Here is a 72,089-nt window from a genome sequence, read left to right on the forward strand (position 1 = left end):
CATACATGTGCCATTATTTACATGAATTAGTTCTGTTTTAAAAAATGTTCACTTCATCCTTTCCTTCTGCTGCTTGAAAGTGTATTTGTCACTGTCTTGCCAGGCTGTGCTTAAACGAGGCTGAAAGCCTATCCTTTAACAGATGTTTACCACTAAGGCCAAAGAGCATGCTGTGTTTACATCAGTGGCTTTGGAATGGCCTTGTTTAGAATTAGGAATGCTGCTGTAGGCAGAGACTTTAATTAAATTACATTTTTCCTCTCCCCGTCTGCTCTCTGTCACTTTACTGCAGCTCTTAAGAACTTTCTTTTTGTCTTACAAGATTCAAAACAACTGCTTTCCAGCATCTTGTGTATGTCACTTCCTGCCTTAGGGTGAGTGTGGCCTCCCTACTTCCTCCCTTATACATTCCAGAGGTGGGTGCTGAAATTCTGCTCCATTTGAGTGAGCAGAGGGCCTTGGGGCTCTCTAAAAGGCATGCCGTTTGTGATTTGAAAAAAGATATGTAAATCTTGAATGGCCTCTAGTATGTTTCTGTGGGGAAAGTTACTTAGCAGCTGCTTTTTGTAACTGTGTCTAAAGTCCTGCCTTTTAATTCTTGGCAAGAGATACAAAGCGGAGCTGAGAGGAGAGAAGGGAGAGGCATGGCTTTTGGGAAATGGAATGATAGCTCAGACCAAAACAAATTGTTTCTGGTTTCACTTGAGCCTGACCCTATTATCAGCCTGTGTCAGATCAGACAACTGCTGGAGCAAAGACAATCCAGATGGACGAGTGAAAAAAGTCCCTTTTAAAACTGAGCATGATTCAGTATTCTTTTTAAAGAAAAGTAAAACAACAACAATGGGGAACTTAGAAATGTACAGTCTTCATGTGTTTGTGATCATTTGTGTGTACTGTGGAGGGCCAGTAGGTTGAAGGTCAGATCTAAGGCCATGGTCTGTGTGTGTGTGTGGGGGGGGGTGGGGGGTGGGGGGGGGGGTGAAGTTGGGTGGCCATTAGCTCTGATTTGCAGACATGAGGGAAAAGTGAAACACGCTCTCACATCCTAATGATGTTTTCTTTTGCAGTAAGACACCTAAACATGTCCACTGCTCAGTAATGTGACCCAATGTGGGGTCACAGCTTGGTCACCTCAGGAAAGGCTTGTGTTTTTAATTGGTGAAGCTGGAAAGAACAGAAAAGCAAACTTTAGACCCCGACAGAAGCCGGTTTGGATTAAAACTCTGGCAGTCGGATAAACAAAGAGATCATTTAAAGACTCCAATCATCTTTTGATCTAAGGTGTTCCCAGTGGTCTTTTAATTTTGATTATGTTGTTTTTACCCCAAATCCAAAAACTTGTGTCATTTTCTAGGATACAGTTTCTGCATAGCGGTGGTAGTTCATCAGAAATTCGCCTATGCGTTGCGGGCGGGACTGATGGCGTGGAGTAAACCCGCCCCCTTCCCATCATCCATTTGTTTACACGCTGTACCGCTAGCTTACAGCCTATCAGCCCAACCTAACTTTTACCGGTGCAACAAAAGTCACATGATTTTCATTGGAGTAAGTCTTTAATTTGAGAAATCACATGGTTTGCTTGATCAATTATGCTCATTGATCTCTTGGGTTCTTGATCAAATGAAATACTTTGAGTGATACAAAATATTTTCTGAATTTACAGTGAAAAAAAGTGCACCTTAAAGTGCGAAGCAATGAAGCCTCTTGATGAAACCCCAAAATTCTTTGCGATGACGCTGTCCAGCCATAGAGACATCGGACATGTGGTACCAGTGTGTTTGGTGCAAATTAAAAGAGCACTTGTCATTACTGAGTTGGGTGAGGCACACAAACGATAAGTCATGCTATGTAATAGCCAATGACAGTTATTTATAGCCGTTTCATTGGGGCTGGAAGGGTGGGTGGGATCTCCAAAAAACCCTGTGGTTGTAATTAAGTGATAGTTAGGCAACAGTTGAGGATCTTTTTTTCTTCTTCTTATTCTCTTGCTTTACTGCTGTATTGGCACACTCACACCAACTCTTTACTTCCTCTTTTTCTTGTGACACCTCCGCTTGACTCATGTGGTGTTATTATGGCTACTGAGCGGAGCATTTGGGTGAGGCCCTCTCTTTGTTGTTGACAGGATAGTGGTGATTAACGTGCTTTCTTCTGACCCCAGCTGCAGTCTGCTCCCCTGGCTCTCTTTCCTCAGTCCCCGGTGATCCCGAATACTCAACCTGCGGCGCTGGAGACTTCCTCTCGCCGCCGCCGCCGCCGCTGTGTTTGTGCGCACATGTGCTGTGGGCGGTACATATCCTCAATTGGGGAGTTTGTTTAAGTTGCTTAATTATAAGTTAATGACTTCCTATAACTTTATAGTGCGCTTCAGAAAGAATAGCATAAGCAGCTACTGTTTTTTTTCTTTCACATGGAATTTGCCTAAGTGGTGTGATGTCACTCTTTCCCATCCCTTTCCAACCTGGCTTCAGGGCACCTCAGACAGGGAAAATTAGAGGGAAACTTTCACATAAAAGAGGAGGGCTGGGCTGGTTTTCAACAGAGTCAGGTGATGCAAAGGAAAACAGGTACTCACAAGCCGGGTTCAGGTTTTTTTTTTTTCTTTCGCTTTTGCAGTGACAAAAAAGTTCATTTTTAATGACAGAAAAGAAAGAAGTTATTTGATTCCCCAGCTTTGTGGTTTGTCCTCCGCTTGGCCCGTTGGAACCGCAGGTTACCACAAAGCAAGTTGCTTTGTTGAAATCTGGATAAAAGAGGAATACTAAAGATGATGTCCCTGAAACCAACCCTCTTTTTTCTTGGATGAGGGTGGAGGAGTCTATGTGAGGTGTGTGTGTTTGTGTGCATGGGTTCATTCAGAGTCTGAAAAACACCAACTGCCTCCAGCTCGCCACAACCGGTTGCAAGTCATCTCGCTTTTTCCCGCTTCGTGTTTGCCTGAACCCACCCAACCTGCGCTTTATTTCAGAGCAGAAAACAAATATTAAGTGCTTTCTGCTTTACCTTTGCTGCTGGGTATCTGTTTGGCCCTCGCTTGCTTCTGTTTCTTCACGTCCCAGATATAATTATAGCTGTCCGAAGGATGATTATATGTTTACTCTGGAAGCTGGCCGACTGCCTGTCCCTAGTCCCTGAGGAGCTGCCTCTCAAAGGGGTTCCTCTTAAAAAGCACCACGAAAGCGACTTCAGCCGTCAGAGTCTGGCTGGAGCAGAGAGAGCGACCCCAGACAAAGAGGGAGCTACAAGTAACGCAGCTGTGTTTTTAGGTTTAAATGCATCACACCAGCTCCTCTGCTCCTTCTGACTCCCAGCAACACCCAAATAACACACGCTCTTGGACGTACCATTAACGAGAATGTGAATCAGCTAATTCCAAGAGGACCTGGCTGTAGACATCAATGTCCAAAACTGGAAGCCCTTGAACAGAACCAGAAATATCCCCATAATCGCTTGAAATGGAAACCCTTTTTTCCCATTTCAAGCTTCATGAAAAGTTTTTGTGTAATTCTGAACACTTTTGGGTTATAGTTAGGGCAAGTTGTATAATTTCTGCTTCCAGCCAATGATGTCATGCGCCATCTTGATTCTGACGTGGAGAAAAGCGGCTGTTCATATCGGCTGTACGTCAATTTGCAACTCATTACTAACGCAAAGTGTTGCATAAGGGTGCAAAGCTGCTTTTCTCCGTGACAGAATCCGCTGAAACTACGTTGATTGTGTACATAGCTGAAGAGTTAAGGTTGTTGAAAGAATGGCAACAATGGAGCTAAAGCGTGGATGTTAAAGGGTTAAAAAGGTTTTGTTTTGGAGTCTGACCTTCAAACTCTAAATGAAGATTGGTAGGGTGATTTTTGAAATCTCATTATGATAAATGAGTGGCCTCATGAGTTTACAATACACTTTTAAAAGCATTTAACAGAAATTGTCTGTTCTGTAGCTGCTTTTTTACATTAAGCTGAGGCAAACATTACAATAACATTGGTCTGTAATAGTTCAGATTTTTTTAAGAGCTTCAAATAAAACATAAACAATTGAAATACTGTTTAGAAAATAACATTGACTAATCAAAATGACATCAATTCCTGTCTTAATACAGCACATCATTAGAAAAAAAATGAAAAATATACTAGGCACTTATACATAAAAAGGATTTCAGTGCAACTCTACAATAATAAAATATTATTCATAGACTAATGTAGTTTAATGCAACAACCAAATATGGCAGAAATTATTAAACTAGATGTAAAAAAAAACTGCTTAAGAAATACAAGGGAGAGAGCCCGATGGCCTGCATTAGATTATATTTTTAACCAACTTGTAAAATCAATTTGTTATTATTTATCCTCACGGTTTACCAAACAAGTTTTAGTTTTGTGAAATCTCCTTTATTAAGGTTTTGCCAGAGGTCTTTGAGAAACTGACTGAAAACTGAAAAACTTTCATAGTTAAATAGTTTAAAAAAATATGATATGAAAAACATTTTTTCTACATTTTCTAATATGGTTTTAAAAGAGTCATAAAGTATTATACTCAGATTTGGATGAACATATGAGAGGCCTGTCAATTCTAAAAACAGAATTTTTTGTCTTTTCACTTTTGTTGCTTGGCAAATCTTATTAATATTTAAATGTCTGCAATCCAAAAGGGTCCTTTTAGGCCTGATGAGGGTCATCATTCCACAACTAATTAACACTCCCTGCCTTGAAATGCACACACTCGGGCTTTATTTACATTGCAGGCACTTTGTTTGTTCCTACGCACGGGTGCAGTAGAATCATGTTTGCAACAAAGAATGACGAAAATATGTGCTTACAGTTTATCATGCTTTGACTTGTTTACAGTTTGGTATTTCTGACAGAAGGCAGGACTCATTTTTAACCAAAGCTGATGGGTAATCCTTGGGATTTGGCGACAACCGACCGCCTCAGCTCCTGAGCTTGCTCCAAACTGAAGGCTAGAAATACTGAAATCAAAATTCACACACAGAGAAGCAACAGCAGGAAGTTCAGAGCCTGCAATCAAATAATTTCTAGCAATTTTAAAACAAATAAATAGTTTGTTGCTGAGACGGAAGGACAAGCCAGCCACTGACTGTTATTGTTGAGAGGGACTCATCATCATCATCATCATCATTATGCTCGCCTGAGGGGTCTTTGGAGTACACGTTGGCCTCGGTAAGGTTAAAAGAACAGCTTGTATATTTGTAGATGTTTAGTTGTAAACTGTGTGCAGTTTCTAGTTTCTCAATTTCCTGAATAAGAACAAATAAATAAATACACACTTGTGTAAAGAGACCTGGGGCAGCATGCTCTGGGTTTATCACACGTCAGAGTACGGACAGGCATGCGTGCAGGCGCCTCTTTTTGCCGCAGAAACGCTAAAGAGTGTGCATCTTAGCTCGCCTTCAGGGCTGTCCTTGTAATGGGTGGTATCAGCACTCCCAGAGCCTAGGAATAGCGATAAAAGCCAGACTACCTGGGTTTTATCTATTCTGCTGAAAGTCAGCCATTGACACTATGCACTTTAGAGGAAGTATCACTCAGTTGAAGGACCCATCCATCCTCTCATCTCCTCAGTGACTGTTATTTCCTCTCACTGCGGCAGGATTGGAATGGCATTTATTCCCTTATATATAAACAAATACAGACAGATTCATATTGATGACTTTCCTAAATGTTTTATTATCAGTTTGTATGTTGGAGATGACAACTTGAATTATCAAGGAGTTTTTTTTAAATTGTCCCTTTGAGAGTTTTCCATTAGGATTTTCTGGATTCAAAGATAAGTAAAAACCATGGACTGTATATAAGAACTGGACTGCGTGATCCCTCCCCTCTGGTGCTCCAAACAGGAAGTAGCTACTGGCTCAAAGAAGCCAAAATTCCATAGATTCCTACTGATAAATAAACAGCTATTACTCAGTCTTTATATTTGTCAGAATACTGATTATTGCTCTGATACCCTTTTTAACATGTCCTTGCTAATTCTAATGTTTTTAATGGCATGGTTTTCTGTAGTTCAATACATTAGAGTTATAAACTGGCCAATCAGAGGCCTCAGTAAAAGTATGTTTTTGCCTGCTGGACCCCAGGTTGAATATTTAAAATGTTCACTGGAGTTCACTTTCAAATGGTAGGGGTGTGGCCTACCAACAAGCTCACTCCTGATAGATGAGAGTGGTTGACATAGAAACAATGATTTAGACCTCTTCGGACCCAACACTGCTTACTGACGTCGCCTGGTTCCGACATGGTGGCATCCGTACCACGAAAAAAAATGCTGACTGAATTGATTTCATTCGTTGGAGCCGTTAGTAAGCCATTTTCTATGGTGACATCACACTTACTCTGTCCAGTTCTTATATACAGTCAGTAGAGGAAAAAAAATATGTTTCTTCCTGCTGGAAGTCAAAAATTGTTCAAAAGTCTAATTCTTTATACACAAGGGGGATTATTTGAAAGTTCAAAGCTTTCTTGCAAGGGTCCTTTTCTAGTATTTTGTACAGGTAAAATTTCCAGTTGACAAAATTAGGAAAAATCTGTGTTAACGAATACAGTCTTTTCAGAACAATGTATGGGACGTGTGCAAGCAGTGGTTGTGTATTGCTTTGCTACAATGATTGGTAGATTCCCTTAGGAACACGCATCACCAATGTCTTCAGCTTTCATTTCTACCCAGTTAATTGAAGATTTTGATGGCTTCATTATTAATATTTTGCCAATAGGAACATGTTGGATTGGATGAAACACTAAAGATAACTGAACAAAACTTACCAATTAAACTCTAATAATCCACGCAAAATTGCTAGAACCCAACAGTATGAATAAATCATGTTTAAGCAGAAGTTTGTGTCAATCGCTAAATCAGCTGCTGTTGTATATGTAGGTCCCAAAATGTAGAAGACGGCTTGGTGGCAGAAACCTTTTGAAAAAAGTTGACAATCACAAACTGAAAACCACAGACTTAAACATGAGAATAATTAAGACAAAAAAAGACAGCTGTAAATAATTACACACCTGAACCTGGTGTGACTGATGGAGAGAAAACAGAAAAAAGAACATGACCAAAAACCACACTAAAGTGTTGTGGAAGGAGCATCTTGAAAGGAAAGAAATAAATTGGGACATTTAAAGACATTTTAAGTGATACCGACAGTTATAAATACTTTGTCATTCTTAAGAAAGATGAAAATAACAAAATTAAAAGGGTGAAGTTCTAAATCAATATATTCATTTATATGATAAACAATGACAATGGTAAATCCATTATGACCCACTCTCCATACCAGTGGGTGGACCTACACACACTGTGTGTGCCATCCACCATAAAACTACACAAGAAGAAGAAAATCCAAACGAGGGCACTCAACCCTCACAGTGGTGTGTGCGTTCTTACTTTTTTAGCACTTGGACACAATGTGGTTTCATGTTTGAAACAGCACTACCTTTAAACTCCTCAGCTCAAGATGTTTCCGATAATTATGACCTACTGTACTGTTGGTACAATGCATTTTTGTGAAAATAATCAAGATTAATGAGAATTTTCTTCTTTTTTTTCCACTGAACTGGAGAACTTTTTAGTGATCTGTTTTTTTTTTAGGAGTGTTTCCTTACCGCAAAGGAGGGCTAAAGGGCTGGGATGCCCATTTTAGTTTAGCCTGTTTAGTTAGTTCAGTTTAGTATTTTCCTATTGAATTCTATGTATTTTTCATCCTTTTGATTTTATGTTTATTTTACAATTACCGGTACAAAGCCCATTTAGACGACTTGTGATTTTGGGCTGTACAGATAAAATTGAATTGAATTGAATTGAACTGAATGTTCATACTATATATCATCTATTTTAACCATTTGATCAAATCACCGGATACTTTTAAAAGAAAGTAAATGCGTTGTTTCCTGACATTATAAAATGGGGTCTGTTACGGGATTCACAGCAGCTCACTCTTTAATTTGTTTTCATTAATTTTTTAAAAATTCGATATTTTGTGTTGGCCATTGAACGAATAACACTTCTCTTACAATCTCCAGCTTCACCAGTAGCAACCCCAACACAAAAATGCAATATAATGGCCCATTTTTTCTGACAGACAAAAGACACAAAACCAGAGTCGGTGCCCGCCATTATTTAAAACTAACAAGTGAAGGGGGAAAATGTCTGTCAGCTTAGGCGTAAGACCCAACAAAGGACAATCCCATTGTAAACGTTGTTGCAGTCAGTTGCTAGATGATGGGGTGCTGAACAATGGCACAGCAGGTAATGCTGGGCATGGCGAGGACCCTCCCCGCGGTTCCCTATAGCAAAAATGACAGCCTAAGTGCCAACAGCGGGTGTCTCCCATTCAAGGTTGAGCAGGTTAATAAAGTTTCCCCCTGAAAGTCAATAAACAAGAGCTTGTTCACACACTGTCTAATTGTATTGGTTCTCACTCACACCCCTCTGTTACTTCTTCTCAGTCTTTCAGCACATTGTCAGATTCTGTAGAGAGAAAAGCTCATAAAGGAAACATGGAGTTTGAGCTGGAAGTTTTTGCCCCTGCATCACAGGAAAAACAGTAAATATACATTAGGGAAAACTTTCACACGTGCTCAATATAAAATGTACAGAACTTGTACATCCAAGCCTCTTTTTTTATTGGACCTCAAATCTTTGTGGTATGCAGAATAAATGAATTTTTTGAATACCTGTAGGAATTTACACTAAATAAATTTACTTGAGTGTGAATCCCTGCATCAACGCTATGTGGAAATGTACAAACGTGAGGTCTCTGAAGCCATGGGAGTGTGAACAGTGTGGCTGATCCAAACTTTTAGGTCTTTTCACAGCTCATCTTTAAATAATATGACAAATTCTTTAAGAAAAAACAGTGCTAGACAGGAAATAACTGTTTTAAAATACAAATGTAAACAAGTAACCTTGTTTACATTTGTATTTTTCCACACTATATTTAGTGAAAATTTCTTTAAAAATATTTGTAAACCTCTTATTTTTTATTTCTATGCTTTCACATATAAGAAGCTTTAGAAGAAATTCTGCAGCCAGAATTACACAATAAAATAATGACAACATACGTAAGAAATAAGAACATTTTATTTCAAATGTTTATTTTTCATGATTAAAATATCAGAATAAAACCCCAAATCTGCTTCTCGTGATGCAATGAAATGATTGCATTTATGTAAAATGTGAGATTATAAGGAAATAAAAAGTTTAAAGTAAAAAGTGATGTTTTGTTGACCGCAATGGGGATGTGAAAAAACCCCTCAAATCTAGAAACAGTAAGTGATTTGGAATTGCATGACTCTAAAAACCTGTTTTTAACCAATTTTTAATCGCCTTTCTGCAGGGCTTTAAAGCAGAAAAGTTAGTGTGAGTGGTTTTCCAGACAGAAAGATGAGAACACAGGAATGAAAAACAGTTCCTACCCACATGTATGCAGTAAACTGGTTTAGTGCAATGAACCTGTGTTCTGTGTTTGAGCAGATAATAAGGGGGAAAAAAGGGGGGTGGAAACATGAAATGATATCTCGGTACATTTATTTTGATAAGGGCAAAGGATGTTGGGACGTAATAGGAACAACATGGCTCGTAATGAGAGGAACAAGGCACGACAAAGGAGAATTACCAGCATCCATCTTGATGGGGTTTTATAGAGGGAAAAAGAAAAGAGCTCCCTCATTTATTTGATTTTAGGGGGATGCAGTTTAGAGGGAAGGAAAAAAAAAGCTAAATAAATGCACGTTTCATCAGGGCGGAATATTTCCATGCTGTGAAGAAATGCTGGAGAGCAAACACAAGCCAGATTGTGGAGCGGTGACAGGACGTTTGTGGGTATTTGTTTACGTGTTGCTGTACGTGTGTGGGTCTGTGTGCCTCTGCAAATAAATACCAGGGCTAACCAGCCAACATGGCATAGCAGGTGCTTCTGAAACAATGGCAGCTTAAAGTTACTGTTTACTTAAGCTGCTTGCCCTGCTTTTACCCTGAAGTGCTCGACAAATAAAAGATAGGAGGGGTGGAATGGGGGGGTGAAGAAGTGAAAGGTTGCAGTGGATTGTTCAAGCCTGAGGTGAACACATTCATTCCTGACAGGTTTGCTAAAAGGCTTCCATCAAAGTGAAAGATTTCTTCATAATCTTTCCCATCTCTTCACATGCCAAAAATCCGGAGCTCCCACTGTTCTTTTCTTTCTTGCCTGCAGACACTCAAAGTAATCTCAGCCCTTCAGTGTTTCCTTGGTCCAAACCACTTCTTCCATTTTGACAACACTTTTAAATAAGATTTCTTTCTCTGTGGATAATATACGAGTCTGTCTGTGAGGTCAGATGGACACAATGATGCAGATCGCTGCAGCGGTATGTTCTCAGTTCCTGGTGTTAGGTTTACTCAATCTCCTGTTGTATCCACAAAGCAAGCAGCTCCCTCGCATTTCTGGAATGTCTCACATTTCTTCCCTCCCACTTCATCTTTTTTTTCCCGTCTTTTAATTATTAGTGTTCTGCTTAAAAGTTTCAAAAGCAAAACGTCCCTCCTCCTGTTACTTCACCCTTTTGCCATGACCTGTCCTCTCTGCTGTGTCGCCGTTGGAGGTGAGATCAAGAGAAAACAAACCAAGCAAGCTGTGGTGAAGGTTACCCTCCTCTTTGTCATCTGGACTCGATTTTATTTCCTTTAGATGATATCTGAGTCAAGCTGCTTTGCAATCAAACACTGAAGTGACAAGATTAAGGACGAAAGCTATGACGTTAAGTATTAAGTCAAACAAAATTAACAGGAGCTGCAAGATCATAAAGCTTACGACTCCCGGTGCCAACTCTTTCTTCCATTAGTGAGACTAAATGGTCGTTGATGTCATAACTGAACAGGATTTCTAGTTCTCCTAACAGGATTATTGATACAGAACATTTTGTGAGCCGTTTATGCAGAACAACTCTTTATTCATTGACATAGCAATGCGGCAATGTTGGATTTATAAGGTAAATATGTCTAATAGTAAGTAAAATTATTAGTTTTTGCAATTAAAACTTGATTGAAGTGGGTTTGTGTATTTAAAAAATGCTGTTGCTGAGTTACAAACAGATCTCTGCAGTTATAGCGCATTATTTCATCTGTATTTTTGATCAGGTTTGATCAAAAATACAGGTTCTTGATCAGGTTCTAGACCAGCCCATGATTTAGCATAAAATGGTGTGAACTGTGAATGTGGTCAGACAAGGGTCGACAACAAGGACACTAGTCCAAAGCATTAATATGACAGTGAACATGATGTCTAAATGCTGTTGCAGAGAAAAACAATCTGGATAAACTGATTGGGGTAAACCTGTAAGATTAAGAATTTTAATTATGGTTGGTATTCTGGACCGTAATTTGCCCCTAGTGGTTATTTGGCTAGCTGCACTTATTTCAAGTAACTGAGTCACAAGGGACCATGATGCAGAAGATCGCACCCATGTGTCGAAGTGTCCTTGGGCAAGACACTGAACCCCACATTGCTCCTGGTGCTTATAAATTGGCGCCAGTGCTTGGCAGCGGAGCTACCATCACTGTGTGAGTGTGCAGGGGTGAAGGGGACTGTGGCTGTAAAGCGCTTTGGGCCTTCTAGGAAGGTAGTAAGTGCTATGTAAGAATGTGCAATCTACCATTTACAAAGCCAGCTTTAAATAAAACAATTGTCTCATTGGTTAAAACTAACATTCCAGTTGGAATTTTAAGGTCTCGGATTGGAAAAAACTATGGAAATTATATTTTGTGTGACTTAGAATCAGCGTTTGAACTGAAGGAGGTGATAAATCTGTGATAGTTTTATGTTTTTTCTTATTGTTGGCCATAGATCTATCACTGTTCTACTCTTTAAACTATATGGTGCGATGCTAAACAATTTGTTTGCACACATTGCCACTGTTTTGGTCATTTGTAAAGCTGGGTGTTGATATGGTGACAAAAAATAATAAAGAAGAATGGAAGAAGAAGAAGAAGAAGAATTTTGCTTGGTGACAATCTAACCATGACCTTTCAGATAGAGTGTTAGCACCATCAGAGTCAGTGTCATTGTTCCCAAATTCTTGAATAGTTCAAAGTAACAAATTAACAGTTGATAAATAAAAGGGTTTACATTTTATTTATTTACATTATTTTATTTGTAATTATGCACAGTATAGGTAATGTATTACCCACCGTTGTTACAAAGGAGACTGTGATTTTTGTTTTGGGTGGTTTTATGATATTGCTGTTGTTTCTAATGGAGCCATGGTAACAAAATAATTTCCCCTTTGTGAGATCAATAAAGTTCTATTGTATTGTATTGTATTTTATTTTATTTTATTTTATTTTATTTTATTTTATTTTATTTTATTTTATTTTATTTTATTTTATTTTATTTTATTTTATTTTATTTTATTTTATTTTATTTTATTTTATTTTATTTTATTTTATTTTATTCTTTTCAAGATAAGGAATTCTTTTTTGCTCCATTTAATACAGGACTTTCTTCTGTGGGAAATGACAGAAACATTAAAAAGGTTGTGTTCATAACTTATTTCTTGTGATTGTAGCAGGCATTCATCAACGAACGTATATGAACAGATATTTATTTTGTAAGACTGAAGATTAGATTCTTCTAGCAACAACTCATTTGAGCCCCTGATGGGAGCATAGGCCATCAACAACTTCTCTCCATCGTTTTCTGTCCTGGGCTATCCTTTCTAGCTCTTTTCAGGTGTGACCGGTCTGCTTGACGTCAGCTTCCAGGCCCCTCCTCCATGTGTTCCCGTGGTTATCCTCGCTTTCTTTTCCCCTCGGGATTCCACATCAGGGCCTGGCAAGTAATGTTGGATGTTGGTTTTCTCAGAGTGTGACCTATCCAATCCCATCTCCACTTTCTGATCTCTTCATCCCCTGACGCATGATTTGGTCTCTCTTTGATTCTTCTCAGTCAAGAATTGATGAACGTCTGCATTCTCTTGATGGTAGTTTTAGTTGTAGCAATAAAATAAAAGCTTTTAATTCAGTTTTGTGCACCACACTGAGCTGATAGATTCAAGACAGTAAGAAACACACATTTTTATTACTTTTTCTCACCACACAATATTGTCAATTTTTGCATGAACTCCACATAAGATCACTAGTTTTCTTTTAACTTTTCTCTTTTATAAGCATCGCTGCCTCCCCAGTCATTCTCCCCATTGTGTTTTTTTCTGCCTTCGGATTGCTTTCCTCCAATCGGGGTCTAAAATTCTGAGTCAGAGCACCTGCAAGTGCTCACTTTGAAAGATGTGGCAGCCTCAAGAATGCGTGCAGTAAACACATGAGAGCTGTATTTATAATAAATCAGCTTTATGGCCCTCTGATGGAGGTGATATCAGTGAGATTTATGCTGCAAGACCTCTCCATCCTTAGCTCAAACAGCTGCGAGATAGCACCACACCCCCACAACCACTACCACCATCTTCACCCCAAGTCTACTGCCCCACCCCATTGAGACTGCCCCAGTCTGACCAAGGATGGAGAGCTCAACACAGTCCTCTCCATGTGGTGGGGGCCTGCGGTCTATGGAACGGTAATGTCCAGCCTGAAATAGAGTGTGGGCAGGGTGGCGGTAGTGGGTAGTTGCATATGTGCGGCTGCGCGTCTGCGGTTGTGAGTCGGCCTTACGTGGATTTTATGTAGACGGGGTTTCACAAAGAGCTCAAGTCTTTTTTGTCTAATGAGATGGACTGGAATTACAACAGAGTTTTAAGGGGGACCACTGCTGAGCTGCTGTTCCAGGAAACTCCACTTTCATCCAGACAGAAACTTGACATTCCCTGTACATCCTGCATAGTTTTATTGCAGAAGCACAACTCAAATAGAAGCTTTTAAATTCATCACACATGAAATTTTCTAAATAAAAAATACCAAATTATTTGCATTTAACCATGAACAGAAAAAAAACAGTGGCAAAGCCATGATCATGACTTTGTAGTACATCCTCATCTTATAGAAAACATTCTTTTCCAGTCAAAGATGGCCACATGCCATTAAGTACGATGACCCTGAAGTGCAAATCACATCAAAAAATAATAGAAATAAAGCAACGTTACATTTTAGAAATCAAAACTAAATTACAGAAAAAAACATTTTGGAAAACAAAAGTTAATTCCAGAAAACAAAATGAATGTGGAAAACTGAAACAAATAAAGAAACTGGAGAAGGTAGGCATCATGGGACATCATTGATGATGCTGTTTGAACAACAGGGAAAGCAAAAGTAGGTTTTGCACGAACAGTGGTAAAGAGTTGATGGAGCAATTACCAAACTTTTACAGTGGTTGTGGCCAGAAGCTCAAAGAAATGTCTTCTGTCAGAAGATATTGCCATGTTAAAAAGGTGGAAAAATGTAATCAACCAATCAGAGATGTCGCATAGTACCGACCTTTTCCCGTTTCAGATTTTATAAGATTTCATTTGGATTTCTGAAAATATATTTGTTTTCTGAAACCTTTCCTTCCATTTATTTTTTATTTTTTGGAGCTGTCTTTGGTTCTTTGGAATTTATTTTGGTTTCTGGAATTTTGGTTTGATTTCTAGAATGAAATGTCCCTTTATTTTTTAAATTGTTGTTATCTTTAATATGTGAGCGATTTGTTGATATGATTTGTACTTCAGAGCCACTGTTATTAGCTCTAAAATTCCCTGAAGTGAAACATAAGCTCCCAAACTGATTTTTTCCTTCTGGCAAAACCAAAGAGATGCATGTGCTTTTTCACTGTTTATTGTTTTTTGTTTTTTTTGTAACAACGGCTTATGATTAGCCGTCAGTACATTTTGGAATATAAGCTTTGATTTGAACTGACATGTAGAGGAGCATAAAAAAGTGTCATGTTGTATCATGTTTTCATGACAAACAATCATGATGGAGAAACTGTTCTACCACTAAGAAGTGTTGCTCTCCTTTTCCTTCTGCTCCTGCACCTCTTTTCCTTCCACCTGCTCCCCCTGCTGCTATTTAGGTCCTTCAAAGTGAAACTTGAGGAGCACCTCAAAAAAAAAGAAAAATGTGAGCAACCACTGGTGTGTTTTAGTGGTTGCCCTGGTAACCAGGGGGCTGCCACAGCAGGGATGAAACATCCCATTTTATGCATGTACAGCTCAGGAGAGGAAAACTTGCGATACAGGAGAAACTAGGATGAGTAAACTTCTCTTATGTTTGCTAGTTTTACTTAAAGTTTCCAGCCCGATTTCATAAAAAACATCTAAAAAAAACCTTCAGGAACGTTTTAGGTCAAACAAATAGAGTGGCACTAAGATCCTTGCCAACTTGTTTTATACTTTTCTTTTTTTAAAGAAGCTATTTTGTGTGGCTGCACACTGTTTGAGTATTCTGTTCAAACAAAGGCCCACCATATTTGGGTTACCTTTACTGTAATAGGTTACAAATGTGATCACAGCAACGAGGAGTCAGATTTTGCCCTAAAGGAAAAGATTTCTGCTGCAGAAGTTTTCACTTTGAGATGCTGGAAAAGAACACAATGGTATCATTTGCTAGTTTTACCCACAAGGCCCCTGGAGAGCTCACATGTGTCGGTGTGTGCTCTCCAGCTGTGTTTTACCCAGAATCCCTAGCACCTCATTTCAGAATCACCAACTATTGGTGTATTTACCAATTTATTTTATTGTCAGCAGAATAATCAGTGTATATCAATTGACAATGAATTCCCGAGGCAAAGTGCCAAAGAGAGAAAAAAGGTGGCTTCAGTTAAGTGAATCAATTTTAACGATTCTGCTGCGACAGCAGATTACCACGACTGTAGCTGTGATTTTCTTTAGTCTCTGTTTGTTTGGAGAGATTGGAGGACATTTTACAACAGAAGTTGCAGGCTCTGAAGGTTTTCTGTAAAAAACTTGATTTTCTATTAATTTAAGCCTCGAGGGTCTGCTTGATTTAAACTGTAAATACTGCAAACTTTAGTTTAATGAGCCCATATCATGTTATTCTTAAGCCTTTAATAGTAAACAATATCCATGTATTTGATCATATATTCCTTTTGGCACACAAAGGAACAAATATTTTCCTGAGCTTTTTTCCAACCTGGAAGTCAGACGACTCGGGGCACTGGCTTTCGCTCCGTGTGGGTGCCGCCCATTTCATGACGTCAACCTAGAGTTGGCCTTGGCAGTGTGTCTGTGTCTTGCCCACAAAAACAAACAGCATTCAAACGTTTGTAAAGATGGATGTGCATATTGTGCACATAAAAGTAAAGTGTTTAGCTGTTCCCCGCGTGTGGAAAGTGTGTGTTTGTGTTTGCCTGGGGGCGGTGCTGGTGCAGACTCTTCCTGGAAGGGGCTGTTCTCACTTATGTACATCAGCTCCTGAGAATCCGCTCACTTTTGTGGGTTGGGAGGGGCTGGTGCTCAGAGCGCAGGTTTTTACAGGAATACTCAGAAATGCGTCAACGGATAAAAATACCGCTTTGGGGTTTCTTTTGAGCACACTTAGAAGCTCAAAAAAACAATTATGCGTGGCATAGGCCCTTTAATCTGCAGGATTTTGGTCAGATTATCAGCAAATTCTAGCAATGTATTCCAACAAACTTCAAATAAAAGAGTTTCTTACTTAATCGTGAGTCCTCCAAACATTCTCCTTCATGCTGAGCAAGAAACTCAAAGGTACGGAGAAACAGCTGTTTCTGCTGTAAGAGTTGCTAAATCAGATTCTATTAAATTTTGGAGAATCATTCTACAAATAAAAAATTAAAGGAAAAAAAAAGAAGAAAAAAACACCAAAGCAAAGATTGTACAATATCCATGTGTACATGAGTAATAGGTCAACTTCTGCGTTGTTTTTAAGAAAATTAAGGGTGTTATGACACAGCAGCACCCTCGGAGACCACCTCCATTTATTGAGGATCTGGCAGCTGACAATTTTCCAAAAAGGAAAAAGAAACCGACATCATGGTGTTAGCTGCCTGTCCTAGGTCCTACTTGAGGGCAACAGGTAGAGAGAAGGATCAGCTATTCCTTACATTAAAATAAAATGTCAACATCTTGACAATAGTCTTATTTTTACATTACAGAATTGGAATAATAACAGGAAGTTGGGCATGACTGAGATAAAACTCATATTTACGTATATGTTACAGGACACCCACCTCTCCCACTGGATAATGAAACAGGAAGGGGAGAAGGAAAGCAAGCGCCAAACAAATAAAGGGGAAACCCAAAAAACAAGAAAAAAAACTTTAGGAGAGGCCACAATCTTAACACTAAACAGAGTTGAAAGAAACTTGCAGACAAACTACATTTTGCGTAATTAAGACAAAAAGACAGATCTCATTCCGTTACATCTGCCCCAATATTTTGATCTTCTTCAGTCAAGCAGAAATCCAAAAGGAAGTCAAGACGGTACAATTTTCTGTTTATTAATTTGTTTTGCGCATTTTGATCCACAATTGCAGGTATCCTTCTGCATTAGTGGGCCTGCAAACACATTTAAGTCCTCATGTCATCTTTGCTTGGATTGCAGCTCCCACAACCTGAACATGGATAAGTGGAAGACAAAGGTCAAACCACCTGACAGTGCTCCTCTTTTGAAAAAATAAATGCTTTAAATATCGTGCCCTTTAGAATCTCATTTCTTGTGTAGACAAATTGTAAATACAGTGACAGCTAACCTTAGACAATCCTGAAAAACACCCCTGTAGTTTTGTTTTGTGTGGGACGTGCAGGAAAACATGTGTGTAAGTATATTTTTTGAAGGGTTCACATATTTTCCAAGTACCTAGGCATATGTTTCTCAGTGTGCTGTCAGTGTGTCCACGAGTGGAGTAAACCGTATCCCACCATCGAACTTCAGCTCTCAAATCAGGGCCCTGAGAGTAAACATAGTGCACTGCCAGAGGATCTTGTTTATGAAATCTGCAGTTGCGCTCATAGAACAAAATGACCCACAATTACAGACCCAGCTAGACGTTAGGTTTTCAGTTAGCCATCCTGAAAAAGATCACAGGACACCCCAGAAAAGGAATTCTTTTATAATTCCCTCTTTTCCCTCAGGCCCCTTTTTAGCCTAAAACTCTGTATATGTTGAGAACGGCTGCATATGTGACTTTAGTGTTTTTAATGCAGGCCGACATTGCTGATGTATAATGTCACATTTTAATCGCAACTGGTAGAATCGCTTAAGTAAATTCACTACAAAGTCAGACTTCCAGCTCGAAAACTTTGTTGCTGCAAGTTTTGCCAAGATTTTTCCACCACTCCCACAGCCATGCCTGCAAAAGCAATTACATCCTGATCTTCGCAAGGCAAAAATGGAGCTGTTTCCTCTTAGATTTGTAAAATTCCCTCTTTATTTAGTTCTGTTTTGCTGGGTGGAACTCTAAGAGTCTCTTAGTAAGTCAGTGAAAGGCTCAAACATCCAACGTTTAGATTCCCATGGAGACTTTTGACAAATAGCAGATCCCAGAATCCAGCTTTTAGCATTCCTGAAACATCTGTGCACTATGGTGACCTAATTGCCTGACACCTAACGCTCCACGCCAAATCTCAGGCTTAAGCCAGACACTCCTGAGAGCGGCGTGCTGTTTCACCATGAAAGATTACGTCAAGTGTGAGTCACTGGATGCTAGACTGAGCGTGCTCACAAACCTGGCCAGTTATATTTCCGAAACAAAACTTTTAATTGAACCAAATGATTAAAAAAAAGATTTTTGTAATGAATGTCCCGTGAACTGGTAAATGTATAGGTCACAATGTTTTTTTTATATCCTGAATTCAGAAAAAATGTTTTTAATGCAACAACATTTTACTGGACTGGTAAGAAAAAAATGTCTTCAAAGTGTTTTTACATGTCACTAATGTTTCCGCTTTATGATTTATCCAGATGTTGTTCCAGAAGCTTAATAAACAAATTCAGAAATGCTTAAGTGACAGGGTTTGGGGCACCTTGTGCCTTAATAAATCAGTTTGAGCTGCTTTTAACAGTGTTTTGACATCTCTCTCAGCACATCATCAGTCAAGGAGGTCATATATACATTTATATCTGTTTAAGTTTATTCTGTCAACTTAAATACAAAATAAAAGCAGAATTAAAGAAATTCATCAACCAGAACCCATCATCAAGAGTTAAAGCATCTTTCTAAAGATGAATGAATGGGTAAAAACAGAAACCATGTTATTTTTTTAAGGATAAGGTCATAAAATGTTGATTTCTAAACTAAACAATCATTGCTTATATCTATTGTTTACTGTGCTGTAACATGGTTTTACATGCAGGGAAAGGCATTCCCCTGACACAAGATCACACAGACATTAACTTAAAATTAACTCCAAAAGTTTTATGGCAAAAAAAGCAAAAAATATTGCAATAAATGTAAAAGTCATCTTGTCCTGGTTGTGTAATTGCTGATTCTGTCTGGTTTTCCTCTTGTGTTGTTTCCGGTATGTTTGTCCGTCTAGGCGTAGCTTCCTGAGGCTGATCCTGTTGCCAATTACTCCGCACACCTGGGACTCATTACCTACCTGCAGTATATCTACCACAGTCATCTCCACACTTTCTGTAAGTCTTCCTCATGTGATGCACAGCAAGATGTTACAAAAGTTAAGCCAAGTCGAGATAAACACAAAAAAAAAGTTGTTATTTGAAGAAACCTAGTATAATCCCTCCTCTCAGCGCCGCGGGATATTTTGGGGAGATCTGTTACTTAATGACAAAAAAAGTTTCTTCAGAGTTATAACTTTGAGTAGAAAAAGAGAAAATGATTTGCTGAGCTTAGAGGTTCTTACTGTTACTTTTTTTCCTCTTTTTTCTTACAAAAACAGAACAAATCTCACTGCATTAATTACGGTATTAGCTTTAATTTTTACACACATCACCTCTTTAAAGATTTTTTATTCCCAGAAGCTCTTCTTTCTGCCTGCGCATGGTTCGCCCACACAGTGATGTTAGCATTTTCGAACTGCTTGGAATTCCTTCCTGCTGTCTGTGGAGAACATGCTGCATTTTAAAACTTGTTGGGCGCTTTCAAGTTTTATTTGAAAGTATGTAATTACATTCTTGAAGGAATAACAGGTCCTGGAGTGATTTACGTGCCGTATTAAATGTCATGCTCTGGGAAAGACGTTGTGGACTAGACATACTCAAGATGAAAATATTAAAAAGAGGGAATGTGAGGACATGGGGTTAAAACCTAATTTAGTGTTTGCTTCATGCGACTTTGCTGGGCACACCATGGACATTGTATAAAGTTATTCTGTTTGCAGCTGACAGAAATAACGAATTTGCAATGTGACGTGCAAATCAATCTGCACAAAATGGCACAAATGTCCTCAGTTTTTGATGAAAATCAATGCAAATTCTTGCTGAATAGCAGCTTTTCACTTTCTAGCTTTATTAGGGAACATGAGACTGACTTGGTCTAGCTTTGGTCACATGGTACTGCAGTGCGTGTGTGTATTTATCTTCCGCTCCATCAATTCTTATCAAATATATTTTTCTGCTCAGCTCCAGAGCTTAACACTTACAAACATCCTTATCTGTAAATAGCACTGCTAACCGAGAATTTATGTGGCTACCTCTCAGTTTGGCCTCTTGGGGACTGTGGTGTGGGCATTACCCCTCGCAGATTAAAGGAGTATCTTCAAGTGCCAATCCAAATACTGATAAAAAAAGAAGCTTTTTAATCCATTGTAAGTTTCTCGGCATGACTCCCTAGAGCCCAAGCATCAGGCGTTGCTCCACTCAGGCTGCGTCTGGACAGTGTTGAAGCTCAAGTGTGTCTCCTGGCACCCTGACAGAAGAGGAGAAAGGCTTAAAAAGCCCCCCTCACACCACAGCTCACTTGACCAACTGCCTTTGATAACATCTGGATGGGGGGAGGCTCGCAGAAGATGGACAAACATTAAAGCCCTGACACTTGCAGCTTCATCTGACAGGATGTTACTGATGATCTGTCCTGAACCGGGGCTGATGACCGCTCACAGTGCTCCATGAGATGATAGCTTTTTATTCTGAACACTCATCCAGCTCTATTAATAAAAATAAGTAAGATTGTTGATGTCATCGAAGCTCAAGGACTGTTTCTGCATTTCTGACTGCAAGGATAAACTCTGGACAAGATGTGACTTTCAGCCCAAACACTCTTTGTAAAAAGAAACATGGAGTGTTTATCTAAACCTGATGTCTCTTGAAGGGGATGGACTAAAGAAGATGTCAACCTATCGTTGTCCTGGATAAGGAAAAGCTACAAGAGGGGGCAAAAAGTGAGTTTCAACACTGTTCTGACTGGTCCAACATCCATTCCTCTTCTTTTTCTTTGTTTACCTCTGGGTTCATGAGTTTACATGCCAATTCCATTACAGGGATTAAAATAGTTTGTCCAGTCCATCGTCAAACTCAACTTCCCTCGTCCTTTTCTCTCCTCTTAACCCCTTACACCACTTATGGGTCCCAGAGCTGGGTTAGGGGATTACAGGACAAGCACTCTGCCATTTGAGCACCCGCGGAGACATGAGGCAGCTGCGCTGAAGAATGTTCCACTGAGAAATCCTAGCATTAGTGAAAGCTGAAGTTTGATCAATGGCTGTGGCGCGTGTCAGCACTGGTGAATACTCAGGGGGGGATAGAGGATCAAGATGTGTGATGGAGTCAGATTGAGGGTGTGGGTACCTTTTCAGCTGTCGCTTGTCAGGGTGTCACAGGTGAGTGGCAGGAGGTAGAGTTGGAGATACAGACAGAGAGGCTGGACCATCTCTATCATGGAATCTGTTCAAAATGTGGTTCACCAGACTTTGAAAAGAAAATGCACACAATTTGAAAAAGAAAAAAAGATTTCTTAGTTTTAGTTGATGTATTTTAGTTCATTAAGATTTGTCTCTTATCTTTAACATGTCAGATAACTTAGCAAAATGATGAAAAAAGGTTGAAACTACTGTGCATCCATCTAGAAAATGCCATGTTTGACTCAGCCTTGTTGGCATTTTTAATTCAAGGAAATCTGCTTCAGAAGGATGTTTTGTTTTTAAAGGAATGTGGATGTGCTGCTGGCAAAAGTAAAAAACAGAAAAAGTTGGCATTTGTAGAAAAATATAACCCTGTTATACTTCAATTATCGTGAATGTTTAAAAGCAATTTTTTTTATAAATGAACAGCTTAATGGCCACAAAAACCTAAAGGGTAATTTTCTAAGCACCACGTTGAAAGTTGAGCTTTAACAAGCTTCAACAACAGCTTTGATCATTAACCCTGGAGACACTATAGCGAATTTGGCTGCAGTTTTCTTTTAAGTGATTACACATTTATTAATTGTTTATTTATGTATCTTTCTTTTTTTTGCTGCTTTTAGAAAAAAAAATTACAACACCCCCCCCCCCCCCAAAAAAAATAAATAAAAAAAAACAAAAAACAAAAAACTGCTAAATAAATTCACACAACTGATTCATCACCAGTAGGGTTAGGGTAATGCATATTTTAAGCTTTTTCAAGCCAAGAGCCCACCTCTGCACTACCACTACCTTCAGAACCTAAAAGGGGCAACTGTTGCAGTTCTTCATGTGACCACTAGAGGCAGGTTTCAGAATGAAACCTAAATTTTAAACTTAAACGTTTCAAATTTTAAATAATCATTTAAAGCAATCTTACTGGTTACAAAAAAGTTAATTGATTTATTTTTTATATATCAACAGTACAGGAGGGGATTTAGTTTTATTGGAGCTCAAATTTGTTCCCAATGGAGGGGTTGTTTTTTTGTGGCTGGTCATTTTTGGGTTAACTAGTCACGGTCAGGTAAGCAGATGATAAATGCAGGGAAGAACCACACATACAAAGACGTAAAAACATCCCAAGAATGTGTATACAAAACACATAACTCCTAATATATAGCGACAGAGAACTAGGGAGGAAACAGGACGAGTTAACATTGAAGGCTCATGAAGAGTTTCTTAAATGCAACGTGGCTGATCAGCAAAGTGTAGGTAATTCTGACTGCTCCACAGAATTCACAGGTGAATTAGCAGTCGTAGTCATAGTCAGCCTGCACAGAAGCCCAAGAAAATGCAAATGTTAGAATTAAGAAAAAAATCTAATCAAGCAAAACTGGAGCAGTATTGTTGAGCTGGGAGGAGTCAACTCTTGTGGAGACAGACCCCTCACTGCAAGCTTTATTTTTATCAATACGTGACACCAGAGGTCATCAGTCCAGTGTAGACTGTATATGTACATAAACTTCATCACAGGTGTGTCCACATTTTTTGCAAAAGGGGCCAGATTTTGTGGGATGAAAATGCGCAAGGGCCAACCAGTCGGGCTACATTATTTGACACCTTACAATAACAATAAAATGCAAACAAACTGTGTGATGACAATTTTTTGCAATATTATTTTTCCACATAGAAAATTATTATTTTTAAATAAATTTTCATCAAATTTACTGTGAATGTTGAAAACTAGAAAAAAATCCATAAAATAAAGTCTATATGGAAAAAAAAACTTTAATCGACCAAAAACTGGATTTACATTAAATATTTACTTATTGTTCACTATTTAATGGTCACTGTAAATTTTAAAACTTATATCATGTGAACAGGAAAATGACAATTATCGCATTCAGAATTACAAACCACAGTGGTTTTGATCACAGAATGTGAAGGCGAAGGTTGTTTCCCCAAGTTTACAACAGCTTATGACATAATTTAGCCAATTACAACGAATAAATCTGGGTTCTTGGAGACTACTGGGGGCCGCATATTATTGATGTTATGTCAGGAGCCTTAGGGCCAGTAGAAAGTGGGCCGCATTTGGCCCACAGGCCGAACTTTAGACATGCCAGCTTTAACTCAACAGCAAGGATTTTAGATGAACATTCAATGTTTCCTATACATTTTTAAGTGGAAAGAAGCACAATCAGGCTGCACGGTGGCGCAGTGGTTAGCACTCTTGCCTCACAGCAAGAAGGCCCCTGCTAAAGTCCCGGCTGGAGGACCTGAAACAGAAAATCAATGGGGGACCTATCTGTGTGGAGTTTGCACGTTCTCCCCGTGTATGCTTGGGTTCTCTCCGGGGTCTCCGGCTTCCTCCCACCTTCCAAAAACATGCTTCATAGGTCAATTGGCAACTCTAAATTGTCCCTAGGTGTGAATGTGAGAGTGAATGGATGTTTGATATGTGGCCCTGCGACAGACTGGCAAACAGGGTGTCCCCTGCCTTCGCACTCAAGTGGCCGGGATAGGCTCCAGCAGCCCCATGACCCCAAAAAGGATAAACGGTAGAAAATGAATGAAAGAAGCACAAAACAAGAATGTTATATAAAGGTTTTTATATAAAACTCAAGTGTGGAATCATCACAGAAACAAAAAATATGGTTCTTGCAAAAGGTACACCTCATTGTCTTATGACAGTCTGGATTCTGAGGGGCAATATAAGAAGAAAAGGATGTTTAATGTTTTAGAAAGCAAAAGGCTAAAAATTCACAGATTTAGCATTTAAAAAAACACTAGAGCCACCGTTCAGTCGACTGTGAACTCTTTTGTATCCCAAAGTATTTTGGGGTCAAATGCAAGATCATGTGTCAATGAAATGAAAGTTTTGTGTAGCTGCTAAATGTTGGTACCCGCTAAATTACTGTGGATTCCTTTCTACCGGTTTCACAGAGTCTCAGTCCGTAATGTGAAGCTTGCATTTCTGTGGGTCTTAGCCACCTTCTGTTGGTAATCTCCGGCGGAACTGAGGGAGCTGAAAGAGGCTGAGCCCAGTCAATAATTGGGAAGAGGAATCCAAAGCGCAGTTTAAGATCTAGCATCCGACTATAGAAACAAAAAAAACAAAAAAAGTTGCAATCATGGGAAACCTACTTAGACAACTTTGTGAGATGTGCTGAAAGAAAACATTTTTATGGGCAATGCAAGCAAATCTCGGAAATGCAGTTTTTCAAAATCCACTAAAAAAGAGAACATAGCCTTAATTTGTGGCAATGTTCATTTGTGACAATGTGTAATTTATAAGATGAAGTAATGTTAGATGCATTCAACCATCAGCCTGAGAATTATACTGAACTTCATTGTCTCTCTACAGAACATTTGCTTCTGTGTTTCCCTTTTCCTTTGCAAATTCACTTTCCATCCATTTAATCTTGAGTTGCTGTTTTTGAACGAGGTCATGACAATCCATGTGTCCTTCTCTCTTTTAAAACTTTATATGAAATGAGATTGATTATGCAGGATCAGAGCTAAAAATGAACCCATAATCTTGTTTTTCAATCTTGTTTTCATTTCGGAGGTTGAGGTCTAAACTAACTCCAGTTTAGTCTTGTCTTGAGGGCTGGCTTGTCTGCCGATTACATCACCCTTGTATAAGACAAAAATCAGATACATGTAATCTTTACAATAATACATTTAGCTCTAAAATTTGGCTCTTCACAAAAAATAATGTGAAGGGAAAAAAACTACAGTATTTCTGTGGTCATTTTCTCAAATTTTCTTCTGGTTTATGCTTGTCATAAATATGAATCGGGTGAAAATAGATAGAAAATGTATTTTTTGAACTCTGAATTTCATGCCAATGTGTGCAGATCATTGAAAAGACATTCACATGTTGTGAAAAACAACTGCGACAATTTTATAACTTTCAATTTAAAGAGGATTAAAAACTTTCCAAAAGCCACACTGAGAGGTGTGTAAGTGAGCCTCCCTGTGTTTATTTAGCAGATTCTTGTTTATTTGGTTATTTATTATGGTGCAACATTTGTTCGCGCATTAACCAGCAATTATTAGAATTTTGAAAGATAAAAAATGTAATTGAAACAACAATTTCATGCATATCCCTTGTGTAAAATCTGACAAAGAAACAATGTGTGCGTGACGGGTTTCTGCTGAAACCTTGATGGCTTCACTGATGGTGTTGACATGAAATGAAACCAGTTCCGACCCAGTAACAAGAGTCATGCAGGAATTATGTTCTCGAACGTTTGAGACCCGAAGAACGTTCCAGAATGCATTAACTCCAGAGCACAGAGGACAAGAACGTTCCAAGAAAAGCCAATCAGTGTGACTGAAGAGCACATTTAGGCCAAGACAAATAAAATAAATGACTCTTTGATTTTAAATTGTCCATCTAAATATTGAGGTATTACAAAAGAAGATAATTTAAGGTGTGTGGATGTTCAACCATCATTAATTTTCACTTCAAAGTCTTTAAGCTGAGTAAAAATAAGTTTTTTCAGAGCCTTGAACACAAGCCTCTAGCAGACATTTCTGATATTTTTTTGCTATCATTTTTATTTTTACTTGAATGAATAAAAAAATGAAAAAAATAAAAATTTCAAACAATAAATATAAATATAAAACGTTTATCGAATGATGGCTTCTTTAAGTCTCAATTCAGACATTAAGACACGCACTAAAATAAATTATAAATTATATATATAGAAATTATAGCTCAAAATAAACCAAGTTGGGTTTTTTCTTAACCTAACAACGTGGTTCAAAAGGGACTAACTTTTTTCTGGGTTGTTTTAATTCAGAAAATAACAAAAAATATCAGTAAAAAACATTAAAATAATGACCCAAAACATTAGTTTTGATCCAAAACAGTAAACCAGAAATATATTCCAACAGGAAAAACCCCAGAATGGGATAAATAAATAACCCAAGTGAGAGAGCAAGTACCAGGAAAAAGCCTTATTTAATTAATTTTTATTGTTAGATTATTTTACACTATAGCTTATATAATTCAAGAACGTGGTGAAGGTAAAGTTGTTTCACTAGTCTGAACTAAAATATTAATTTTGTCCCCAGTAGTTTAATAATGAAGTTTACTGTTGGAGCTCAACCCTTCAGAGCAGCGTCGTTTTTTTGTAACTATGAATCAAAAAGTTTAAGAAAAAAAAGCGAAACAAACAAAAAAACAAAACAAAAAAAAAACAGGTAAATGAGTGAGGTGTATGCGCTCAAAGTGGGGGCGAATGTCAAACGGGGAGGGGGGAGGGGGGTTATCCAAGGTGTATGGGGAGGTCGGAGACGGAGGAGGAGGAGGAGGAGGCAGGGCGGAGAAATAAAAACTGCGAGGGACCAGAGATGTTTGATCATTTGCGAAGTCTTGTGCGTCCTCCTCACCGCCCGCCCATACAGACTGTTCTGGAGGCTGATAGAAACCCCGCCGCAGAGCGCCGATTGTCCACGGCTCCGTGAGGAGGTGCCACGAAGGGATTAATGAGCCTAAAAAACGCACCAAGTTTCTCATTTAGGCTCATTTGGGCGTTTATTCCTGCGTAAGGCCTGGAGCACTTTTCATTATCTCTTTTTTTTCCTATTGATTTGAGGATACCTGTACCTCTACTGATGGTAAGCGCTCATCCACTGACACCGTCGCGCATGAGTGAGCCACTTTAGATGGAGCAAACCTTTGAAATACCATGCTCAGGAGTCTGGCTTCACCACTCTTAACTTATGTCATGATTTTGCTTCTAGCAGATCACATCACTTCAGTTTTTGTTTTAGAAGAAAAATCCTAAGTTTTAGGACAACGTGAGCGCAAGGCGCGTCAAAGTGAGATAAAAGCGCGCAACCACCAGCCCCGCGATCTCAGCTTTTGGTGCCCTAGACTTAAGCAATGTCAGGATAGTGAGGTCATTTCCAAACAGAGAGTCCGATTTCGTTGCGCTCCATTTTCTGTGGACCAGCAGACACATTTGATTTTCTCTGGGTTTTGTGGCTTTTTTATTTATTTTTTATATTAAGTCCCAAAAAGTGTCTGAATAATTAAACACCTACTTCTTCGTCATGACGCCCAGGTACGAGTAAAACCGCTGGTCGATTGATTCTTCAGATTTGTCCAACGTGATTTAAACTGTTAAAAAAAAGACATTTAGCTTTATATTGATTTGTGCGTAAAACCATGTCCCACTTTGTCTAGTTATGGTATTTGTCAAACTACAAAATAAAAACGTTCATTTTCTTTGTTATATAAAATTAAAACTCATGTTTTAAATGTTTTTTCACCACTGCGTTTGTTGATTTAAAGCCACATTGTGTCGTTTTCGTCCATAAAGCTGCAAAACTGCAACAAAAATGCAACTTGGGGCACATGCCACATCATTTACACATTTCTGTGCATTTCTAAGGAAACCTATAGCCTTCAAATTTGAGCATGGGGACCTTTTTTAAGCACATTAAGAAGATGGTATGCCATATTTAGTGCTTAAATCACTCTTTTTTTTCCTCATTTTTGCAAATCTTTGACCCAGGATCTGACTCCTTAGAAATGATGCATATTTTGCAACAGTTTAAGTGATTGATTTCAGTGCCAGTCAAATCACTTGCCATAATATTTAAGGAAGAGGAAAAACAGGCACACAGCTCATCTTTTACACCATCCTTTGTGCCTTTCAACAAAACTATAAGGCCAACAAAACCGTTAATTTGCTTGGAGTGATCTCACTGACTGTGAATGCATTTTTCAGAAGAGCGAAGGAAAAACAGCAGGCCCTTCTGATTGTTTAAACTCCTTTAGTCTCTGGTAAGTTTAGGTTTATTTTGAAGAAAGCAAACAAGCCATTTTTTATTACTGATCACAAAAACAGTCTGGTTCCTGGGACAGCTGTCATATAGCTGTTTCAGTGCTTACAAGCACCAGCTTCAGAGACTAGAACTGTCTCGCTGAACTTTTTTGCTGCTAGATAAAACGATAAGGTCAGGTGATTTGTCTGTTTCCAAGGCAACCTGCTTCCCTCCAACTTTCTTTCTATTTCTTTCTATCACAACTGTCAAATTCCTTAGAAGACACATCTGAGGAGCCATGTGCAAACTCTGATCACATTATCGCTGGTCAGTTAGAAACAGAAAAAGAAGAAGAGGCAGTTGACTGCTGCGGCCTAATTCCGCTCTGGTCTCCATTTTTTTATTTTCATTTTTGGAAAAAGTGTTCCTGTCTGCTGTTCAGTTTAAAGACTGAGGCCTTTTCTGAAAACGTCTTAATGTGCGGGCTCTGCTTTGCCTTCTCTGGGATTCTGATGAGGGAATGGGACTTACAGGATTTAGTGGAAACTCAAATGTATTTTTATCTCCAAAGTTGAAAACAGGCCAGTGTCTGCTTCGCATCTTCTTTCATCATCATCGCATCACTTTGAGTGTCTGTCTGCTGTAGCCTGCAGCTCTGTCAGTGGCTGGTTACAGTTACAAGATATTCTGTTTGGTCAGTGTTTTTGAGTGCTATGAATCCCTGTAATCATGGGAGAGGCCCTCTCTGTACAATGAACGTTTGTTGTCAGAGATGTTCACGCACAGGCTCACACACTCACTTGCACACACACACACACATCGCAGCACCCCATGGGTAATCGAGCTGATCATGTTCTGAACCCTCCTCTCCCTTCTTTGCCACAGTTCTCACGAATGCGCGAGCTGCGGCACGTGCACGCGAACCGACACATGGATGCGCCGATTCGTTTGTGTGTGCGCACGCCTGCACCTTGGGCCTTTCTTTTTCACACACATTGGATCTAATGTCATGACCGAGAAAGGGGGTGGGGGTCAAGCTGAGGTCAGAGTCTAATGCTGTTCGGAAAAGGGATCCTTGATTGCATGTACAGTGAGCTATTGAGGGGCTGAGTTAATCACACAGATACCAAGCCGGGCATGCTCACACACTGTAAAACACCCATATTTTATGGCCTCACTCTCTTTTACTGCTAATATGCATCCTCTGCGTTGTAATGCTTGGGTGCTCTCCAGCTCAACAAACGATGCCCTACAGTTGGCGTGGTCACTCTGAAACTCAGTAATTTTATTAGTGTGATTCAGCAACGTTTAGCCCTCCAAGTGTCGTGTTCAAATTCAACCATTAGAGCTGTATGACGAGGCTTGTTAAACATGTCTTAGAAGTAGTAAAGTGGTGAGTAGTCTTTTCCTTCTGTTTTATTTAAGTAGGCACCAATTTATCTAATATAATTGCTATGAACTTATTAATTGAATCAGAATTTAGGACTCAAAAAGCTGCAGAATAAAAAAAAAATCTCAACTTCAACAAGAAATAAAGTTACTTTAATTTGGGCGACAAATGAAATGATAAATATATGAAAAGGATGCAGATTTAGGGGTATAATTGTAAAAAAAACAGCAGCTAAGAATTGTCTGAAGTGAGATTAACGCATTAGTAATCTGCTGTCTGTGTTGTGGCACATACCTCCTCACATTCCAGTTACAGTAAATAGCTAGCTTACCCACGAGTCAAAATGATAAGCCTTAAAGAGACACCAGGTTTCTTTCTTACACACAAACTGAAACCGATTGACACACACATTCTCGAGTAACTACCACACCAGTCACAAGTGTTTGCAGCGGCACTCAGCTTTATAGTCTCCCCCTTGTTTTTGACTGTATCTTTCAGGAACAGGGTCACTCCAATGTTCTCCTGCCGCCTCCCCACACCACCTAATATTTCCTGGAAAAACGTGTCCATTGCCTGCTCCCAACAAACATGGACTGTTTTCCCATGCTCTATTTTCTGTCGGTAAGTAAGTGGACCATGGCATTTCAATTTGTGGCATGTGACGTGTTGCTGCATCTTGTATCCCTCCCTCCACACACTCTCTTGTCTGTCCAGTCAAACACTCGTTTATGTGGCATTTGTCCAGACTTGAACTGAAGCACTGTAAGGGGTGTTGGTCGAAGCGCATGTTCTAGGAAGAGCCTTTTCTTTTTAATGTGTTGCCGAAAGTCTCAGGTTTGTCCCACGGCTTGTTGAGGCAGACTGTGAGGAACAATGGCTCCTTATTGAGTCAAGAATTTGTTCCGACCTCAGGGCTGCTTCTTTTATTTGTCTAATCATAGTAGAGGAGACAAGGGGAAGGGGTGGAGCACAGGGGAATGGCCCCACAGTTTGCATTAAAAAAGTAGGGTTCTTGAAACAGCTGTTTACCTTTAGAGGATGTCGCCAAAGATAAACAGCAAGTGATTGGGGAAGGCATTTCTATAAACACGGTAGAAGGAATTATTGAGTTCATTTGAAATAAATTTGATAGGAATGGTTGTAAATCTGTATATTGTGCAAGATTATAGTCCTTGTTATGCACTCTTGCCCCTCTGCTCCATTCAGACCTTTTCTAATCTTTTTGTCTTCTTGTTTCATCTGCCGCTCCCACCAGAGACATCATGATTCCTGGTAATCGAATGCTGATGGTCATTTTAATATCCCAAGTCCTGCTGGGAGAGAGCAACCATGCTAGTCTGATACCCGAAGAAGGGAAAAAGAAAGTACCTGGCCTGCAGGGTCGCTCGACCGCTCAGAGCCATGAACTTTTACGGGACTTTGAGGCCACACTGTTGCACATGTTTGGCCTCAAAAAGCGCCCGCGTCCAAGCAAAGCTGCCGCCGTGCCTCGTTACCTGCTGGATCTCTATCGACTGCAGTCAGGGGAGGCTGAAGACGTAGAGGCACACGAAATTCCTTTTGAGTATCCCGAGAAGTCAGCCAGCCGAGCCAACACCGTGAGGGGCTTCCACCATGAAGGTAAGGGAACTGACAGTTTGCTTCATAAAAATTAATAAAAAATACTACTTAAAGACAAAAAAAACTTCTTGAGGAAACTTTTGCCGCTCACCCATTTTGGCCCCAAAGTTATGAATTAGTGTAGCTGCAGATTGCAAAGCATTCAGGGAAGAGACAAAAAAAAATGAGTCCTTGAAACATGATTGCAAAGCTACTCCACCCATCTCGCCATAACCAAAGAATCTAAGGATGTGGTCACCATACAGTCTACAGATTGGTAAAAAAAAATCTGCTAGACGAGCTCTCTAGGGCCCAATTTGACAGCTGTGTGTGTGTTTGTTTGGTTAGTAGCTGAAGGAGAAGCATACCTTCATATTACTGACTTACACATCTCACTCCACCCAGCAGAACGTGGCTTCAAAACCCCATTTGGCTTGGAACTGTTATGCGTTCCTCTCTTACGTCTCCAGTTTATGTGGAGGGCTCTTTTTTGCAGGACCTTTGGCACTGTGCAATTATCTCTAATGCTACTCTGCAGCCTTCTAAATAAAGAGCCTACTGCCAACAACATGGGTGCCTGGAGAAGACACTGCAGCTCTCTGGAGAGATGGAAAAGCGATTTAGAAGTGTGGCTTCTGATTACTGTGATAACTTAATTTTAAGACAGACTGGGGTTTTGAAGAATTTACTTTTTAACTGAGTTTAGAAAAAATAGATTGACTTGGTGGGGCGTGTTTGAAAACGAAACAAAAAAACTAAATAGAGATGAAAGTTAGAAGTTAACAAATGCAAAGTTTTGTGTTTTTCTGGTGAATTGAGTGAATTAGGGTGGTTTTGGGAGCTACGTTGCTTAGAAGGATAGGAAAAACTAGAGAGTTGGGCTTATGAAATTGACTGCACAATCAACAAATCAATATTAAATAGGTGGAGGAGTTACCTCTGCCCATGATGCTATGAGAACATGTGCCCATGTGAGCTTGTGGATGGGTTTTACCCTTCTCTCCTTTGCAGAACTATGTTAATAATACGTTCTGAAACCCTTTGAGTGGGAGTGCTTGCTTTCATGGAAGCACCATTGTGTGATAGAGTGACTCATCTGTCCAAAGCACAGGGAGGTATTACAGTCTGCAGCAGATGGACAGTGAGTTGAGGAGATGTTTACAGGAAAGGCAAACTTTTCATCCTTAAAGATGGCTTTGACTGCCCTTCGGTAATGGAAAGTGATGTTTCCAGCTGCTTCTTTAGTCAGACATCGGAACACAGAGGTGAGGTGTGTGGATACTTGAAATTCTAATTAGCCAGGCGAAGCATTCTTTCCCACAGGCTTGGAGTAAGTGTAATTCTAGTGCATTGTTTGATTCCTTAATGATTATTCATGATGAAAATGATAAATGTCTTAAGTGAACAAACTACAGTGCTAATCAAAAGCACAGCAGGTTTTAATAATGAGAACCACCTGGGGAAGATTAGGGCTTGGGTGTGAAATAACAGGGGTGGATTGAGCAGGAAAATAGTAGACACAACATTCCTTTCCCCAACAATGGTGATCTTGCCAGAAATCTGCAGACTGTGCGTGGAACAGGGAGCCTTCACTGTGTTTATACTGTAGCTGTGGTACGTTAATCACCACCCTCCTTGTAATGCATGTTTCAGCAAAGTGCTCAGAAAAAGATGCTCGGAGAAGAGCCGGATAATCCTCGAAGAAAGATAAGGAAGTGTGGATGATATATATTTCTTTACCTGGTTACGCTAGAGGCCTAAAGATGTCTAGGCTTATATTATTTGATGTGAGTTAAGCCTGCTTAAGAGTGAGGAGATGAACTGTTTGTCTTGAGTTGCGTAAATGCTCGTAAGCTTCTAAAAAAGTCAAATTTAATGCTACAAGAGTTCACATCAAACACAGCAGAGTTATTCTCTATGCATCAACATACTTTTTTTTCTTGTTTTCAGAGCACATGGAGAGGATACACGAAGTGGATGATGCAGAATCCATCCGTCTTCGCTTCCTGTTCAACCTTAGTAGCATTCCAGAGGACGAGCTGCTGTCTTCCGCAGAGCTGCGACTCTACCGTCAGCAGCTGGGCGAGGCCAACGATGATAGCCCCCTAAACGACCAGGGCCTTCATCGGATAAACATATACGAGGTGCTTAAACCCCCGCGGCCCGGGCAGCTTATCACGCAGCTTCTGGACACCCGGCTTGTGCGCCACAACGCTTCGCGTTGGGAGAGCTTTGACGTCAGCCCCGCTGTGCTACGTTGGACTCGGGAACGGCTCCCTAATTATGGACTGGCTGTGGAGATTCTCCACCTTAATCAGACTCCACACAACCAGCACCGACATGTCCGCATCAGCCGTTCCTTACACCAGGAGCCAGGAGAGGACTGGGACCAGGTACGCCCTCTTCTGGTTACCTTTGGCCACGATGGAAAGGGTCACTCATTGACACGCCGGACAAAACGCAGCCCCAAACCACGAGGGCGTAAACGAAACCGCAACTGCCGGCGCCATACTCTGTATGTGGACTTTAGCGATGTAGGCTGGAATGACTGGATAGTGGCACCTCCTGGTTACCAGGCCTATTACTGCCACGGAGAGTGCCCTTTTCCGCTGGCAGATCATCTGAACTCAACTAACCACGCCATCGTGCAGACACTGGTGAACTCTGTGAACAACAACATTCCCAAGGCCTGCTGCGTACCAACAGAGCTCAGCGCCATCTCAATGCTATACCTAGACGAATATGACAAGGTGGTCCTAAAAAACTACCAGGAAATGGTAGTGGAAGGCTGCGGCTGCCGCTGACCCACAAACTGAAAGCCTCTTCATACTCCGCGGGAGCAGAGAAATGTAATCTCCCAGTCGTGCAAGAGCAATTGTTGCATTTCTTTTCTCAAGTTCTCCCAGCTTGTTCCCAACTCAACTTTTAAGCAGAACTTTGTATTTTGTGCAAAGGTGTTTAATGATTGGTTGATTTGAAGTGGGCGGGGTTAATGCAGCTCTGTCTGTAGGTGCAAATTGACTGAATGGCATTATCTGATGGACCATGTCGTAAAAACAATCGGTTGACATTCTGAAAAAGTCTTTCATGGCCGATTGGTTTCCACTGTTGAAGGAAGACCCTGCTCTAAAAACGACAAATCCAACATGATTCTTCCTTTCCTTCTCCTCAATGAACTGCATTTTCACTTTTTCATTATATATTGTGTAATGTCACAGCAGGAGGACCCAATCAGGACTTCTAATAAGTTTAGTTTCAAAATATCCTAGATTTCTTTCATCTACCTTGTGAAGCCGAAAAAAATGTCCTGTTCCCGTGGAGTATGAAGACCTTTTTTTTTAGAAAAGAAAAAAAAAACCTGTCATTTGGACTGGCAACAAACAAAGCAGAAACAATTCCACCCAAAAACATTTACCATTATTTATAACTTCTATGATCTGTATGTTTGTCTCACTTTTTTCCCTTTTATCATACATTTTGGCAAAATATATATATTTATATCTACATATTAAAGACAAATTGAGCCCTTATTTTAAAACAAAAGCTGTACAACTTTTCATAATGTACATTAGATTGTTTTTTTGTTTTTTTATGGAGAAAATAGTAAAAACAAAGTAAAGTTTATTTACTGGTGATATTTATTGCTTTTGTTTTATACAGAAAAAATAAAACATGAACTGCTTCATTTAAATCAATCGGTCACATCATAATATGTACCCACTTTGTATCTGAAAAAATAAGCAAAGCCTAACACTCACACACATACACGCACACACACATATATATATATATATATACACACATATATATATATATATATATATATATAAAAATATATATGGTATATGTATACCGTTACATGTATATATATATATATATATATATATATATATATATATATATATATATATATATATATATATATACATATCATAAATATGGTGTGTATATATATATATATATATATAAAAATATATATGGTATATATATACCGTTACATGTATATATATATATATATATGTCATATATCAAGAAAATCAAGTTCCATCTGTACCTTGGCGTTAATCTACCACTATAAACGTAATCTTTTTGTTTTATAATATTGGTTTTGTCCGTTGTAAAAAAAAGTATGTCTCAACTATTTACAAAAATATTTTTAAATAAAAGTTACACTATATTTCAATCACAAAAAATCCTGAAATGAGAAAAATAAAATACATATTTGACTTAATTTGTTTGCATTTTGCATCAAATTAGTTTAAAAAATATATTTTAAAAAAGATTTGAAAAACTTTCTAGGAAATTGAGAACTATTCCTTCACATCTGGTTTTGGATTTCAATCTCAAAGCTAGTTTGAGGGTCTTTTCTCACAAAAACCTAATTTTTATGTCAATTAGGCCGATGTGTTTTGGTTGCTAATCCAGTTGCAGTTGGAGTTTGTCGTTCAGCCTGACTGTGAGGGTGATTCTATTGTTCCTGACGTCCCCACATTGGGTGCATGATTGCGGCTGATGCGTCCTGCTCTCTCAGGAGGCGGTCGGGTCTTTAGAATAATCAAAGGTTAGCCGTTCTGTCTCCTGCCTTTGTCTTCGGCGGCTCATGCCAGCAGAGCAAAGACTCCTGTCTCCAACCTGCACCCCCATCACACAAAAGGCTTTGACATCACTTATTTACAAGCTGATGGCTGGCCCAAATTATGTGATAATGTTAATGGAGGGGGGTTCCTTTGAACTGCTGGAGAACAGTGTCTGCATCTCTTATAAATCAGCACAAATTTGCACCTTAAAATCAAATATTTATCTCACAAAAGACTCTGGAAGGAGTTCTTGTAAGCTATGTTGAATCAATAAGACAATTACATTGTGAAAACTCAGAGCCATTTGTTGGTTTTTCTTCCTGCTGGCCCCTCCAGCTCTCTAACTGCCCCAGGGCTTCTCTTTGATGCTTGCATATCAGCATCAGAAAACAAGAGGAGGTCAGAAGAATTTCATTTTGCAGTCATTAAAGGCAGATAATCAGAGGATGCAGCAGGTTGGGAGCCTACATATCTGTGTGTGTTCAGGATGAAGGGAAGGTATTTCAATAAAAAAAAACAGTTTGACACGGCAATTACAACATTTTAACTCCCTCTAAAGTTCAGATAGGATCAGCAAGTTGATGGTAATTGCCCTGCCCAGTCATTATCCCACTAACCTACACAAAAAGAGGATGCATGTTTATTAAAAAGAAAGAGAAAAAGGTTTATGAGTTCCACGCACTCAGCAAGTCTGCCATTTAGCCCTTAAAGTTTATGTTGAGGGTCTACTGTGGTATTACTCTCCATGTGCGAGGAGCTTCATGCTTTAAAATGTTTCAAGGGCTTCGTAAAAAGAGCTGTAAATGGGGGAGGGCAGTTCTATAATGAGTCTTCTAAACAGATTTTTTCGTCTTTGTGTGATGAGCCTCAGTCTCCTCTTCTCACGCAATTACAGGTGCTGCAGCTCCATTGACAAAGCTCATCTAAGTGACAGGGAGAAGTCTTCAGAAAGGCTTTTTTATTTGGACGTTTCAATCGTAAAGTACAGCATTAAGTGTTTGCAGACGGTAACCCCTCCCTGCAGGAAAAAAAGCTGCATTTGCTGCTTTTAGTGGGAGCGCTCTTAAAATCTCTTTTGAGAAAAAGCTTCTTTAAAATTCTAGGAGTAAGACGTTTCGTTGAACGTGTGGTGTTTTCCTCTTATCCTCAAGTCATTGGGCTTTGTCGGTTTAAAAGGACGTGCATTCCAGAAAACTAACAGATTTTTTTTTTCTTTTTTGCAAAAATGTCAAAAACAACTAAACGTGGTCAAACTGTTTCAAATTCCTTCAAGTTTTAATATAACCTACTAAGCCCACATTTTTTTTCCCCTACTGACCCACAAAGATTTCATGTAAAAATTGCATCTTTAAAGTTCTTTTATTCCAATCCGTCCCACTGCTATTCACCTCATTACTTCTTAAAATTTAACAACAAAGCAAGTAAAACCAATCATATTTTAAAATTACTTTTAATATCTAAATGGCAAATAAGTAATCTAATTTAGCATAGCATCTCAAAAGTTTTGAGTGTTAAGAAAGTTCCAACAAAAACCCTTTAAATCAGGTCCTTAGATTACTTCAAGTAAAAGGAGAGGTGTTTCCAAAAAACACTTGCTTCCCTAGAATTTTTCAAATATTCAAGTTTTTTTTGCAGTCTTGAACACCACAAACGAATCATAATTATCCTCTGGTGCTGACAGATGTCACGCTTTTGAAATTTCTGACCATCGGAGATGTTTCACAGCACTTAAAAACCCATGAACATGCTCCATGATCTGCAGTCTGGTTCATTTCTGAATCTGGACGATCATTTCTGATGAAAGCTCATGTCAGGGGAGATCAAGGTCAGGGCCTCTCATTTCATACATATCTCCTTTTCCTTATGCTCTTATTCAGGGTATATCATTTTTACTCAAAGAAGTTAGCTCACAGCGGCGGGTTTGAAACCTTAGAGCCTCTCCGCTGTCCATCTGTGGGGGTTATCTGTGTGGCACCTCCTCTCACCCCTGTCTGTGACTCATCTCCACTCATCATGCACACCTCGGCACGGGCACATGGCAACTGGACCACTCAGCGGTGCATTTAAAGGGATAAGGCTGTCATCGGTGGAATACTTTGACCTCGGGGTCACTAATGGTTTCAGACACACATTGTGTACAGTGCAGGCAGGTGACATGAGATCATGACAGAGAAGAAAACACTGTAGCTTTCCAGGAATGTTTTATTAAAACACACGCTAAAAGTTCATTAGAGGCTTCTCTAAAACATAGAACTATTAGAATTAAAAAAGTTAGATTGTCCAGAAGTTAAAGAGTAGCAACGCTCTGGTAAGAATAAGAAAAAACACCCAACAATTAGCGCCAAAAGGTTAGGGCTGAAAAGGCTGTAATTTTGAGTGACAGGTGTTAGATATATGCTCATTCTCACCTTCTTCTGGCTCTTCTAACATGCATCGTGTGTTGGGGTGTGCACCCTCTCATGCGCGTTTAAGTACATGCCCACGCTCTCACAAATTTGCACTTGCAAGCTAGAAATCGCGCTGTTAGTCCTTTGTGTTTGTCAGTGATGCTACAAGTAGAAACAATGCCCCCCAACCCTCAAAAGAAAGCCTAATTACAGTAATTGCTGGCCACGTGATTAGAAAGAGTATAAGATATTTCCACCTTGACAACTGTTCCCAAACAAAAACCATCACAGGAATGGCGGGTCGATGAAAAGAGGGGTTGCTGTGATTAACCCCCCCTTGAAAGTCGTTTTTCCCAGGCACCAAAGCAGTGGAAATTTCCACAATCTGCAGGCTTAAAATTTGGTGTCAAGTGCCAGTGTCGCTGTGTGGACGGAATGCTTCTTTTGTGGTCGAATCTCTAGTGTAATTTCGGGCAGGGCAGGGTGTCGCGGCAGTAGGGCTTTCTTCCTCAGGACCTGTGCAGTTTCATTAGATACGGCTAATGAAAAGATGGCTGGCCCCACAGCCGCGCCCCCCGACGCTCCCTCGGCCTGTAGTTAGAGTCCCTGCAGGGCATCTCCCACTGAACAGGTGTACGGGTTTGGCCACCATTACCTTTCTGGAAACATCTTTCAAAGGCACCCCTTACTTTTTTCTTTTTTATTTTAACCAAAGAAGAGATAATCTTAAAATTCTACAACTTTATGTACTCAACCCTAGTACTTTGGGTGCTTTTTGAGCTTCTTTTGCAACAATTTATCTTAAAAACTGTTTTTGTGGCAATGCTTGATGTATATTTTTTATTATACTACACAATAGTTCCACAATAAACCTGGAACTGTCCAAAAAAACACAATGATAAGTGGTAAATTGTCATTTTTCAACTACAAAATATCAAAAATTAAGATCAAATATTTTTTTAATATATAGGAAAAAAAATAAAGAGACAAAATAAAATTTTTAAATCCACAAAGTCAAAACTATCTGAAAAATGTCTGAAAAAACTGAACTATATGCAAAGGTTCAAGGATTTTTGGGATCCAAGTTTCACAGTAATGTATCATAACTCTTGTTGTGTTTGTTTTGAGAAAAAAAAATTCAAAGTTAATTTTTTTTTTAAACCTTCACCCTAGATTTTTAATGAAAATAAAGCTAATGGGGGGTTCTGGGTCATTTCTACGTCATTGTAAAGTCGATTTGATTGGAAAACTCACAGGTTAGTTCTGGGACTTATAAAGGTTAAGGGATGTTTGACATCCACCCAAAGTGAAGTAACATTATTAACATACATAGATTACATTTCTATTTTTTAGTGTGCAAACCTCAACACACTTTTGGAATCAATATGAACACAAAAAACCTTAAAAAGTTCAATTTTATTCTAGACTTCCTTTTATATTTTTTTAAGCAAATTTGGGATCAACATCTTTTTTTCTTGCTTTGCCCAAAAAGTAAGCAGTGACAAATGACTGGAAGTAAACCTTTTTTTTTAACTTTACCATTCATAAAGGTTTCTAAGGTGATAGAAAAATGTACCAAAATTTGGCATTTTACACATCCAAAGAAGAATCGTGTGTTAAATTTCACAAGTTAAAGTCATTACTTTATCTTTTAGTCACACAAATGATTAAAATATCATAAATTAAAAGAAAAACACTTTTTGCACTTACAAACTAAACTGAGCTGTTTCTGCAGATCTGCTGTTTATCAGTCCTCTGGTCTTTTGTCTAAGGAACACTAATTGGCATACGAGGCTAATAGTTGATAAACAGTATGGTGTCATCTGGCAATACTTCATTGTTTGGTCACGGATGCCCATTTGGGCTGCGTTCAGGGTCTGCCTTTCAGCTGCCAGAATCTGAGCAGAGGACTGGTGTTTGGCTGGAGCTGGGCCGTGCTGGATCTCAGTGTTTACTTGCTAACAGACTCCCTCTGTGTTCATACGCTGACCCTTTGTGTGGTTCTCTGAGAGGCAGGTGGATTGTGCCTTGGGCTTGCGGGCTACAGTTTGAAAGAAACAACGTGTAACTGGAGATGTAACACGACTCCGAGGCAATTAGGCCCACAATGAGGAGGTTTCTTTCGCATTTGCCCCTTTTGTGTGTCTAAACACTATTTAAGAGCAAATAAAATGTGGAACCTTGGGTGCTCTGCCAAGAGAATGAAGATGTACAAGCAGGCTGCAAAACAGCAGCAGCTGAGGCTTTTGTTCCGGCCGACAGCTGTTTGCTGTACATAAGTTAGAGGAGAACTTCTCCTTTGAAGTTCCTCTGACCTACTCTGCTTTTTGAAGTGAGGGGGGTTTGGGGCAAGTTTAAAGAGTTGGAGGATGCAAAGCTAATTAAGTGCATTTTGCAGTCCTTTTTGTTTTCAGCAACAGATTACGGAGAGGTACAAGGAGAGCCGGAAGACCCTGCATCTCTTTCCCTTCTCCTCCTTCTTTCCCTCCACCCTGTGGTTGTTCTACCCCTCCTTGAATGAAGCGTGTCTACCGGATCTGCCCAGGATGAAATGTCATATCTCAGACTGATCCTTATCTCTTAATCGCTTCCTTTGTCTCCCATGATTCCCCAGACCTTCGCTAACTTCCCCCCTCGGACACTGCCCTTTGATGTGTCAGCCACATAGGAACGCTGGGGGTGGGATATTTGTGATCTGTGCATCCGTATGCGTGTGTGTGTGTGTGTGTGTTTTGAAGTGGCGGTCTGGTTCTGCTCTAAGCTAACAAACCCCCAGAGGTTATCAAAATTCTGCAGGAAAAGAGACCGCTGAAAGGGCTTGGTGTTGTGTGAGGTTGAGGCACCCCGTGGCTTTGGCTAAAATATAAACTCAAAAGAAGAAACAGTTCTTTCTTACATGCTCAACATTTACATTTGCTGGAGGGTAGGAGAAGTGGTGTGATGTGCTCCTGTTTGTGGAACTCTACATGGGGGCTAGAAACCTACTCTGATGACAGAGCCCTAAAAACCTCTTGGAGGCCAAAAGCAGATGTTGCATTAGCAGCCACATCAACCTGCAGTGAATCAAAGTTTAAAAATACAGCAGAAAGGCTGCTTCAAATGAAAAAGTGACAGCAATGCGGAGAATTCTTGAAGTTTGAGCTTTTGGTGATTGCTTTTTGTCAAATATTTGTCTAATCTAATCGGAAATGACTCTGTATCTCTTTTGTTTTGCTAAGAAGCCTGATTACTCTGATGGCATATGTCTTTTTAAAAATGGAGAAAGAGTTTGAAAAATAGGATAATTAACTCACTAAAGAGAAAAACAGGCAATGATGGATTGCATTTTCCTTTGCAACAACCTGTTTCAGAAACCAGAGTTTCAAAGGCCTCCACCTCAGGCTGCAGGTGGCCACCAGAGGAACTGAAAAGAGGTAAACCATCAGGAAGAAGCTTTGAGGCAGATGCAGGAATAGCTGGAAAGATTTTTATCTCCAATTGGGAATGCTTTGGTGCCCTAATGGAGCAGGTGAAGTCCCAGCGACAGTCATTAACTTTTCATTTACTTTTTTTCCCCCATTGTCATGGTAGCTTTGGACTCTTCAGGGGGCCTAAAATCTAGATGTAAAGAGGTGAATTATTTTCATTAAACTAATAACTTTGACCAGTGGTATTATTAGGACTGTAGAAAACAAAAATCTAAAGGTTTAGTGAAGTATTGTAAAAGGCCCAGGACAAAATCTAGATCTTGCTTTGCTTAAACTTAATCCAACCACAGGAGACTGGTTACAAAAGTAAATCAGGAGTATTGCAGAAGCTCAAAGTTGTTTTATATTTTGTATATTTTATGTTTGTATTGTATAAAGTCATAGCTTAATAGATTAAAAAATTGTGTATTTTTATGGACGTGATAGTAATTTTATGGATCAACTGAGAATTTTAAAATAAAAACCCAGATTATTCTCCCACGTATGACAAATATGGTTAAATCTCTCTACAGTTTCCTGTGAGAAACTCTTCTTTGAAAGGAAACCAATGTCCAAACTTACAAATCAAACAACAAATATGTAAAAGATGCCTAAACAATCTATTCAATATTAATTAAAAACTTTATTATTATTTTTCTATTGTTTAAAGCTTCTCAATAAAATCAAATATGGATTTATTTCTAAAACTTATGTTCAAAATTGATATTGTTGGTTATAAAAAAAAATCTTTCAACACAACTTTGGAAGCAAACTGAGCTTAAGTCCAACTTTCATTTATATCTGAAAGCAAACTTTAACCAAAAATAAATATTAGTATAATATTATACTATTATATAATTGTGCTCATAAGCTTACGTATCCTAGAAGAAAATATAATTTTGTACAGATTGATTTCATAACAATTAACAGATTCTCTAAACCCTGCCTAGGGTTTTATGTTTTTGGCACTTCCTGTTTCCAGTTTGAACTTAAAAACAACTTTCCATGTCCCTCTTAATGACAATTATAATACCAAAATGGAACAAACTAAAGTTTGCACTAATTAAATAATAACATTTGGTTGGCAGGAAGGGCAAACATCACGTCAGGATGTCATCAAAAAAGAAATTCTATGTTATAAAATGACATCAGAATACCAAATCTTACACGAATTGTGTCAGTATTATTTTGGACAGGTGGTTCATAATTAAATATAAACCAAAAATAAATTCTGTAAGCTTTTTTACAAAAAGAAAACAATGTCAATGATGCAAAAGTATTAAAATATCTTTGACACATCTTTCATTTTTATTTTCTCTGAATGCAGGCATGCTTTTGTTTAAAAAGACTGGGACTTTAGGACATGGAAGCACTTGTTTTCTCTGTCTGAGCAGAACTCCTGCGGGAACGTGTCTGTATGCTATTTGTGAGTGAACATCTGTGAAGCAAAGCAAAAGGACTGGGCTGAAAGAAAAGCTTGTATTTTTCAGCACATATTTCTGCCGCCTTATGAAGTCATGTCTTTGAACATGTTTCTCTCTGCGAGTGGAAAATGAATGCGTGCATGTGTCCTATCATAGCTAATTGTTGCCTGATTGGCTCATGTGGACGGGCCGACATCCGGAGCTTCTTTTTCTGGGTCCCAAAGGAATCTCAGATTGAAACCAGGGCAGATGGGGGCACATTGTATGCACCCTCTGGTGGCAGGATGCTACAGCACAGTTGGCCTTTTGTGTGTGCGTATGTTTGCGTTGAAAGGGTGTTTGTTCATCTGCGTGTTAATCTGAAGAACGTGCCTTTTCAGGTGAGAGAACAATACTGTATGTTTGTGCGGGGAGGCCACCCAGCATCAGCTGAAAATCCTGACAAAGATAGGAGAAACGGCTTACACTTACACGCCTCGGTTCCAGCCAAAAGCAACATTATTCATTTGACTAAAAGAGTGAGGTGCTCGCCGGGTCTCAACTCACCTGCAGATACAGGGACGTAGAAAGAGAAGAAACGTGTGACAGCCAAATGTTGTGTTAAAATATGGAACATAAATAAACCTGTTTTGGTCAGGTTTGTTTGTGCTGCAGAACCCAAAATAATTGGTGTAAATGAAGAAACACAGTTTGACCCTGTTGGTATGTGTCTTTGCACATTGATATGAGAGAAAGAAAGCCAAACTGTATAGAAATTCTACTTTCCCCACGTTTGTCAATGCTTATCAATGTTTCTTTTGGCGTGAAAAAGCAAAATGGTGTTCATTAAAACACTGAATGCTGAGGCATTTCAAAAACTAAATCATGAACATGTGGTTTGCACCATAGAAAGAGCTGCTGCTGTTTTTCCAGCCTGCCTGTGTAAGCCAATACTGATCTTTTACATCAGATATAGAAGCTTATGTTTGAAAATCCTCAAAAATAAGCTGGTTATACTAAACAAATCAGACAAAGTGTGTTTGAGTTATTTGGAGGTTTTATAGGGGAAATGAAAATAAATATGGATTATCTAAGAAGTTGATGTTACAGTCACAATTTTAAATTAAATTGATGAAGACTGTGTCTTTTTGTTACCTAAACAGTTTTCCTATAACTGAATAAATATAAATAAAAGAATTATCTCCATCAGTTTGAAGCTTTAAAATTGCAAGGACTTCAAAAAAAGTTTCAAAAACAGAAAGTTAAGCAGATTTTCTAAATCAGCCTCTTTGGTTGGTTTACACACATAGAAATATTTAAATTTGAAAGCACAACATAAAAAAAAGTAAAATGAAAAACCACAGTATATTCTACATTTCCTTTTTTTTCCTGTCCTTGTTTAATTTAATTTTTTAAGTCATACAATTTCATCAATGCATTTCACCTGAAATGACATTTTTTGAGGCGCTTGGTCATCATACGATTGACTCATGGGGGCCAGTGAAGACATGGAATAGAAGGAAAAACTGTAAAAACATACAATTAAATATCTCAGCCTGCAGGGGAAAAAAAAAAAGAGGAGTCGCACCAAACAAACAGACATGTTGCCTTGGTAATGGACAGGGTCCCTGCGGAGGGGGCCATCAGACTGATCTATATTTAAAAACAAGAATCCCATAGGAGGAATAAGCTGGAATGCTCAACAGATGTGAAAGGAGGAAGAGAAACTTTTTTTTTCTGTTGTTATGGTTTTGTCTTTCTCCAAAAGTCTGACGAAAGGTAGAGAAGAATACGACAGTAATTAAGTCTAGGCGATCTCAGGGCAGTGAATGCAGCACAGGGGTTTCCAAAACATCCACACACACACTTCTCCTTTGCATTTGTTAGAGTGCAGCGTGTCGTCCCTGTTCACACAAACGTCTGCCAAGTTCATCCCTTAACCCTGTCCACCACCCAAGATTATTTTCATGTCACACAAAACACTAAAACCATTTTTTTCTTAAGGAGTTGGGTTGATTTTCTTCTAAATGAGTGAACACCATGGTTTCGCAGTAGTTTAAAAAGAACAAATCCACACACTTTGGCTGTTCACCATGTGTTGTGCGTGTGTGTGATTGTGTGTGTTATCGTGAAAGACTTGCGGTCACAATCGTGCCCGGAAAAGCTTGGAGTACAACCACTCATTAGGAAGCCAGGCCCGTCTGGAGTACATTTTGGGCCGCGTACGGCAACTCTTACATGAAGAAGTCAGTGTCAGTGATGAGAGTAAAAGGAAGGAATTAAACACACAAAGGGAAAAGAAAAACATATATAAGAACATGTATTGGAAGATGAAGATGACAGATGTGGTTACAGACGATCCCTGGAAAGACCTCAGGCATCTCAGTCCTGTGTAGTGCAGCACTTAGAAGAGCAAAAGATACTGTGCAGGACCTTCCAGATCCCAGGTCTCTGGATGAGGACCTGAGCTTAGGCAAGAAAAGAGAGAGAAGAGAATATATCTATACGCCTTCATTTCTGTAGAATGATTTAAAAAAGTAAACTTTTAACTTCCAAAAACACAAAAACATTTATTTAATTTTATTTACCGCTGGAAAAAGAGGAAGAACAACACATTCAATGGGGCTTAAAAGCAGAATTCATTTTTATAAAAGGAAAATATGAAACTTCTCTTGTGTTTAGCCTGATAGAAAGCAGATAAACAAAAGATATAGTCAAGTGTCATGGGTTGAGTTATAGATCAGATTCTGGCTCTGTGCTCATCACCATGTTGACCTGTGGTCAACAAACTCTGATATTTTTAAAAATACAGTCAGACGTGGGCACCTATAACCCACGAGTTTGCTTTTGTCAGTTACAAAGGTAAATTGTAAAATTAAAAAACAAAACAACACATGGATATTTAAAATGAGCACAGAGGATAAATAGATTTTCTAAATGAGGCTGTAAGTACGCGTGTTCGGTCACTTTTTCTTAATAACATGCTTCAGGCTAGTTGGATGGATAGACAGACAGAGACAGATGGGTGCAAGGATGCTCTCATTAATAGAAATAAGTGAAAAACTAGTTTGATCTAACTATATATTTTTTTTTTACTATTGTAAAGACTCCTTTTCTTTTTTTATCTGAGACCTTTAAAGAGTTAGCCTCCAAGTTTTTAAGGTTAAAAGTAATTTAAAAAATTGACAGATTTTAACGCAAGTGTGGGGTGTCGGGGGTTTCTAGGTACGGTGGCCGAGACGTGCAAGACACATTACATTTAAGATACAACAACAACAAATCCAAATACAAACTAACAAATCCTGAAGCACCAAAAACAATCTTGTTACAAATGAACAAATACTGAAACACAACAATGAAAGCGGAGACACAGCTTCTTACAGAAAGCTACGTGTTATAAAACCAATCGTGCATGATTTTTTAAGTTATTTATTACTGTTTTATTTATCTGGACATTATAAATACGTGAAACGGTCCAAAAGCATTTTTTTCGTTATATTAAAATAATAAAGGTTACAACAATGTTTAGAAAGGTAAAGTTTTTCGGTCACTTCCGGTATTAAGGGTATTCCCTTTCCGCTGAGCAGCCAGCCGGCAAGTGCAAAACACAACAGCAGAAGATGGAGAAAAAATTAACAAAAGCGAGCAGCTTCTGTATTTGGTCATTTGAATGAGTATGATTGATTCCAGACCATACACCAACATTTTAAATGAAGAAAAAAGTGTGGGAAAAACTTTTGCCTTGAAGGGGAGCAGAGAAATGAAAGCCAGTTTGATTGAAATAAACACCTTTTTTAAATGGTGCTTGTGAGTTCCACTAAAACAAAGGGGGAACATGTTGGCATTTTGAGGGGATTTTTCTTCTGTTTCCGCAACAATACAAGCACTGTGGAGTAGATTTTCAACTTATTGAAAATCTTTAGTAACTAAATGTGTTCACAATAAATGCACTAACATATAGATGGAAATATTATTTAACCTCAAAACTGGGAGTTTCAGAAACGTATCAAAAACTATTTTTTCTGTATGTATTTTGTCCAGTTTTCTACAGTAAAAGCCACGTTGTTGACTGTAAATATTTTTGAAGGGTTTTAATGTAAAGAACCCATTTGTAGACATGTTTCTTTTAAAGTCTGAAAGTTAATCTATTTTAAATGTGTTCCATTTTAGCCAAAATTAACAAATCTGTGTTGTTTTCTAGGACATACATTCTGCAGAGTGGCAGTGGAACCAAGGTAGCAGTAGTAAAAATTTACCTCTGAATTGTGGGTGGGACCGCTGGAGTGGAGTAAGCCCACCCCCACATCCCGTCATCCGTCTGTTAACCCTCGCTCCCCCTAGCTTACAGCCCTCCTAACCTACCATTACTAGTGCAACAAAAATGGTTAACAATCCTGTGATATTTGTCTGCTCCTGATTTATGGTTTGAACAACAAAAACAAAGAAGCATTTTTAAGCTTTATTTTCTTATATGCCCTCCAACATGAGAAAAATGCCAGAGGAACATGTTTAAAATGTCACAAATACAGCTTTCTTTAACTTCTATAAATTTTCATTGCTTCATGCCAAAAACACTAAACCTAACCTTTGTAACCACCAGTTGGTCCACCACTAGTTAATCCTAAATTTAACCTACACAAAAACAACAAATATGGGTGCACACAAATACGGGGTTGCAGATAGGGTCTAAAAAAACACACAACTGACATTGATTGTGATGATGTGAGTAGATCTACTAAAAAAAAGTTTTAACATCTTGACTTTGTCCAGATCTTTGTTTGATTTAGCTGCAGGGTACAGGACTTGCCTGGTAAGCATCTGGGCCTCGTGTAACAGCAGTCGACGTATTGAAACACCTGTTATGATTTACGCTTTTTGGACAGTTGGCAGTGGATAAATTCCAGCTCTGAGCCTCTTTGCACATACTGCACCCAGAAAACACAACAGCTCTCTGTCCTGGCAAACTCGCATTCAAACTGCAGAACTATGAGCGCACACACACACACACACACACACACACACACACACACACACACACAAACTCCTTACAAGTTTTACATATGACTTGGATCAGAGATGAATCATGAGTAGACTTTCTGGAGGTCTGCGTTAATGCTTTTCATTTCTTAGCCTCCCCCTGCTGCGCACAGGTGCACTGGCACAGAAAGGAAGAAAGCAAAAACAGAAAAACAGGTTGGGAGAGCACTGTGGGTTTAAAGAGAAAAGAATAGTTAAAAACAGAGGAGCAAACCTCCCTGATAATGCTTTTGATAATGCACCACCTGTTTGCATGGACCTGAATCAAGTCCTCCTCTTAACTCCAGTACATGAAACCCATAGAGCAATTTAACTGCAGAGGCTTTTTGGTGTCATGCCAAATTTCCTGTTTCTGCTGGCCTTATCTGGTGTACAGGGTAAAATTAAAGGGAAGCAAATAGATACACCATCTGGCGGTTGTCTGGCCTCAACCGTCTGTGTGACATATGATGGATTCTACATGGAAAAGACACTATATTACAAAATAATTGAGGTCAGTAAGTTTAGGTTATTCCAAAAAAGATCTTAAGATTTTTGCTGTGTTTCTAGAGGCATTTCAGTATTTTTTTGTACTTTCATCTGTTTGTATCAGGTTGCCATTTCTGGTGGCTCAGCGTTGTCGTCACACTGACGCACATGCACACCTAATTAGACGTTCAGGGGACCCAGAAGACTGCCTTCCAAGGCTGAACGAGGCTCTTCCCTTTCCTGTGTGCAGCGCTGTGACATCATAGTCTGGTACAGGAAACTCAATCTCTGGTGTGATCGGGCAGGACACAATTCATCCAAGGAAGAGGAAACCTCAGACTCCTGTCACTGTCCTCCCTTACGATGGAGAGGAAGTCGCTCATGTGCAAAGGAAGTGTGGGCTTTGCCACTTCAATCCAAGAATTCTTATCATGTTGACTTTTCAAAAGAGATTCACCGCAGCGTGGTTTCGTCTGCAGCTGGGACAACAAAGTCTAATGAATGGAGCAGCTAGTGAGGAAGAGGTATGCCCACACAACCTCCTCTCTTTTTCTATTTCCCTTTCCACCTTCAATGAACGCACGTGTACATAAGCACAGGTCTTACATCCTGGGCCGGCTGGAGACTTTTGCATGCCGGGGAGCTCCTGGGAGCTAATCTCCCATGCCATCGCCATAAAACAAAAGTACTTGCAACATGAAAGAATTCCTGCAATTTACAAGAGGAAGTGGAACATCTAAAGGGATGATGTTTGAATTCTCAGCATGTTCTCCCGGGCAAAGTTTCAGCCAAAGGGTTTGCTTCTGTCATGGCTGCCACTTAATGTTCCCCTGTTTGCAATAGCAACAAGTCACCCTCCACGCAAATGCACTTGTGCATTACTTTCATTGCCAAACTTCATTCCTGTTCCCCATTACGCTGCCATTGCTCATGGGTCGACGAGACCTCAGTAAAACGTGTCCACCCTGGGTGCAGGGCCCCGACTGTGAGCTGCTCAGGGTCTGTGATGGGCTTCACTTTGAACCTGTCAGCTCCAGGGAACATTCCAGCCTTGAAAGGTTTATTTGGTTATCTCTCCAAATGTCCCAAGGTAAAATATACTGTTAAGTAAACTTAGTTGATGCAAACCATTTGCAGGCAGGGAATAGTTAACAGATTGTAACCGCTTATAAAATGGCTGCTGCTTGCATTGGAGCAGTGCGCTGCACATTGTCTGCCTCCACCCTCCAACATCAGAAATAACAGGCTTTTCTCGTAATGCTCAGACTTTTGCCTAAAAGCCACCTGGGATCTAAACTTTCATGGGGTCTTTGGGGTTTTTGTTTCATTGTTGTGTCAGCCTCGTTGTGGTTAACCCAGAAAATGCTATACATTTTATTATGCAGATCCTATGTTTTATAGTAATGAGAAAAGCCGGTTGCATGTAAGTGCAGAAAGCTGCAACCTTGTGGGGATATTTTTGTGTCGCATGTGTTTGTTTGCTGTTTTACCAAATTTGGTCTGGGTTCATGTGGATAAACATGTCTTTTTTTCTACCCACATGTACAGAGGAAGCAAATGGTATAAAAGGTAAAGGAGGTCAGATGTCACAGTTCTCTCTGTCTTCCCCTTGTTTTCCCATTTCTCATCTTCTTCACAGACCACCTACATCTGAAGTCTTGGGTGGACCCAGAATTGTTCCTATCGACGCAAGTGTACTCAAAACATCTCATAATGACTTCCACTTAGAGTGAGTCCATAAACACTCTCAGATGCACAGAGACACTCTTATGGCTTAGGTGGGCCAGCTGCAGAAAGCTTTCCGGCGCACAGGCTGCAGTCACTTAGTTTCCTAAATTCCTTCCTTAATAGGATTCTGCTTGTTTGTTTATTTGTGCATTGGTTTAATGCTATTTATTGGCTGCTTGATTTATAAGATTTGGGAAAGTCTTTCTGTGCCATCCTCTGAGAAACCTCATATTTGTGGACAGCCACATTTCCTTCTTAAAATCAAAGCATTGTACCCAACTTCTGGGTTGCAGAATGCTATACCTTTGAAGAGATTTAAACCGCTGCTTGACTTTATAAAAATCCCCAAAGTGCAAGTCCACGCCCTTAAACTATGAGGTCACGCACTGTTGTGTAATTAGGTTTTGTATTATGTTTAAAGACTCTGCATGGGTAGAGCTGCCTTATTCTCTATAACTCTCTGAATGACCTCAGCCTAAGTGCACTGCTGTTCAGAACAGTTTAGAACAGATTTGATGTAGATGCTGTTCGATAAAGTAAATCATGTTCTCATTTCCCATTTGTTTCTCGTCAGAGGAAACTATTTCAAACATTGATTGACTTAAGGCAAAGTAAAACATTAAAGTCCCACTTTGATCATCTTTTGATCTATTGTAAAAGTGTTCCCAATGGTCTTTTAATTAAAATTATGGCATTTTTATCTGAAATCAAAAATCTGTGTGATTTTAGGACATAGTTTCTGCAGCGCGCCAGTAGTTCATCAGAAAATTCGCCAGGACTGCTGTTGTGGAGCAACCCTGCCCCTTCTTCCCATCACCCTTAACTGAGAGCTCCCTGTTTACTCTCTCTCCCAGTAACGTACAGCCCCAACCTAACTTTACAGGTACAACTAAAATGGTAAGCAGTATTGGAGCTATCCAGCTATACAGTTTTCAGCCAGATGCCAGGACGAGGAAGACGCACTTGGATCTATTTGTCTGCAAGTGGATGCATCAGAATGACATGAAGCAGGGAGCTTGTGGCCCACCCAGCATATATCCTACATCACAAATACACACTTTTCAAACGGCATTTTCTTTAGCTGCTCCTAATTCACAACTAACTAAGAAATATTCACAAATGCAACTTTAAACGTGGTTTTTTTTTGTCGTCCATCATCAGAAAAATGCCACAAGAAGATGTTAAAACACCAAAAACACTCATTTCTTTTGTCTTTTGGTTTTTACGTAGGACTTATTTTCTCTAAAGTGAATCCAAAAAATCCTCTCCAGAACATAGCTTACTAGTGACAAATTGAATCCAAAACTCTTTGTAAAGTGACACAAACACATTGTTGTGATGTCATTAAAACTGTGCTGACACAAAGAAAAAGAAGTAGTTCTTCAGGAAATGAGTGAAGCCTTAACTGTACTTCTGCAACAAATGTTTTATTTCACCTGTTTTCTTGCTTAAGTTTAGTCAAACCTGACATTTCTTTTAACTAATTAACTCAATAAGTAGAAGAACAAATACAGATCAATCATGGAAGTTATGGTCTACATTTTCATTGGTCTGACACTTCTCAATTGGTGTGGGTAAGTGTGCAACTTAAGCAACTTTCAAATTGAACATTTGTTGTCATGGTAACAAGTACTAGTCGCCTCGACATAATTGCTACGGCAATACATATACATGCTGCTGATGAAAGTAGAAATCAAGGCTCAGTTTTGAAACGTTGGGGGTTGTGCTCTAAAAATGTGCATTCATTCACATTGGAATGTTTGATCTGAATTGGATTTCATATACATTCAGATTTTCCGTGAAAACGTACCTGAACTGTGGTGCAGATCAAACAAGCAAGCCTTTGGTCCGCTGCCGAAGATGGTGTCAGTTCATTGAAAACATCCTCCAGTACAGTTCACATCCCTGTCAATCAAATAGAGGAAGAAACAAACCAAAGGTAAGAAATGAAATGAGTGCCAATTCTGCGCCACTCACTCCTCACGTTTTCTTTTTTTTTTTAACCTCTGTTTCATTTTAGTTGGGAGAGACAATGTCGCGCCTACCAAACCTTGGTAACGAGGGTTTCTATAGTTCAGTAATTGTAATTAATTACCAAAATTTGAACTGTAATTTGTTACATTGCTCAGTTACTGACAAAAATAATGAAATCACAGTAATTTGTTATTTTGTTATCCGTTACTCCTAACACTGTCTGTATCAACCTCAGGCTCAACACTTTTCACTGGCTTTTTTGGTCTGGCGGGGGAAAGCTGCAGGGCGGTTACCGACAAGAAGACAGCTAAGCAGATTCGCTGATCAGTGTTTATGACGTGTGTCAATTCGTATCACGTTAAACATTGTCTTAATGGACCTGCATTCATCAAACCAAATTTCAATGATTTGCTGTTTCTTATCGTTGTGATGTTATGGCATTGTTTTTAAGAGAAATCTGTTAAGGAACTACAAGGCAGTTTTTATGACATCACAGCCATATAAGACATAGAAAAGTGTGTTAGAAGGATTTTCAGCAGTGTTGAAATAAACGTTCTAACAAGTAAGGAGTTGGACCCTTTTTTCCTCTTTGATAACGCGACAATCGCTGGTTTGTATTTGTTTGCGGCTCATCAGTTACAACATCTGTACTGTTTACGTGAGCTACAGTGGCCGTTTGGCTCAGTTGTTCCGCTCTGGTAACGGATTACATTCAGACTAAGAAATCAGGAATAAGTCCGATTGGAAATAAACCAAGACCACCTCCAAAGATGGGTCTGAGAGCGGTTCCTGGTCCCAGACCAGGGTCCGCTTAGGTGTATTCAGATTAATAATTTGTTCCGGATTATTGGGGTAAATAAACTCTGGTTAGTTACTAATCTGATTATGAAATGGTGTAATAAAAAAATAAAGTATATCTATAACAGTTAGTTACTTCATCTGCTCATTCCTTTATGAGATGGACAGACTCAGCTTTGACAAGGAAACATCAGGGCAGAGCAGGTTTTTTCCTGCTTCAGACAGAACTTTTAAATCAGCATTTTTTTAGCCAAATGCTTTACTGTATCCTGGACAAAGGCATGACTTTTTTCTGCTTTCTGTTCGGATCTGACACGGGGATCAAAGCACATAGGTTCCAAACTTGGTTCAAAGACAGTGTTAGACTAAAAAAAAAAAAAAAAAAGTACCACCTCGTCTTCCATCTTCCATACAAGCAGGTGGGTGTACTCTAATAAACATTGACTTTGTAAGCCTTAAAGATAATCCAACCAAATTTATTCACAGCTAACATTTTTTTGTCCTAAATGACCCTTTGATTCTATTAAAATTTTTGCATTCTGTTTTTGTTTATGACTCATTCCAACTTTTCCCGTTTTTCAGCTCATGACTAACTGCTAACTGGCAGCTTTAACAGTCACTGACATGTGAACAACATGCTTTCCCTCCTAACTCTTGGCACAGAGAATCCAAAAAATTATTCACTTCATCTCACACTGTTTCCCATAAAAATCACACATCTTTGTAACATCAGCTAACATCATCTGAAGACTTTGAGTTGGCATTGTTTGTGACATAAGAATGTTAGTCCAATCCCACCACTACAACACCTGCAGTTTATCTACCACTGAGATAATCACAAATATTCACACATCATTCCTCACGGACCCTCTAAACACATCACACGTTCCCCGTTGACAAAGATTAGATTGATCTCTAACCTGCTCTGACAGGATACACGAGATAGGCCTTTGGAAATTACATTTTTACCAGTAGACTGTAAAGACTGTTCGTGACTATATGCAACGATAGAAAGAGAAGTGAGGACAGAAGGGAGAAGATTAACATCAGATTCTGAACTGATCTTCTTCCATCTTCTGTCAATGTTGACATTTCTGAGGGTTTTGTATCAGCTCCAAATGTAGTTTTGAAAATATGTCACTGACACTGTGGATCTGAAGGTGGGATGTGAAAAACAGACTGTTTTTTCCCCTGCTTGTTTAGGATTTCCAAACCCAACATGAATACACCCTGATATTCTATATAAATGACTGCATGTGCTCACGTTGTGGCACCAATGCAGAGAAGTCAAAGCCCCCCAAGATAAAAAAAAAAAAAAACCTTCAATTCTCCTTCATCTGGTTTGTTTTACAAAAAATGTTCCATCTCGTGTTGATGCCCTGGAGGAACCATGTTTTGAAATCATCCCGATTTAATCTGCTTAGGACATTGTCTGTCTTTGCATCATACAGGTGAGTTATCGCAGCCGTTTCACAGCTCAGGAGCCACTATCTGGATTTGCACTGAACAACTGTTCTCATATGAGGGCGAGAGGGTGGGCATACGCACAGCGGACAGGATCAGACGTAAAACCACGCTCTGATGTGATATGCATACTTCAAGGTAATGTTCCAAACCACAACAGACTGTAGATAAACAGATATAGGATATCACAGAAAAATGTCTTCCTGAGACAGAAGTCATTTTGGGTCGTGAGGTGAGAAAAACGTTAAAATTTTTTTCACAACATTAATATTTAGACTAAAATTACCGACTGAGTCAAAAATTCCCTTTCCCATTAAAAAAACGCCCACTCTTGCTGTTATATCATAATGAAATATACTTACTTTAAATCAGTGCTTCTCAAATAGTGAGGGCGCCCCACAGGGGGGGCAGGACGCGAGGCCAGGGGGAGCGCGCGGTTTTAGGCACAGGTCATACAGGTAATACGGGCAATTGCTGGGGCACAAATTTAACGGGGTGCTGTGGTGACAGCGGCTCAGTACTTGGAAAAAAATCTGCGCCACTGTTGGTTTCCAATTATCTGTCATATGACAGTGTTTGTAACAGCCTGAAACCTGTGAATTACCGTCCCTGCAGCTGCTCCTGTCTCCTATCACACGCGCCTGTGTGTGTGAGAAAGAGAGGGGAGGGGTAGTGGGCTCAGGCTGCGAGGTGAACGGCGCACACGGAGCGCTAGATTGCGCAACACCAGGATCATTACGTGCCTTCAGATGACTCAATTCACGCTAATGTCAGTCTTTATGAACTATTTTAGAGAATTTCATGACATATCTTTATTTTCCATCAATGTATTCTTTGTCTGCCTTTTCTTTAGTTCGTGTCAGTATTTGACATAAAGACAGCAGTAAATGCAGTAAAACAGCTGCACTTTATGAGATCATAAATAAACAATCATCATTTAGAAAAAAAAAATCAGCACAAATTTTTTTACCTATTTCTTCAGACTAAAAACATTAAATATATTGTTGCTGCTGTGTTAATGTTTCAGATCAATTTAGATTTAATATTAGTCATTGATTGAATTATTTTTCTTCAGCATCAAATGGTTCAGTTTGTCAAAAATGTTTCTAGTTTAAATAATAACTGACAGATTTTTTTTTATTTCAGGCACTTTAAGCTTCTTTTCTGTTTTAGACTATAACAGGGTTTCTGTGTGGCAAAATAAAGTTAATATTTGTTGAAAGTGGATTCATATTGCTTTTTTGTTTTGCTAATGTTAAAAGATACAATCTTAGGTATAGTTACACAAATTTTATTTTTATAGATACTAACCTATATATTGTCACCGCACGGGTGTGTGGGGGGACATTTTCTTTTTCCTAGGGGGGGCCTTGCAAAAAAGAATTGAGAAGCACCGCTTTAAATGAAGCAGATTTTTTTTTTAAAAGGTCAAAAGTGCAAAGAATTTTTGAATGCTTTGTGGTTCTATATTAGATTTTAAGACTTGAATATTTTAAGGTTTAAAGTATTTTTTTATTTGTGTATTTTTTGGGATGTGCAAGTGTTGTTATGAATGCAAGCAGCCGGCCATTTTTGAATTTCCTTCAGGATTATTAAAGATTCTATACTATTCTATTGGCTAACTATTCCGATTAAAAAAACGTCATGTTCATACTTGTTCCTGTTAGGGATTTCAGCCAAACATTTCTGTTTAACAGTTACACCTACTTAATCATTAGTCATTATGAAGCTAATTAAATGATCCACATATTTAAGAACACTTCAGAACTTTTCTGAAAACAAAAGTAATTTCCACAAATCTAAATAAATGGTTAAAAAAGGAAACAAAATAAGAAACTATGGGACAACACTGGCTGGATGATAAAGTTTGAGTTTTGAAAAAGGGGAAAAGCAGATGGATGTTTAGCCCAGTTTTTTCCAGGGGCTGGTGGCAGAAGCTTAAATATACATTTTCTGTCTGAAGATTTTGCCCTGCACGTCAGGTTGAAACAGTGAACATAGTGTCATCATCCTATCAGTGATGTCCCATAATACCTACCTTTTTTGGTTTCCTGTTTTGTTTTTAAAGGTTTTCCCGAATTGCTTCATTTTTATTTATTAATCTATTTTGAAAATTGTGTTTGTTTTTTTATTTTGTATTTGGTTCTGAAACGTAATTTTGATTTCTAAAATGTGATGTTTTTTTTATCATTAGTTTTGCTTTATCCTTGTGATCTTTAATATGTTTTTGCCTTGATTGGTTTGTTGATTTGCATTTCAGGACCACCGAAGGACTTGCTCCTTGCTGTGCATATTCTCCTCGTGCATGCGTGGGTATTCTCCGGACACCCCAGCCTTCTCCCACACTCCCAAACCATCAGTCATAGATTAATTGCTGATTCTGTCCAGGTGTGTGGTTGTGTGGCCTTGCAACAGGCTGGTGACCCAATAGTAGCTGAGACAAGCGCCAGCAGCCTGTGACCCCGATGGGTCAAAAAATGGATGGATTCAATTCAATTCAATTTTATTTGTATAGCCCAAAATCACAACAACAGTCGTCTCGATGGGCTTCGAAGTAAAACATGAAATCAAAAGGATCACGAATACAAAGAGTTCAATAGAAAAATACTAAAATGAACTAACAAACTGACTAAGCTATACTGGCATCCCTGCCCTTAGACCCCCCTTCGCGGTAAGGAAAAACTCCCAAAAAAACCGGATTCCGGAAAAAACGAAGAAACCTCAGGGGTGCCCACATGAAGGAGGGATCCTCCCCCAGGACGGACAGGCGATTTACCAGAAATCTTAGAGAAGAATTAACTTATCTAAATCTACAACTACATATATAAAAGTCCAGCAGACGAGCTTCATCCAGCCGTGGTTGTGGGGACAGTCAAAGGCGCGAGTCGAGCCGGAGACAGGAACCACAGCCAGGTGTAGGAGCAGGAGCAGAGACGAGGTACTCGGTCAGGTACAGAGCAGAGACGAGCCAGAGATGAGCCAGAGGCAGGATCCACAGCCAGGTGTAGGAGCAGGAGCAAAGGCGAGGTAAACGGTCAGGAACTGGAGCACGGATGAGCCAACTGGAGTCTGGAAGCACTCCCACTCCCCAGGAGGGGAGAGGGAAAGAGGGACAATACATGAATCGCACTGTACCAAACAGAGGCATGGAGAACTAAATGATAAATTATGATCAAGAATAGAGGAGAGGAAGGGTAGAAGTAAAAAAGGAAAGAGGACAGAACCCCAGTGCACCATAGTTACCCCAGCTTCAACTTCTAGCAGCCTTTTAAAAGAAATAGTTATTATTAAGTTTAATTTAAACAAACTAACATTAAGTTAAATAATCTCTGAATACTAGCTAGTCTGACAATAAGCCTGTCCAAAGAGGAATGTTTTCAGTCTAGCTTTGAATGTAGAAACTGAGTCGGCCTCTCTTACATGAGCTGGGAGTTTATTCCATAAGACAGGGGCTTGGTGGCTAAACGCTCTACCTCCAACCGTACTTTTACTAATTCTAGGAACCACAAGCATTTTGCGAGCGAAGTGTTCTGATTGGTTGGTAAGGGACTATGAGGTCCTTAATATAGGACGGGGCCATTCCATGTAAGGCCTTATAGGTTAACAGGAGGATCTTGAACTTAATTCTAGAATCAACTGGGAGCCAATGGAGCGAAACTAACACAGGAGTGATGTGATCTCTTCTGCTGGTTCCAGCTAACAATCTAGCTGCTGCGTTCTGAACAAGCTGGAGACTTCTTAAGGAACTCTTAGGACACGCTGCTAACAAGGAGTTACAGTAATCCAGCCTCGACGTAACAAATGCATGGATGAGTTTTTCAGCATCACTCTTAGAAAGTATATTTCTGATCTTAGCAATATTTCGCAGGTGAAAAAAGGCAGTTCTACATGCCTGAGATATGTGAGCCTTAAATGATAAATCCTGGTCAAGTAAAACCCCAAGGTTTCTAACTGTGGAATTAGGGGCTATACTTATACCATCCAGGGAGACTATCTGAGCAGACAGAGCATCTCTGAGGTTTTTAGGACCAAGTATAATGACCTCAGTTTTTTCTGGGTTCAAGAGGAGGTAATTAATTGTCATCCAGGTCTTGATGTCACTGATGCAGGCGTTCAGTTTCTCTATCTGGTCATTCTGGTCAGGCTTCATGGATAAATACAACTGCGTATCGTCGGCATAACAATGAAAATTAATGCTGTGTTTCCTGATTATGTTTCCTAGGGGTAACATATAAAGCGTAAACAGGATCGGTCCCAAGACTGAGCCCTGTGGGACTCCATAGTTGACTCGAGTGCACTGAGAGGAATGGCCATTTACATTAACGAACTGATACCTATCAGACAGATAGGATTTAAACCACTGGAGAGCAGATCCTCTGATCCCTATGTCCTGCTCTAATCTATGGAGTAAAATACCGTGGTCGATAGTGTCAAAGGCAGCACTGAGGTCCAACAGGACCAGAATAGAAAGTAGTCCCTTTTCTGAGGCCAATAACAAGTCATTAGAGACTCTAACTAGTGCAGTTTCCGTACTGTGGTGAGGTCTAAACCCCGACTGAAAGTCTTCAAAGTGGCTGTTGTCCTGTAGGTGGCAGTAAAGCTGCTTAACTACAACTCTTTCTAGGATTTTAGAAATAAAGGGCAGGTTTGATATCGGTCTATAGTTGGCCAAGATGCTAGGATCCAAACTGGGCTTTTTCAGAAGAGGTTTAACAACTGCATATTTAAAAGACTGTGGCACGTAACCCGTTTCCAGAGAGGTATTTATCATTGTTAATATGGGATCATTAATTAGGGGAAAAGTTTCTTTAAAAAGTCTAGTGGGAATTGGGTCTAACAGACACGTTGAGGATTTGGAGGACGTAATAATTGATGTTATTTCCGCTTGATCCACAGCAGTGAAGCAGTCTAATGTTACAGAGGTTTCTATGGATGCCTCCATTTCTACCGCTTCAGCCTGTTCTGGGCTGATAATAGGAATAACTTGATTTAACTTATGTCTAATATTTGAGATTTTACTATCGAAAAATGTAAGAAAATCATCAGAGCTGAGAGAAACAGGAACATGTGGTTCTACTGAGCTCTGACTGCGAGTTAATTTAGCTATAGTGCTAAAAAGAAATCTTGGATTGTTTCCATTCTCTGATATTAAGGTTGAATAGTACTGGTTTCTAGCTCTACGCAGAGCTTTTTTATAATTTAATAGGCTATGTTTCCAGATATCCAGAGACTGCTCTGAACCGGAGCGGCGCCATTCTCTTTCCAACTTACGGGTTTCTCGTTTAAGAGAACGAGTTTCAGCGTTAAACCACGGTGCTACTCGGTTTTGTCTGACGAACTTAGGTTTCAAGGGGGCAACAACATCGAGTGTACTCCTGAGGGCTTGTAAGGCATCATTAACAAAGTGGTCATTTATACTAGGACTGATACTATGGGAGCTGGTCTCAGAGTATTTTCTCAGAATATCACTAAGTACTGGCTGAACTGTGTGTTTAAACTCAGACACAGAACGGTCAGTTAAGGTTCTTCTAAGTTGTTTCTTATTCACTGGGGCAGAAGGATGTTCCAGTGTAAACTGGAAGGTAATCAGAAAGTGATCAGAAATGATGGGGTTAAGAGGAAGGACACTCAGCTGGCTGATCTCTATCCCATGGGTTAGAACAAGGTCCAGGGTGTGCTTATGACAGTGAGTGGGTTCATTCACACTTTGGGTGAAACCAACATCATCTAATAAAGCTGCAAAAGCCTTTCCTAGGCAGTCACTGGGGTCATCAACATGAATATTAAAATCCCCTAATATTATAATTTGATCAGAATCTAAGACAATAGTCGATAGGAAGTCGGAAAACTCAGTTAAAAATTCTGAATATGGGCCGGGGGGGCGATAAATAATTATGAGTAAAACAGGTTTTCGAGTTTTCCTGTTTGGGTGACTTAAAGACAATATGATGCTTTCAAATGAATTATAAGCATTTTTAACTTTAGGGCTGAGAAGTAAGCTAGACTGTGATATTACTGCCAAACCACCTCCTTTCCCTGAAATCCTGGATTTCTGATAGTTAGCATAAGTGGGGGGGGTTGCTTCATTCAATCTAACATAGTCATCCTGATGGAGCCAAGTTTCTGTTAAGGCTAAAAGACTAAGATTGTTATCAGTAATTAACTCGTTGACTAAGAGGGACTTGGAGGAAATGGATCGAATGTTTAATAAACCGCATTTAATGACATAATTCTGCTTGTGAGAACTGCTGTCTGTCACTTTTAAGTTTCTATGACGCGCTCCTTTCATTTGTCTTTCAGCACATAAGCTAAAGCTCGGACCTGCTTGACTTTCCCTGCATGGGTTTTGCACCAGCACTAACCCTAAGGGAGGCTCAGAGGAGCGTTTTACACTGCTGCTCTGCGCCCGGGTCTCGTCTCTGGATTGTCAGGTTAACAGACTAAGGCTAGCAGAAATGTTTCTAGAAAGAAGAGCGGCACCGTCCCGGGTGGGATGGACGCCGTCTCTCCGCATGAGACCGGGCTTCCCCCAAAACGCGCTCCAGTTATCCACAAAACCAACGCCGTTTTCTGGGCACCATCTAGAAAGCCAGCGGTTAAATGATGAAAAGCGGCTGTACATTTCATCACTGACTAAGTTCGGCAGGGGACCAGAGAAAATTACAGTGTCGGACATCGTCTTAGCCAGTTTACACACCGAAGTTACGTTTAACTTAACCACCTCTGACTGTCTCCGTCGGGCATCATTACCGCCTGCGTGAATCACGACTCGACGGAACCTGGACTTACTCTGAGCTAACATCCTAAGGTTCCCCTCGATGTCACCAACTCTGGCCCCCGGATAACACCTGACTGTAGCCGCTGGGAGCTCCACGTTTCTAACTTCAGAAGAGCCTATAACCAGAGTTGAGTGTTCAGCGGGTGTGTCGCTGAGGGGGGAGAACCTATTACTAACGTGGAGTCTCGGGTGCTCTAAGTTTTTGCGTTTAGCACTATGTTTCCTCCCAACCGGTACAAACCCCTGACTGTCTCCCGGCTGTTGGGAGGGCGCTGGGGTGCTAGCTAAGTTAGCCCTGGCAGCCCTGGATGGATGGAACATATTTAAGACGAGGGGATATAATTGGTGTGTCCAAATTTGAGGGCTGCGTTCCTCCTGGCCTGTATTTGTAGGCGCCTTACGCCACTCTTTCTGACAACAATGTGAAGCGGGACCCAGAGCTGGAGATAATTAATCTTTTTTTTAATTACAACTTCAAGATAAAAAGTTGAATCAAATAAAATTTTGAGCTCCATGCCTGGTTCACTACTCCTCTCTGTTCGGGACTCACTGTTGCTAGGCAATAGGACATTCGCCGATGTAACAGCTGGAATTATCGAAAGGCCGGACTCGTCCAAATTCACAGCCGTTAACTTTCGGCTTACCTGCTCGAAAAAGGACCCGGCCAACGTCAATCGTGAAGGCCATGGCCATTGAAGGAGGCAGCCCTCGAATTTAGACACACTCACTGCCATTTTCTCTTGCCCTTACTCCTATATTCTCTCATGTTTAAGACATTTGTGGTGTTGTGTTCTCAAGCACCTCTGCATTACAAACCAGTTTTACCGCGCAACAACATAAAAATGTATATATTAGTTACCCGGTACTTCAAATCGGAACATAATAGCTCCCTTAAATGGGTTCCTTTGATGTACACAGTTAAAGCTCTTAAGTGTCCAGTGTCACTCAGCAGGGACCGCTCACTAATGAAGATCTCTCCTCTTTATTTCCCTGCACTCAAACAATAAGGTGGGTGGGTGAAGGGTGATGATGGGTTTCCTCAAAACAAGGACCGGACTCCTTAAGAAACAGCCACAAAAGCAAAACAGTGGTTGAATGAGTACAACATGGGTCGTAAAGTCGTAAGCCAAGTGAGAGAGTAAACAGTCAGTGAGACCACATCCACACCAACCAACAAACATCTGGGAACCTCATTTAAAGGAGAAAATTACCTTTAAAATAGCAGAACTTGAAGTTGTTTTGAAAGGTTCTTCGCTTAAACCCCTAGACAAAAGCCAAATAGCTAAACCATATATGAGATGCAGATTTATACAACAAAATTCAATTTGTATCCTTTAGATTCAACATGGATAAAAACTGTATCCTAAATCTCTTTCTTTTCCTTTATCAACGCAGACTTATTATTTCTGTAACCTTAGGTTTAAAGTTTAACAGTCAGCTAAGAATCAAAATTTTGAATGTATGCCACACAGACATGTCAAAAACACAAACATGATTTTCATTGGAGGGGGTCTTTAATTTTATTTCTTTCTATACTTTGTTTAAACATTTTACACTTTTTTTAATGCTTGAAAGTTTGAGTAGCAAAGGTTCTTTTCTGTGGTGATAATGTTCATTTGGGCTCAAAAACCTCTGATTAAAAATGTTTCAAAAGTAAACAATTTATGTTCATATACCTGTATGTTTGTGCCCACCTGGTGTGTGAGAGAGCCATCAATAAAACCAACGTCAACAAATAGAAGTTCACAGACAGTGCCGCACCCATAAACTAAGCCAGACTGTGGCTGCCACAGGTACAATCAGGGACTCAGATTTGCTAGTTACAAATGTGTCAGGCGTCGGGGTCGCCCCCGCACACCTGCTGGAGGATCCGGTCTCACACACCTGTTCAGCATCCAATCAGTGAACCTATTTTAGTCCATCTCGCCTTCCAGCCTTTGTCGGTTCGTCTGCTCTAATGAAGGACTCACCGATCCAAGCCTACGCCAAAGCCTACGCCAAAGCCTACACCAAAGCCTACGCCAAGCCAAAGCCGACGCCCAAAGCCCACCCCAAAGCCAAAGCCAAAGCCAACGTCCACACCCAAGCCACCAGAACCAAAGCCACCAGAACCAAAGCCACCAGAACCCAAGCCTCCAGAACCCAAGCCTCCTGAACAAAAGCCACAAGAAACTCTCAATCCACCCCCAAAGAACAAAACCCCAAAGAACCAAGACCAACGCCAAAGATCCAACGCCCAACCCCTTTTTCATCCTACAATAAAACTCACTAATTCAAACTAAGTCCCTGTCTGCCTTTTTGGGTCCAGCAACTCCAAACCTAACAAAAATGGATGATGTTTCCTCTAATTCTCTGAAGTACCAACATTTTGAAAATTGATCATGGAAAAATGATTTGTACCCGGCTAGAGTTATATGACACCAAGTCTTTCATATATGAAAGAAAAAACTTGGAGCGAGATTTGCAAGATTTTTGCCATTTTAGCATTTCGCACCATGTCTCTTCCAACTGTAGGTGGCGGACGTACGCTAGTAAACAATAGAAGAAGAAGAAGCAGCCGCTCCTTACTTGTCCAGTGTGAACAACATGGGCTAAAAACGCATTCATTAGCGAGTTCTTAAACGCCCGTCACATGCCCAGTGTGTCGTAGCTACAAAGGCTCATGTGACCGAGGGAGACACCAGTCAGAGTTCTTTAGTTTTAGCTGTAGATGAATGAAAGTGAACATGGTAACCAGGAAGGGAGAAGTCTATTGCGCAGGCTGTGAAAATTGACAGTAGACAAAGTGAAACAAGATGTTTTTTTATTCTATGTTGGTTGCATCTTTTTTGTTCCATCTATCTATCTATCTATCTATCCATATATAGCCTACTTCTTATAGCAGTTGAGTTCTCGCAGTAAGGAGGAATACGGCCGATGTGAGTCACGACAGGACATGCTTTTTTGAACCTTACAATGTTGAAGGAGGGATTCCATGGAAACCATAACACTGAAAGAAGAAAAGTATAGTTTCTAGCAGACATGCTACAATAGACTCAAACACGCACACACACACGCTTAACACGCACATGCACAAACTTCAAAGGAAGCAAAAATTATAGCCTGCATGCTAACTGGGGCCTGGCATACTCTATTTGGCTTTCTTCTTGGCTTTCCTGCATCTGTAATAAATATTCACAAATACAAAACAGGCAAATTCAAACCCAGTGAAACACATGTTTTCTTTCAGTCCAAGTGCTTTTTTTTTGTCTTTTAATTTCAAAAACAGGGGGGCTGCTATTGGTTAAAAACATTAAAATGACAGGTGAATGTCTGTAAAGACCATTTATGTGTTTGTTTTTTTTACATTCAGATAAATCAGTTTTCAAAAGTAGAACTTTGTAAATACATTATGTCATCCACTCGTGTAATCTTGGAAGTAGCACCAATACCCATATGTGTCATGACATTTGTCACTGTGTTTTTATCTTCTCTTTGCTGTCTGATCAGTGACACGCATGGTGCCAAACCCACATGCAGCTGAAGAGATAAACACTCAGCTGAAGGTTTGAAAGCGCGTCTTTTAATGTCTCAGTCCTTATCACACCGCTGGATCTGCCACTATCTTGTTTTGGCTCTTCTAATTTGATAGAGTGATCGGTTCGTTATGGATTTCACATAGCAGGCAAATATGGGCATCATATTTCCAAGGATTTTCATCATACATCCCATTCACCCTAAAGGCGCAGTTTAACAAAATCATTCCAAGCATTCCTAGGCTGTGAGTATTATCTGTTGAGACCACCATCCATGAAAGTGACCAAACCTACAGCCCTTTCAGAGGTGAACTTCTACGCCTTTGAAGTCCCAAGAATTGAGATCTTTGAAGTTCCAATTCTTGGGACTTGATATGTAAAGCAAAAAAATTAAAAGATTTTCAGACAGTGGATTTTTTAGGGCTGCGAGTTTATAAAGTACATCTGCTTTCATTGTTTATACAAAAATGTTCACTCCGATCTTTTTCTTCCGCTATAAATCTGAAACCACAATGACACAGGGAATAAAAATCAGGGACAGCTCAGCTCTGTTGTATGTCTTATGTGAATAAGACAAGTCTCTGTTTATGCTTTTATACACGTGTTTGTACTGTTTCCTTGTCTGTCTGTCAGTAACATGCATCCATCATTTAAAACCTCTTTATTTTTAAAACACTTCGTTTCAGGAAGCTCACAGTGGAACTTGGCAAAGGGAAAAAGCTCATTTATTCCATGTTTACACTGTGTTTATTATTTCTTGGCAATATTTTGTCTCTCTGTCAAGACAAGCCTTTAGATAAATTGTAGAGATTTTTTTAAATATAGTTTGAGTGAACAGAAAACTTCAGCTGTTATTGTCATGATATTTCATCTTGTTTTCTAACAAACTCGCTGATTGCCTTCATTATAAACTCCCCAATTTTCTTACCATCTATTTCTCAAAGACACACACACTTGAACAAGCATATTGGCAAAACATAAAGAGTTATGATCGTTAAAATACCTTCCCTGACTTTAATTTGACAAATTTAATTATACAACCCTAACCCTTTAACACTTTAGCAATCAACGTATTTCCAGCTGACTCTTAAGCGGAGAAAGGCAGCCTGGCACTGATATTCAACACTGTACAGTAACGGAATGGTTATACAATCAACATGAATCAGCTAATTCTGTTGCAGAGAAAAACGGTTTTGCAAAACCAATATACAGCTGTATGTACTGTATGTTTGCATATTGGTGCAAAGTAGATTAACAAAAATATGTACTAAATATAAGGCAAAAATTATGAGGAAAAAAACAATTTAGCTAGTACCTCATACTTTCACCCAGTCATTTAATTTAAATACATAGTATCTAAATTTTGCTTATCAGTTAACTTGACATTTTTCAACTTCTGCTTTTTTACATAACAAATTGCACATCATCTACGTAACATATGTTAAATCCTCTTCTCCCATCTTTGCCATCAGCCTTTCTTCTCTTTTTTGGTTCACTGAACAGTTATCTGCATTCACACTGTTAATAACCATTCGAAGTTTCACTACCAGGTGAACTGAGACCACAGGAATGCAATCGTTTGTTTGGTTCACACTGGAGTTACGAGTTGACCTGTCTAATGAAACTATCTGAGAAAGCTAAATCTGGTACGGACCATCTGAGGCGTGAATACACTCAAGGTTTATGTCAGAAACACACATACTCCCACAAGGAATCATCTGTGTGAGGCCCACCCCACAGCCTGATCTTGTTAACAGGGTGGTGGAGCCACACCTCTGAAAAAAAATAAGAGGAATGGGCTGTAATGATTGTAACCATCCAGGAACTTGTTGCTTCATGCTGCTTCATGATTCCCCCCCCCCCCCCCCCCTTCTATAATCACCCTCCATCCCCCCGCTCTAACATCCCTCTCTCTTTTTCCCTTCCTTTTCCATCCGGTCCAACACAAAAGATTTTCAAATATGATTGAAATGAATAAAGTTTGGCCTCGATTATAAAAGGGGTTTATACAGACATACCTCTGGTTTGTCAGAAGATTCATAACCCCTGTTGTTAAAGAAAAACATGTCCAACACAAGAGGCCTTCAGCTCTCATCTGTTTGCCCAGCTATTGGACAGGACAAGTTTAAAAAAGAAAAAAAAAAGGCAGTTCAACAGCTTTTATCTCACAAAACCTTGTCAACTTGTCACAAATTTGTCAATGTACGTACATCTTCCCTTTATCTGTGTCCCAATTCCATTGATTGTTATCACAACAAATTATGTTTTGAACCATATTTTGGACCACATTTTTTGGGTATTTGAATCTTTTTATCTTGACCATCGGCTATTTTTAAAATAAACGTTTTAACCAAACGATGGAGTGAACTGCTAAAATCAAATTAAAATAAGAAACTCTTGAGGGACTTAATTCACAATGTGATAAAACAGAAATATATTTCAACACAGAAAAGTTCCGTTTCATTTATTATCAGTTTGACTATAGCTCATTTTTCTTTTCCTTGGATCAATTTTTATTCTTCTTAGCGAAATCTCCATTACACTCCAGAGTGTAATCATGGTCATAGACCCAACGGTCCTGTATAGAAAAAAAATAAGAACTATTGTAATAAATGTAGGATTTTCTCCAAAAGATCATGTTCAACATTGGTGTCCTGCATGCACTGCTTTTCCTGTGGGTTGGGGAAAAAAAAAAGATAATCAGGATCTTAGTTGTAGTGGTTGAACGCAACAGCAACAGCTTTTGTTCCTCCGGAGAAGGTGGTTTGCAGGGACATGTAAAAGTGCAATTTACAGAAATCTGATTTAGATTAAGCAGCAATAATGTATGCAAGTTACAGTGAAACGGCAGAGAGAAATGCTGAATGAGTGTGTGTGTGTGTGGGGGGGGGGGTAGAGTGTGCTGGAGGTGGTTTGGAGAGTGTGCGTTGGGGGGGGGGGCTCACAGCTGGGAGAATGGTGTGCAAACACTGCCAAAGCCTCAGCACATGACTCCCACCACTTGTCAAAATCACCATGGGTGCAATACTGTGATTACAGTCTGGTTACTATTATGATTTAAAACAACAGCTTGGTATAGAAGAAAGAGTGTGTGAGAGGGTAAGGAAGGGTCTGGAAAGAGGAGGGAATGCACTCAATCGGTGACCTTTCTCCCTTTCTGCCAACCATGTCTTCTTACAGGGGGACACTGGGTGGGGGTTCCCGGGGTAAATGTCTGGCTCTTGTCATAATTTTACAAGTGGAGGCAACAATTTCTGTCATTTTTCACCCCCTCTGTAGCCCCATCTACAGTCCTTTCATTTCAGCTTGCACAATCGCTGCACACAAGGGGTTGTCATCACAGGTGCAGGGGGAGATTGGCTGGAATAAAGAAACCCTTCCAGCTCAAAATGTTTTCACTTCTTTGTCTCTGCCTTTCCTTTTTTTCCCCTCCTCTTCCATTTTTTGTTGAAAAACTCTTAAATGTCAATAGATTTAATTTTCATTCAAAATTGATGGTGTTTTTATCTGGTGTTTGTAACATGTTCTTGTGGCATTTTTCCCACAATGTAGAACATTTGAATCGGTTAGTTGAAAAGGGGCCCAAGTCCAAGAGGTTTGTTCTTCCAGGAAAGGATTTTAATTGCATAGCTTAAAGTGAGGCTAAACCAAATGATAAATACTTTACCCTGATTTAGCACCAGTTCATAACTTACAAATGCTATAATATGAAGCACCTCACTTTTATAATTTCAGAGGACTAGCAAACTAAAGTCTCTGGACTTGGGCCCTTCTTGAATTAAACAGGGGCGCTGCCATATTGGATAACTAGTGCTGCCATCTATGGGATAAAGCTAAACCCATGCAAGAGAGTGCACTTAATGCATTTTAAATGTCAAGCATACTCAATACATTACGACGGACTTGGGACTTTTTTGCACCTAATCAGATAGCTTTTCCCTTGAAGACTATAGAACATATGATATCTCTATTTTGAAAAATTGTGGACTTAGGCCCCTTTTGTACTAACCGATTCATATAAAAGGAAAACTAAGCTTAAAATTGCATTTTTGCGCTTTTCTTTTCTCAAATTGTTGTTAATAAGAAGCAGTAAAAAAAATGCAGTTGGAAGAAGTTTGTAGGTATGATGTTGAACCAACAATGGCAAGCCACGATGCATCCACTTGTAGACAAACAGGTCTGAATATTTCATAAAAGAGCTGGCATCTGGCTCAGAACCGTGTGGCTGGATATCGAAAAAGTTTAGCCTCAAATAGAAAAGGGGTTTAGACATGTAATGTCTATGAAATAATGTAAACTCTATGAACAGACATGTAAACTCTATGAAAATATCGTCAAAGCTGTTAAAGATAGTAGTCTTTGCCTACGAAGCAGGATTCATAGAAGCTGGACCGTCAAGCCAGGCTGGAATGACTTTGTAGCTGAACATCATGCTGCAGCCAGGGATGCATTCACACTCTGGCATCAAGCTGGGAAACCTCGACAAGGTGCTTTATTTGAGAGCAAGAAAATGACTACTGCTAGATTCAAATATTCACTTCGCATTATCAAAAGGCAAGAAAACATGATGAGAGCAGACTCTCTGGCCAGAGGTCTACAAAATAATGATTACCATAAATTCTGGAAGGAGGTCAATGCTATGAATAACCGTAAAACTTCATTGCCTTCCAACATTGAAGGTGTATGTGGTGCTGATAACATTGCTGATTTATGGCGCAAGCATTATTCTGACCTGCTCAATTCGGTAAAAAGTCATGCAGTTTCTATTGACAACGTGGATCTTACTGACACTATGGTTATTCGTGCAAGTGAGATTCAAGATGCGATTTCAAAGATAAAACAAGACAAAGCATATGGTCTAGATGACATCACAGTCGAGCATTTAAAATTTTCAAGTTTTAAATTACTGCCCCTGTTGGCCATGTGTTTCACTGGCTTTTGACTGACTGGAGTCTTGCCTGATTCAATTCTGTCATTTGTATTGATTCCCGTCATCAAAGACAAGACTGCCAGTTTAAATAGTCTGTTGAATTACCGACCGATTGCCCTTTCCAGCAACATTTCAAAAATTTTAGAATATGTTTTATCGACTAGACTCGAAGTGCATCTTTTAACAAGTGAGAATCAATTTGGTTTTAAAAAAAGTCTCGGCACTGATATGTGTATCCACGCGTTACAGGAAATAGTTGGGAAATACCTGCATTTGAATACATCTGTATTTTTGTGTTTTATTGATGCCACTAAGGCCTTTGACAGGGTCAACCACCTCAAGCTTTTTCAGAAGCTAATTAATCGAGGAGTGCCCAAATACCTTGTACGATTCCTGGCTTTCTGGTATGCTAATCAAACAATGGTAGTCAAATGGGGCAATGTCTTATCAGAGCCTTTTTATGTAAGCAATGGTGTTCAACAGGGGGGGGATCTTCTCTCCATTTCTGTTCAATGTGTATATTCATGACCTATCCACTAATCTGAATCTGTGCAAAACTGGGTGTGTTGTTGGATGTCAAACCTTTAATCATCTTATGTATGCTGATGACCATGTCATTTTTAGCCCCTACAGTGCTGGGTTACAAACACTTTTAAAAGTTTGTTCTGACTATGGCAGAGACTTTGATATAAACTACAATCCCTCCAAAAGCAAAGTAATGATTGTAAGGACCAAAGACGACAGAAATGTAAACTTTCCTGTTAGTAAGCTTTGTGGAACGCCTCTGGAACAAACCTCATCTATCAAATACCTTGGACATTTCATTACTGATGATTGGAGGGATGATAGAGACATTCAGTACTGTAAACTCTATGCTCAGGCAAACATGATGATGAGAAAATTCAGTACGTGTTCTCTTCAAGTGAAGTGTTCGCTGTTCAGAGCTTACTGCACTCCTCTGTATACGGCCCCTCTTTGGTGGAACTATGGACGTGGGACATTCCCCAAATTCTTAGTGGCCTATTATGATGCTTTTAGGCTTCTGCTACAGGTGCCCAGGTGGTACAGAGCCAGTCAGCTATTTGTGGATGCTCACATCCCCACCTGTGAAGCACTACTGCGTAAGCTTACATACGGCCTTATGGAACGCCTGGACAAATCTAAGAACTCAATTATCATGTCTCTGACTGATCCCAAAAGAAGTTCATGCCGCTACACTTCTGCCCTGAGGAAACACTGGATACAGCGATTATACTCTTTTTAATTTATATCTTTATACTTTTTGTTATGTATACTGTATTTGTATCTTTTTCTATGGACCACATCTGAGTCTGAAATAAAAGTGTTATTAGACAAATACAGTATACACCCTGCATGTCAGAAGATTCATAACCCGCTATTGTAACAGTAAAACCTGCCCAACTTAAGAGGCCTTCAGCTTTTATCTGTTTGCTAAGCTATTGGACAGGACTAGTTAGGAAAAAAAAAAGTAGGGGTGGGCTTACTCTAGACCAGTGTTTTTCAACCTCTTTTGAGCCACGGCACACTTTAACCTTGACAAAAATCCTGCAGCATACCACCATCCAAAAATTAAAAAAAAAAAAAAAAAGGAGCAAGTCATTGTCTGTATTGATCTACAGCCCCTCCACAATCTCACATGCATTTTGGTGATAATTGTGGCAGAAAAAGCAGGAAGTTGCAGCTGTTTTTTCTAAAAGATGTAATAAAAGTTAAGTTAGAAGATTTAAAAACTGTTTGATGTGTGTTCGTTGTTGTTTCAAGACGTTAAGAGGAGAGACTCATTGTGCGCTGAGATGCTGTCTCTTTAAAATCATGGGAGATGTAGTGCAAAAATCCAGCAAACGCAGAAAGACTAGCGTCTCTGAGCTTCATTGTTTTGTTCACTCGTTCCACGGTCTGACACCGGATTCTGTGGAAAGCTACACCGCTGAAGACGAGCTTTAGCTGGTATTTTTGTTAGAACTGAGAGACTTATGAGCAGATCAGAACAAGGAAGTGAAGACTATAACCACTTCTGATTGGTCAGACTGATAACGTGTGATTAAACCTACAAGAATGATTGGCGGAGATGGTTAAAGGGGCAGGACTTTTCCGAAAATAGCTTTATT

The 72,089-nt window shown here is 39.5% G+C and overlaps 1 protein-coding gene across 2 annotated transcripts; it reads left to right on the top strand.

The window, feature by feature from the left end:
- The first annotated feature begins 26,946 nt into the window (after positions 1-26,946).
- On the top strand, positions 26,947-35,079 carry bmp4 (bone morphogenetic protein 4). Of its 2 annotated transcripts, XM_004082199.4 has the most exons (4): positions 26,947-27,311; positions 30,355-30,477; positions 31,112-31,476; positions 33,406-35,079. In XM_004082199.4, the coding sequence occupies exons 2-4, from the start codon at positions 30,371-30,373 to the stop codon at positions 34,257-34,259; spliced, it is 1,326 nt and encodes a 441-aa protein (XP_004082247.1). In that variant the 5' UTR covers positions 26,947-27,311; positions 30,355-30,370; the 3' UTR covers positions 34,260-35,079. The 2 variants fall into 2 exon arrangements, with proteins under 2 accessions (XP_004082247.1, XP_020569239.1); XM_020713580.2 differs by lacking the exon at positions 30,355-30,477 and having other exon boundaries at positions 27,044-27,311.
- The last annotated feature ends 37,010 nt before the right edge of the window (positions 35,080-72,089 follow it).

Source organism: Oryzias latipes, chromosome 22 (assembly GCF_002234675.1).
Source record: "Oryzias latipes chromosome 22, ASM223467v1".
In the NCBI taxonomy this organism is placed as follows: Eukaryota; Metazoa; Chordata; class Actinopteri; order Beloniformes; family Adrianichthyidae; genus Oryzias; species Oryzias latipes.

What these genes read in the sequence shown, in the direction of transcription:
- bmp4 (XM_004082199.4), top strand. Translation starts at nt 30,371, where the DNA reads ATGTTCTCCTGCCGCCTCCCCACACCACCTAATATTTCCTGGAAAAAC. An exon ending in CCATGCTCTATTTTCTGTCG is followed by an intron (nt 30,478 to 31,111) that starts GTAAGTAAGTGG and finishes CGCTCCCACCAG; the next exon opens with AGACATCATGATTCCTGGTA. An exon ending in GAGGGGCTTCCACCATGAAG is followed by an intron (nt 31,477 to 33,405) that starts GTAAGGGAACTG and finishes TCTTGTTTTCAG; the next exon opens with AGCACATGGAGAGGATACAC.